The 72,089-nt window shown below is 40.7% G+C and overlaps 2 long non-coding RNA genes across 4 annotated transcripts; one reads left to right on the top strand and one right to left on the bottom strand.

Annotated features, from left to right (window-relative positions):
• The first annotated feature begins 16,925 nt into the window (after positions 1 to 16,925).
• Positions 16,926 to 69,441, top strand: LOC138740049 (uncharacterized). 2 transcript variants are annotated; one of them, XR_011342633.1, is made up of 6 exons: positions 16,926 to 17,096; positions 45,497 to 45,637; positions 47,993 to 48,144; positions 57,203 to 57,317; positions 58,677 to 58,756; positions 69,393 to 69,441. It is a non-coding gene; the product is annotated as an uncharacterized lncRNA (long non-coding RNA). The 2 variants fall into 2 exon arrangements; XR_011342632.1 differs by lacking the exon at positions 47,993 to 48,144.
• LOC138740051 (uncharacterized) lies at positions 36,625 to 53,263 on the bottom strand. Of its 2 annotated transcripts, none has more exons than XR_011342635.1 (4): positions 53,183 to 53,263; positions 37,810 to 37,902; positions 37,647 to 37,723; positions 36,625 to 36,710 (listed from the first exon to the last, which is right to left on the bottom strand). It is a non-coding gene; the product is annotated as an uncharacterized lncRNA (long non-coding RNA). The 2 variants fall into 2 exon arrangements; XR_011342634.1 differs by lacking the exon at positions 53,183 to 53,263 and adding an exon at positions 50,041 to 50,082.
• Positions 69,442 to 72,089: the final 2,648 nt, after the last annotated feature.

Raw genomic sequence — 72,089 nt, 5'->3', positions numbered from 1 at the left:
ACTCAGATGAGTGACCTGATATATAGATACCACGAGACCAGCTGTTTGTGTACTGCTCTATATTCCCAGCATCCACAGACTTTCCTATTTAATAAACTTGCACTTTAAATACACTTTTCATTGTCTACACCTTTAGAGAGTCTTAATGTGAAAAAAAACTTACATGATTTTAATTTGAATAGCTAATGAAGGTGAAAGTTTGTAAATCGTCTCTAAATGTTTGAAACAATGATTTGTGCTCTGTTTAACAGATTCTTGATTTTTTTTTTGTTTTTCCTTCAGTTCTTTCAACAAATGCCAAAAGAAAGATAAAATATGATTGCTACAACTAAACAGAAACAGCCAAATCAGATTCAACAAGCTGCCAATATCAGGTCAGCAATAAACAAAAAGATTGTATCACAGTGTCTGAATCATCTTTTTTCCTCAGGATGAAATAAACTATAGAACACATTAAAATCGATGTATGAATCTGCACATAATTGTAAAGGTGTTCCCTTTCCATGCCTAAAACTGCTTAATATGGATTCACACATAAATCTTTCTTCCTCCTATCTTGATGAATAACAGATGGTGTGAACATGGGCTTTGTATCATTTTATATTTATGTTGTCATACTAAATAGCAGAACCCTAGACAAAACTACTAAAATGGAATGATTGACATAACATTTTGTGTGTGCTCTCAAATGCTTTGTTGTTTGATCATATTTAATTTCACTATTTTTACGCTTTATCCATCAGTCGTTGGCAGCAGGTTATTATGATCTTGAATAAAAGGGTGTTGTCAGTTCATCCTTTGACTTTATCACTTAGAGGAAAAAATGGTTTCCCATCAACAGTCAAGAATTTATCAAGCTGCAGCCAAGGACTCAAAATCCACTGTTCCATTTTGACGGTCTGATTTGTTCATGCAACAACTTTCAATTAGATTTTAAAAACAAGATTGTGTTGATTGTTGTGAAGTACAAGGGCAATGGAGAATTTTCCCAGGACACTGGACACACACAATGCAGACACAGCTAGGTACTATGCATGGTTTATTGATCAGTTAAATTAATATCAGGAAGCTCTTTTCAATTAAATCTATAGAAATACTTTGCTTAATGAATGCATGCACTATGTTGATGTCAATGTACATTTTGCATGATAAAGTGGGGAAACAGTAAAACCATGAGGAAGAGTATCAGCCTGGGTAAGGCAGTCACAGTATCCACTTGCTAAGATTGAAGGGTCTGCGGTGGGAGGTGGGGTGCAAAATCAAGCAGTGTGACAGATTAGAGAAAAGAAGGACTAAATAATCCTCCTAAACCTGAGAAAGACAACAAATAAAACACAAATAAGTCCCTCACACTCATGAATAGATTACCAGAGACCCTGGGATAAAATGTGAGAGTGAATGTTGTTCTGAGTATGTAATTTAACTATGGTCAGCTGGGAAGTTCCATTCCCACAGATTAATTCATGCACTTGGGAGGTTAGGAGTAGAGGACGTCGGATAATCAAAGAATGTGAGCCCACCTTAACCTGATTGGCTGGTAAAAGAATATCTGTAAATTGAGTGAAGATGTTGTAAGATGCTGTACCATGTCTGTTTAAATACAAAGATACCATAATCTGTTCAATCGGGGGAATGTGTGGATTGGTCTGAAGAATGGATGAATGTGAATGATCTTTTCACCATAGCACATAATGCAACTAAAATGAAATATCAACTCAGTGGCTAAGCAGAATGTGGGTAGTAGTAATGGTTAGCAATCAACCACCATCCTTGTTGCCATAGAAATGTTTAATCAAACAGACTGCCTGATAGCTAGAGCAACTCATCAACTTATTAAATGGGAAACAGAATCAAAAACCCTAGGTTTTCAACGAAAAATCTGCTCTTTTCACAAAATGTTTATCACTGAGAAATATAATTATGGTCTGCCTGGAGGAGAGATTCACAAGAACTAAAATGATGGGTTTGAATTGTAAAAACTTCTTTACAGAACAATACTGATGAAGTTCAGCCTTCTATTGGTGGCCCCTTTCCCTTTGTCCATTTTAACACACGACACCAATGGTTAATCTTCAACAGTTTATAACAAAAAAAATTGTGCAAATGTCAGCTCCAGTGGATGAAAGCTTTGGATGGATAGTGGGCAAAATATATATCAACTCTGCACTCCACATTCCCAATAAATGGTGATTCTAACTTGGGAATGAATTGCATTCTGGCAGGCAACTGTCCACACACCATCACTTGTAAAAGATATGAAAATAATTAGCAGAATCTGCTAAATGGGAAAGTAAAGCCCAGTTTTCTTTGTGGTCTCTAAAAAAATAGCTATGTTGCTCTAAGCCTCAAAAAACTCAATCCTTGAAATGTTTCCCCTCAAAATGTTCGCTTGGGGCACAAGGCAATTTTAAAAATCCAGTCACCCTATTCCAGCCAGGTGGATGGTCAGGTGAGATGGGTTGAAGAACATCCACAAACACATATCTAATATTAATACAGCAAGATCACCCTGCAATATCAGTTAAATGCATTTAATGTTCTAAAATACGATTTTTGACTTTGCCAGTAATTATTTTCGTAGATCACTGCATCTGCTTGGTGCCTCTATGTGCTCTTTATTGTTTTCATCTTAATTTAAATTATTTTTGTTTGTACTTTAAAATAGCTCACTTCAGCATACCACAGCCTCTAATGTTGGGTGCATCTGACATTGCTCGTCATTTCTGATAGTTCCAATAATGCACTGCTCATTGATCTGATAAAAACAGATTAATGTGATCGGTGTTGATCCTACTGCCCAAAGACCTGGGACAGTACATTGTATTCCACAAAGGCAAGACCACTGCTCTTGGGACCAACAAAAATGTCCAGCTGGCTGTTTGCTTGAGCAAGAGTATTGACCCTTGACCTATCCTCCTCACAACACCCACTCTCATCAATCCAGTGCTGGTTGTCAGTTATCTCAGTTTCAGAGCCAATTAAGTTATTTCCCTTCCAACTCTGTGAAACTGCTGCAGGAACACACATAGTTCACTGCATCTGGGACCTCAAAATAACCAGTACCAAGCTGCAGTGATGCCTAAGCAGCAGGTACACTCTGCTATTTGCCCATTTGTTGTCATCAACCCTAAAAGAATGTATGCTTTATTTTCAAAACCATTTGGAAAAAGTAAAACAAAACAAATTAAATTATTTCAGTAATATTATTACTGATTTGTACCAGAAGAATGCTATCATGACTGATGGGTAACTAAGTTGCATCAATAGCAAAGCACCACTTGTAGTTCCATGGACACTTTCTATCCTCCACTGGATAGTTAAATAGGTCAAGGACAGGAGGGTACAAGTCAGGTTGATAGACAGAGTTATATTTTCAATTGTTCATCATTTAGTATGACATTTAAAATAGATAAATGGGACTGTTGCTTGAGTTATGGAAAATCAATTTATCATGTAGTGAATACATTGTACAAACTTTAATGAATCCTGTAATAGGTCAACATTGTCAGTAAAACAAACAGTCAGGGTTCTAACATTATGCAGAAACACTGTGAGTCACTGAAGCGTATGGTTTGTAAATGACAAGGTGGTTATCTTCCCTGTAGATAAAAACATTCCCAACATATAAATACAGACTGCATATGGAGCTTTGTGACAAATAACATGAAGCCTGTTCAATTTGACATAAAACATTCATTGCTATGGATATAGTGGGTACCTTTGAAATGTTCAAACAGAACCGTCCAGCAAGAAAGGGCTGACATGTCACTTCTAAAGACAGTTTATATTTGATTCAAATTCCTGGATGTACAATTTTACATACTTATCAACCTGATGGAAACCCCTATGGGGAGAGAACTTGAACTCATCCATCCAGCAGAAATTGAAATGAATGACAAAACTACAGGAAATACTCAGCAGATCTAAAAGCATCTACAAAGAATCAAACATCAGAAATTGTTTAGTTACTTTAATGTCATTTTTGAGAAAATAATAGAGACATCTACTTAATGTTAATCAAAAGAGACTTGCAGCTTTTTGGGGGGAATAATACCTCTACCTCTACCGGCATCACCTACGGCTCCTAGAACGCTTCCACCAGCGTTGTCTCCGCTCCATCCAAAACATCCATTGGAGCGCTTTCATCCCTAACGTCGAAGTACTCGAGATGGCAGAGGTCGACAGCATCGAGTCCACGCTGCTGAAGATCCAGCTGCGCTGGGTGGGTCACGTCTCCAGAATGGAGGACCATCGCCTTCCCAAGATCGTGTTATATGGCGAGCTCTCCACTGGCCACCGTGACAGAGTGCACCAAAAAAAAGGTACAAGGACTGCCTAAAGAAATCTCTTGGTGCCTGCCACATTGACCACCGCCAGTGGGCTGATATCGCCTCAAACCGTGCATCTTGGCGCCTCACAGTTTGGCGGGCAGCAACCTCCTTTGAAGAAGACCGCAGAGCCCACCTCACTGACAAAAGGCAAAGGAGGAAAAACCCAACACCCAACCCCAACCAACCATTTTTCCCCTGCAGCCACTGCAACCATGTCTGCCTGTCCCGCATCGGACTTGTCAGCCACAAACGAGCCTGCAGCTGACGTGGACTCTTACCCCCTCCATAAATCTTCGTCCGCGAAGCCAAGCCAAAGAAAGAAGAATACAAGTATAGATAATGCTATCCAAAATCTGTACAAAATGGGAAGTTAAATGAACATTCAACAATGGTTTGCAAAGTGTTCATCTTGCTTCAATTTGGAACTTATAACATTGTCACTTTATTAAAGCTGAAATGATAATGAAAAATCTTTCATTTCTGTCTTTTTCAGACAATCATTACTGTAGTCTTATGAAAAAGATACATCTGTTCCTCATTAAAATTGCCCCAGTGGTTTGAGTATATCAACCCTATAATGGAAATGCTTTAATAATATTCTCTTCTTTATTGCTAATGAAGTACATTGGAACTACAAATTTTTATTTTGAGATACACCTTTCACGGATTCAAGGACATTACCTGTAGGTTGAAAAAGACTAGTAAAATTATGATTGATGGCATTGTTAAAAGATGGAGAGACAATAAAGCCACAAACCTTAGGTGGATAATAGCTGCCTTTTTAATTAGTCATGTCTGATCTCCTTCAGAACAATGTCTTATATATATGATAGGTCTGTGCATATCCATTACCCTAGAGTACAGTACTAAGACTCTCAAAAACCTTAATTAAGGTTGCACATTTCATTCACTTAATTATTTAAACAAGCCTATAGTTTTATTTTCTTTATCTTTCTGTTTCCAGATTTGATTAAATATGGCACAAAGTTACGGCCTATCTTTTTCAACCTGTTGCAAAATAAATAGTTAATGCTAAATGAAGTAATTCAATTATTTATTTACATGCTAAAGTTTAATATTACAGCATTGAGCATCCATTAAAAAGCCTAGTATGTCAAAGAAATACTTCCTCCACTTGAAAATTAATCCCGAATTTGTCATGCCTACAGATTTTTTTTTTAAACTTGTGCTGGCAAAAAATGGCTCATTTCAGGATTCCAGTGTAATAGTAGCTTTTATTTTATATACCACAGACACCACTTATTCACTTTTTTCTGGTTACTTGAGGAAGAATCTTAGCAGTATGGAGCTATGATCAACTCAACTGGCTTGACTTTTATCAAGGTTAGACTTCAATGGTATTTTAATTGACAGTATCTATAAATGCCACCACACAAAATAGAATGAACTGATAAAATCACCATTTGCAATGATCTATTGCAATTCAAGACTTAATTGCAAGTAGTCACAGATAGAAGAGAATTCTCTTTAATAATTCATTCCTGTTCCACCACAACATCTGGGCTTTCATCTAGAAAATTCAATACTGGATTTCAGTTTATTTTTTTTATTGTTCACCAAGGTGAGAAATGTCATTGTTGCTCATTGACACTAAGCACTTTCTCAAATGAATATTTGGGAAGTCTTCTGCATCTGGACTTGATATCCCTTTTACCTCGAAGTGAAAAGGCACTTGTATTATCAACACAAAAATGTGGAGAATGAAAACTGGTGATTGGGATTTGGTGATCATCCTGACCACTATAGAAAGAAGGTCCCACTTCAGTTTAGATCACAAAATGGGTGTGTCCCACAAGGTTGTGAGTTGACAATAAAATATAGGTAATACAAAAGAACCCAAGTTTCTTTAGCACAATAGAATAAGCATCACATGGAATCACATGGAGTGGGGTATAAGTGGGTATCAGCAGGAGACATGGAAAGTGTGAAGTCGACTGACACTCTGAGTTGGACTAGGAATGTCGACTACAAGTGACGTTTGTTCAAACAATGATTCATGCTCTATCTACAAGCCATTGGACTCTATAGCAAACTGGATGCACAGAAGATTGCACTGCTACTTACCATGACTAAGGTTTTCACTATGTTTGTTTTTGCCAAGACAGATGATGAGGGAAATTTTGACAAGGTTATCAAGATGCACAAGGACACTGCTCACTTTTAAAAAAAAGAAACATTCAAGAGATACATTTCACTCATGGATACAGCTGCAGGGAGAGAGCTTTGATGCTTTTTAAAAAAAAACAGACTTGAAATTTAAAGCAAATAAGGATAAGGGGTAATCTCATAGAGGTGTATGAATTCATGCAAGGAATAGAGGCAAACACATGGAGTCCTTTAGGAGTTGCAATTTTGGATTGCTGCAGGATTCGATGATCCATGATAAAATTGCGTTTGGAATTATTGACAAGAAAGTGAGAGATTGCTACGATAGACACAATTTACCTTAGCTGGAGCTGTGAAGATATGCCACGCCAGTGAATTATCTCTGTAGCACATGAAAAAGTTTGGTGAGAGTGCAATGGGTGGTGAAAATGAAGGGACAGCCATAGAGTCTTTGGACACACAAATAAACAAATAAACATAGAAAACAACAAAAAGGAGAGATGTTCAATTGTAAACAATGTGGCACTCAATATGTACCAAAACAATGCCCATTCTATGGAAAAATTTCTAATAAGTGCAAAGGACAGAATCACTATGCAATGTTTTTCTAACAGGAAACAAACAGAAGTGAAAGTGTGCACACTATAGACAAAACTGCCCTCAGTGATACATTTTTCGTGGGCATGGTAGCACAGGAAGGTTTCAAGCCAACAAATATGACAAATGGACAGTGCCATTGCATACAAATGAATCAGATATTCCTTTCAAGTTGGACACAGGGGAAAAGTCCAATTTGATCTGTGAGTGCATCATTAGGGCAATGAAGATAAATCCACCTATCCATCAAATTTCTGTTCAGCTCGAGGCCTACAATGACCTGAAAGGCACATGTGGACTCTAGGTGAAATTTAAAGGTAAAAAGCACCACCTCATGTTTGTAGTAGTCCCAGATGGACAAGATTCATTGCTTGGTGACAAAGCATGTGAAAACTTAGGCCTAGTCAAGAGGGTGCACCACATTAACCAATGTGCAGAACAATGTAGAGGATATACTGGATCAATTTCCAGACATCTTCAAGGGGTTTAGTGTTCTACCATTCATCTATAATATACAGTTAAAGGAGGACACAGCCAGTAGTGCATGCCCCAAGACAGGTTCCAGTGTCACTAAAAGACAAGGTCAAGCAGGAACTCAACCGAATGACATCACGAGGAGTCATAAAGAAAGTGGAGGAGCCCACAAAGTGGGTGAATTCAATGGTATGTGTCAAAAAGAAGAACGGTGGCCTACACGTGTGCATGGACCCAAACGACTTGAATGCCAATATGAAGAGGAAACATTATCAGATTCCAACAAAGGATGAAATTGTAAGTGAGATGGCCAAATGAGATCTTCACCAAATTTGGATACACCTAGGGCTTCTAGCAATTAAAACTGCATGAAAATAGCACAGAATACTGTATATTAAATGCACGGTTTGGCCAATACTCCTGTTTAAGGAAGCCTTTTGGAATATCCTCAGCTCCTGAAGTGTTCCACAGGTCAAAGGAGCACATTATAAAAGGCATAATGGGGTATGCATGTACATGATGACATGATCCACACAGAAGCAACATAACGAAAGGCTCATTAAAGTGCTACAACACTTCCAGAAGTATGGATTAAAGCTAAACAGAGCAAAATGTCAGTTTGGTGTGAAGGAAATCAGCTTTCTGGGATATAAACTGTCAGAGGCAGGTATGGAGCCAGACAAGAGCAAGGTGAAAGCAATTCTAGAGATGCCCAGACCCACAAACAAAAAGGACATATTGAGAGTGTTGGCAATGACCAATTTCATTGATAAATTCATACCAAACCTGTCTTCCAAAACAATGTACCTGAGGGAGCTGTTGCATAACAAATGTAAATTCAGGTGGACAACCATGAGGAGTAATTGGGATAACTGAAGGCCATTCTAACTACAGAATCTGTGCTTTTGCCATTCTTTGGCCCATGCTTCAAAAGATGGAATAGGTGCCGTCCTACTTCAGGCTTTGGGAGAAGATTGGACGCCAGTTTCTACACATCGAGGACAATGATCACATCTGAATGTCAATATGCACAGATAGAAAAAAAGTGCCTAGGACTGGTCTATGGACTCGAGAAATTCCACAGCTATGTGTATGCTTTACCAACATTCATGGCAGAGACAGAGCCCAAGCCTTGAATAGCCATAATCAAGAAAAACCTCAGTAAGATGACACCGTGAATACAAAGGCTGATGATGAAGCTACAACATTATGACTTTGAATTGGTGTGCACACCAGGGAAACTTATTGTTCTGGCTGATGCACTGTCCAGGGCAATGACACTGAGTGATGCACAGAATAAGAGTTCCACAAAGACAGATGTGAAACTCCATGTGAACCTGATCACTGAATCTCTTCCTGTATCTGACATGAAATCCAAGCAGATTCCAGCTGAAACAGAAAAGGACCTAGTTCTACAGAAGGTCATCAAGAATTTGAATGAAGGTTGGCCTAGAGGTGAATGTCAGCAATACTACAACATCAGAGCTGACCTGAGTGTTGTCAATGGGCTTCTACTAAGACAGAGCAGAATTATTATTCCTCAATCACTGCAATAAGACATGCTGAAAATGAGAACCTTGGAATGGAAAATACAAGAAATGGTGTTTATTGGCCAGGGCTATATGGTCTCAAGCTGTGAGGGCTGTCTGAAACATAACACAAAGCAGCCAAAGAAATCCATGACTATATCTGACTTACCAGAGGAGGGAGCCATGCCAGAAAGTTGGGACTGATCTGTTCCACCTGGATGGAAGAATTTTTACCTGCTGACTTTTGACAACCTTATTGAACTATCCTGAGATGGTGCTGCTTCCCAACATGTCTGCTGCCTGCATGATCAGATACATGAAGTTGATCTTTGCAAGACATGGAATTCCTCTAAACATCTACAGTGACAATGGACCATGCTACAGTTGTAGAAAATTCCAGAACTTTGCAAAAGAGTACTATTTTTTGCATGCGACTTCAAGTCCTCTGCATCCCCAATCAAACAGTAAACCAGAGAAAGAAGTTCACATAGTTAAACACCTGCTCATGAAAGCACAAGTCAGTGACTCAGATCCTTATCTAGCTCTGTTGAGTTGCTGAGCTTCATCACTTGAACATGGCACGTCACCCACCGAGCTCCTGCTGGTACGTCGACTATGCACCACTCTTCCCTACTCTGCAGGCCCAAACAAGAAGAGAGATGTCAAAAGCATCTGCAAAGGAGACAAAAAGCCAACTATGACAAGTCAGCAAGAAGCTTAGGACCACTGGTACAATGCGACACAGTGAGACTCAGAGATTCCAACACCTGGGACAAAATGGCCACTATTCTGGAGGAAGTAAATCCAAGATCCTACATGGTCAGGGTGAAAAATGGGCAAATATGGAGGACAAATCAAAATAGTCTGCTGAAAGCACAAATGATGCTGCAAGAACAGACAAATGCATAAAATTCAGCCTGCACAGCAACAGAGGAAACACCACCAGTGCTAAACAGAAGTGGACCAGTGGAGCTGAAATCTGCACTTGTGTTGAGAAGATCCACAGGTGTTATCAAAGCACGTGATAGGTTGAATCTCTAAAAGAAAAAGAACTCCACACTTAAAAAAAAATTGTGCTGTTGATTTCTATTGAAATGAATACTGTATTACTGTATAATGTTGCTAGTTTGAACATCTTAAGGAAAGAGGATGTGGTGATTGGAAGTTGGTGATCCTCCTGAACCACTAGAGGGCATCAGAGATGGAAGGTCCCACCTTGGGTTAGATGCACAAAATGGGTGTGTCCCATGAGGTCATAAGTTGATAATAAAATATTAGTGATACAAAAAAAAAACAAGTTTCTTTTTTAGAAGAAACATTTAAATTAGAACCTTGCCCTTTAATTGTTCTATTTGGATCATTTCAAGATGATGATGTTTTACTGATTCCAGCTAAAACCTGAATTTTATATTTTGCTTCATTGCTAGCCAGACGTACAATTTTGATCAACTGGAAAGATGATACTCCACCTACACGTACACAATGGACAAGTGATATTATGTCTTGTTTAAGTTTAGAAAAATTTAGATATGATATCAAAGATTCCAATATTAACTTCCAAAAGACATGGGGCCCTTTTACGATCTGTTATCATAATCTTAAGAATTTGGGTTGTTCTGAAACTTTGGTGCTGTGTTGTCCATTTCAAAGTAGTTGTCACTTGATTCCTACATGTTTAACTTTTAACCTTGCTTAGAGGTTGGGAGTTTTGATTTTTTTTCCTCTTTTGGGTTTTTTGCATGGTTAATTCTATGCTTCAATACAATTGTGCTCTGGATTTTTTTTTAATGATGGAAAGCTTTTTTTGTAATAATTTATTTTTTTTCTTTTGAATCATATAGCACAATATATAACTGTACTGTTTAAGTATTTATAATGTATAATATAAACATCAATAAAAATATTTTAAGAAGAAAGATCAAATAAACTTTCAATAAAAATTAAAATAATGCATTTTTTAAAGTGTGTTGCAATGCACTTAACAAATATTAATACTGAAATCTCAGCTCTGGTGTGCATATCATCAGGAGAATGTCATTGTTGACTCTTAGACCACTGCTTGAAAGAAACATTCTTCCAATGCTAATAATCTCAGTAATGGTGCAATCGGAACATACTAAATATTCATGAGGAAGGCAACATCCTAACATGACCAAGCAAAAGCAAATACTATTGGATGAACTGTCTCGATAGAAAGGATCCATAATCCATAAGCAGCATCTAAAATGCAATATAAATTATTTTGTAATACTGGAACAGAGGCTAATTTGTGGAAATAAAATGTCACACTGTATATGTACAGAAAGCTTTATGAAAATACATAACCTGTTAGCAAGGATCAGAAAATACAATTAAAAAATGAATAAAATACAATAAAATTACATTATTCATAAAATGCTCAAGATGTTTTGTGGGGAGAAATTCATAAGGGTTCAATGGCCCACTAAGCTGAACTTCTCTGTATATCATATAGTCCGAATGTTAATGTAAGTGGATGAGCAATTTGTAAGCCTGAACTAATGACCCAGAAATCATCAAATCCAACCAATGATTCTGAATTATATAATTAGGTCTGAAGTTAGGATAAATAACTACCTAACAATGTAGGAAATTGCAAATGCATGTCCTGTACATAAAAAGCAAAACAAGTCCAATCTGACAAGTAACTACCACATTCACTTTCTTCAAACCTTCACCCCTTTGCTGTTATTCATCTTCCAATAGAATTGATCAGCTATAGACCAGACTTTTGCCCATTGCTATAGAACTAGATGGATGCTAGCATTGAGATGAAAGCAAATACACATGACATTTTGACACCATTTGATATAGTGCGAGGTTAAATTAATGGAAATCACAGAAAAATTCTCTGATGACATGAATGATACAGTCACATCATAGACCAGTAACAATAGAAATTCACCAAGACTATTTTTTAAATACACTTATTAATAACTATTAATAATATAACAACTTAATTTAAAGCTCTATGTGTGTGTGTCAGTCTATGTGAGCGTGCTTGTGTGTGTGCGCACATCTGTCTGTGTGTGTCTGTGTACACTCACGCATGTCTATATGTGTCTGTCTATGTGTCCATGTGTGTTTTATCCAAACCATTACAACTCAGGCACAATTATGGGAAGTCAATTCTCAAAACTAAGTTGTAAAAATCCTGTGTTGAAACTCAAAACCTTTAAACTAATGTTTAGAAGTACTTATGAAGTATATAAAACACAGAGTGATCAAACTGCTCAAACTCACAAATCCTTGTTGAGTTGTTTCCAGAGAAATGTTCTTTCATACGAATGATTTTCACAATTCCTCTCTTCCTTGCGTAGGGGGAAAACAAAATGTGTCACTTCCAGGATTCTTTCAAAAACCCAGGCAAGGATCAGATGAAATGGTCATGATCCAAATGCAAGAATGATCTTGCTTCCTTTACCCAGCTATGGGTCAATCAAAAATGACCATTACAATAGTCACAGCAGATCACTGTTTCCCCAATCAAGGAGAAACCAGAGAAGTATCCATCTCACACAAAGTTACTTCTCTTCCTGACTCTTGCAGATCTCTCTGGTTACTTATTATCAATCTTGCTTCTTCAAGTGTCTCAATCACATGAGTTGCTTGATCAAAACTGCCTTCAGTTTCTGCTTCAATATCACAAAAACATGACTCATACATCAAATGAATTCTTTCACCAGATTTCCGTTCTTAAGAAAATGATCCATTGTTCTGGTTTTTAAACTGAGACCATTAACTCTGTATATGGCTTGGACTTGGGTGCCTCTGCTTCTATAAAAATGTTGTTATGAAGTCTATGAGTGTTTTTGCACCCTGTTCCAACACCCAAAGTAACTCACTAACTAAAAAGAGGCTTGCAACAATACGTACCAAAAAAGAAAATGGTCATCTCAAGATGCATGCAAGGCTACATATTTATCAATGATTTTCCCCAAATCAACAGCTCAGATATTAGGATATTTGCTGAATGTTTCAAAGTTCAGATTTATTGTCAGAGGACATAAATGACATTACATATTACCCTGAGTTTTTTAAAAAATCCTCTATGAGCCAGGCAGAATTTCTATGTATCGGTAGTACAAAAAAACTGTACTCAGAAAAGATAAGCATACAAAAGAAAGAAATGTAAAGAAAGAAGTACAAACAAACTGACTTTGCTAAAAGTCTCTGAGTTTATTGTTTTGGAGTTGGTTGGTGGCAGGCTAGCGACTGTCCCTTGGAAGGAGGGCTAGTGACTGTTGTAACAATATATAGATATGTTTTTGGGAGATAAACTGGGAAAGGTTTGTTAGAGTAGGTCATATACAAACACTTTAAAACAGATCATATTTAAAATAGATCATATTTAAAATATTGGAGCTTTTCCCCATGCTAGACATGTCAGGGCCTATAGTCTTTGTAAGAGCTTTGGAGAGTGCTCAAGAGACTTCACTAATGGATTGTTGTTTACAAAAAGGCAAGAGATGAAAGATCTCATTGGAGCCACAGATTGTCTGGAGCTGTTCTAAGAGGGTCATGTGGTTTTGCAAGGGGGGGGAAAGAGAGAGAGAGAGAGAGAGAGAGAGAGAGAGAGAGAAAACAAGAACTTCTACAGTGTTACAGCCAACAACAGCACAAGCTGGCAAGCTTGTGGAAAACCCCATTTGGAAGACAGGTTCTTATTTCAGCCTGGTCAAAGCCCTTGTGGTCCATGCAAGAGGAGAGGACTGGCTGTCTAATGTTTCACTTGGAATAAGAGATACAAAATGGAACTCTGTGGTGACCTGAAAGAAAGAGGTTATCATCTGGAGAACCCTGAGGGGGCAAGTTTCGTCAGCAAGACACTGAAGCGGCTGATGGAAGTACATCAGTTGTGGGTGTCCATCGTACAACAATATCTCTCTGAAAACCGACAAGAACTTTCCTGAGCAGTAACCATTTACCTTTCAAGCACCAAAGCCTGGTGAACTTTATAAATGTTAAATTCTGTACACAGTATAAGAACTTCCTGCAACCAGTGAACTTGGAGGAATGAGAAGTAAGATTAGACTGTGAACCAAAGAACTTTTCTGAACTTACACACATACACATGTGCTTAGAATTAGAAGGGGTTTAAGTTAGGTTAAGTAAGTCAATAATGATAAGTTAAAATTTGATTCTATTTTCATGTTTAAAAGATCATTAAAACCAACTTTTGTTTAAGTAACCATTTGTCTTGGTGAATATCTATTGTTGCTGGGTTTATGGGTCCTCTGGGCTCATAACACTGTTCCTCGGAAGGGGGTAACAACAGTTCTAATTTAATTTCAATTTAATTGTTCCATCTGTCCAATTTAATTAAGTTGTTGAACTCCAAAGAGGCTTAGCTTTGGGTGAGTCACTCTAAATAAGATCATACAGCAGTGGACTAAATCTTAAGGTTATCATATTGGACTAAGTTTAAACCTGAGGCCCAATACTGAGCATAATGTGAAGCATTTGACCAAGACAATCAGACAACCAACACCCTGGGAATGGTTTCAACTCATTCAGGAGAAAGGATTATTGGAGGAAAAGTGGGACTGATCAGAAATCAAAAGGGCCATTTACTCATGCAGGTGGAGTGAGTGGCTAATATGATAAATTAGTTTTTTGCCTCTTTCTGGTGTCTCAGCAAGGGAAAACATTCTTGAATGCAGTACACAAGAAGTAATGGTATTAGAGAGACTAGCTATAATTAAAGTGAATAAATTTCAAGGCCCACATGGATTTATCCTAACTTATGGGGAAATTGCGAGTTGCAACATAATTTTCCAAACATCTATAGATTTAGAAGTGACACCTGAACACTGGAAAACTGTAAATGTTACACATTTATTCAAAGAAAAAAATATCAGGGATAAATCTAGCAACTGTAGATCAGTCAGTGTAACCTTGGTGTTTGGGAAAATCTTATAAAAATGACAAATATGGCTTAGTTATAGAAAGCCAGTGGGAATTGTTAAACGTGTCACATCTAACTAGATTGAAGCAATGACAAGAGTTAATGAGGTATGGACTTCTAAAATTCATTTGGTAACATACTACATAACAAACATGTAGTCAAGAATGAAGGTTATGAAATGAAAGGGCCTGTAGCATTATGGAAATCTTCTGTCAAATTAACAGGAAAGAGAAGCAATGGAAGATTGTTTTCCTGACTGCAGAGAAATGTGCACAGAAGTTCCACAGGGGTTAGTACTAGTACCCACTGTCCTTACTATATCTTAAATGATTTGTTTGGACTTGGGTCTATAGAATGTGATTTCCAAATTTACAGGCTATATAAAATGCTGAGGTGCAGTGAACTGTAGGAATATTAAATGACTTCAAAAAGTGTGGACAGTGACACATAAACAGTGCTAAGAATTGTAGGAAGAATGGAGAAAAGACAATACTAACCAGAGCACTTAATTCCAAGATGCACAAGAACTGAGAGACTTGGATATCATGGAAAAATCGAAGAGCAGGTAAGAGAGTGGTTTGAATGAAAACCGGTGGGATCCTGGATTATTTAGTGACAGAGTAATGGAGGAAGAAAATCTTGATGAACTTTTGTAAAACGCTGGTTCCGTCCTAATTTAAGTACGGTTTTCGGTTCTTGGCATTACACTTTTTAAAATGTCAAGATTTTGAGAAGAATGTAGATAACATTACAAAAGTGATTTAAATGGTGGGAGCTTGAGTTATGTGAGGTTTCTGGGGTCATTCTCCTTGGAACAGAGGAAGTTGTACATCTCTTGTGACCGCATGCATTTGCTTTGGATGCTGCACTTTAAGCACACAACCAAAAGGTGTGCACAGTGATAGTAATAAAATATTAGTGTAAATGGGTTTGTGATGGCACATGCTTGGTGGACCATGGATCCAGTTTCCATGATGTATTAGTGTAATGAAAGGTTGTGAGGATTACAGTCACCTTGAGGTCAAAGGACTTACACCAGGCTATGTGATGCTGGAGACTAGCTCATGAGAACCAAGTCAAGTCAAGCCAACTTTATTTATTGTTCATACCATGCTCACGTGATAGGATGAGATACCGCTTCTCCAGAACCAAGGAGAAACGAATTAGATGCAAGTTAGGAAAGCAGTTAACACATTATAATATTAAAGTATTAAGATGTAAATACAAAGTCCATGGCACACTATTCATATCTATACTGGGAGTTCAGGAGCCTGATGGCTTGGGGAAAATGTAGTTTCCCCACTCTGGACATAAGGGCCCTGAGTCCTTTGATATCTTACACCAAGGTAGCAGAAAGGAAAACAGTTTACATGCGAGATGTATGGAGTCTTTCACAATATTGATTGCTTTCCACCTGCATCGAGAGTAGTAGATGTCCTTCATGCTAAAAAGAGGTTCACTATCCTCTGCAGTGTCTTGCAGTCTGAGGTGGTACAACTTCCAAATCAGGTGGTGATGCAGTTGCTCTGTAGAATGTAGTGAGGATGGAGAGTGGGAGGTGGTCTTTCTCCAGCCTTCACAGGTAGTAGAAAAGCTGCTGGGCTTTCTTGGCTATGGAGTTGGCATTAAAGGACCAGGTGAGATTCTCTGCCAGGAGCACTCTGAGGAACTTGATAATCTTGACAACCTCAATGGTATAGCCGTCAATGGTCAGGGGACCATGATCTCCCCAGGACCTCCTGAAGTCAACAATCATCTATTTTTTTTTAAAAAAAACATTATACAGGTTGTTTGCTCTGCACCAGTTCATTAGTGTCTGTGCTTAGTCTCTATATGTTCCCTCTTCGTTCTTACTGACAAGGCCCACCATTGTCATGTCATTAATGAACTTGATGATGTGCTTCGAGCTGTGCTTGGCTGCACAATCATAGGTCAGCAGAGTAAACAGCTGTGGGCTGAGCACGCAGCCCTGAGGGGCCCCCCTGTGCTCAGTTTGATGGTCTTGGAGGTGCCATTTCCTATCCAGACTGACTGTGGTCTCCCCATCAGAAAGTCGAGAATCCAATTGCAGAAGGAGGTGTTTTGAACCAGCAGAGTCAACTTCCTTATCAGGTACAGAGGTATGATTATGTTGAATGCCAAAATGAAGTCAGTAAACAGCATTCGAACATACAAGTCTTTGTTTTCCTAAGGTGGGTGAGGACTAGATGAAGGGCGGTGGCGATAACATTGTCCATGGAGCTGTTGGCTCAATATGCAAACTGCAGGGGGTCCAGTGAGCAGATGCTTGATGTGGCCCATGATGAGCCTCTCGAAGCATTTCATGATGATGGATATGAATGTGGCAAGACGGTAAACACATATGACTTCTTTAGCACAGATACAATGATGGTGGCTTTGAAGCACATTGGGACCACTGTGTTTCTCAGAGAGATATTAAAAATGTCAGTGAGAACATCTGCTAGCTGAGCCGCACAATCCCTGAGCTCTCTGCCGGGAAGGTTATGCGGGACAGCAACTTTCTGTAGGTTGACCTTGTCTAGTTCTCTCTTAACATTGCCCACTGTAAGACACAGCACCTGATCACTTGGAGGAGGGGTAGTCTTCTTTGCCACCACATCGTTTTGTGCCTCAAACCACGTGTAGAAATCATTGAGTTCATCTGGGAGGAAGGCATTACCAGCACCTGCAAATGGTGTGGTCATATGATTAGTGAAGTCCTGGATCCCCCTCCACATGCATCCTTGCTGTCCAGGAATTAACAGTGAATGCATTGGGCCTGCACATGCTTTGCCCCTCTGATGGCCTTAGATAGCTTGGCTCTTGCCATCATTATGGCTGCCTTGTCCCCCACTCTGAAGGCCATATCTCATTTCCTGAGCAGCACCCAGACCTCCATCATCCATGGCTTCTGATGAGAGAGAGTAGAGATGGACTTGGGCACAGTGATGTTGTCACTACACTTACTAACCTAGCTGATCACTGTTGCCATATACTCCTCCAGGTTTATACATTCACCAGTGGTTGCTGCTTCCTTGAACACGTGCCAGTTGGTTAGCTCAAAACAGTCTTGAAGTGCGTGAATGGTCCCCACTGACCAGCTTTTAACCTGCTTCAGGACTGGTCTGTAGCATCTCATGAGCAGTCTGTATGCAGGGATTAACATTACAGAGATGTGGTCTGAGTATTCGAGGTAGGGACAGGGCTCCACCCAATATGCGTCAGAATATGTTCGTGTACTCAAGGTCCAATGTGTTCGCCACTCTCGTAACAACTGGGATTCAAGAGGATGCTGAGGCCAAGAAGGGCTCCCGAAGAATGTTGGGTGCTGAAGGCTTTCTTATCGTGTCAATGGTTTGGATATGGGCTAGGGTTTGAACTGGAATCTTGTGCGGTGGCACAGGCTGCAAGAGCCCTGGAGGTGAATCCACAGACACTCAGTGACTCTAAGGATACTCTCTTGCTTCTCTTTCTCTGACTGTAAGGGGCACTTGGCAATGCTAATGGAAAATCTTTGTCATAAGAAAGGCATTTTCGTGCAATGTTACTATTTCTGCTTTATTACATGACAATAAATAGTATAGGATCTGATCTGATCTAGTCTGCATCACATTTTCTGATGCCTTGCTTTCAACACTATCCCTCTCCTTGGGAAGCACGAAGCCAAAGTTCTTATTTTAAAATGTTCATCTTTGATTTCAAATCTTTCTATGGTCTGCCCTTCTCTCTCATCTCCTTCAGTCCTAAAACCAGCATCCCCTTCCCACCCCACCCCAACTCCCAATACACCGGACTCTCTCTAATTCTAAAATTTTAATCAACCGAACAGTATTCATTCCACATTCACAGATGTGCCTTCAGGTACAAAAAAAACCCTAACCTTGGGAATGCCTCCCTAATCTGATCTTTTCCCTTTTTCACTCTCCTTCAAGCTTAACTCTGCCAAAATATCACACTGTGATTATTTTGGTAACACACAATTAATGAAATAATGATCTGAATAACCTGGAGTGTCCAATGCACACATGTTCTGCTATTTTCCATGCCCAATGTCACAAGAAACAAAGAGTAATTTACAGTGCAGTTGTGCTCCTACCAAAATGCAATTTCAGTGGTATTTGCATTGGAGTGAGTCTTGCAATCCATATACACAGGAACACATGTCAGGGATTCTCCTAGATTTGTGATAGATGCTTTGACATATAAACTCTAAAAGTTTAATCGAGAACTCTTTCCAATTTCCAGAATCAGACATTTTGGTGCTGGACATTTTGGCAAAGAAAAAATGATTTTTTGTAGGCCATTGGACAGTTTGGCGTTGGCCCAGCAAACTCCGGCACTGCATCACTTCAGAAACATTTTGGGGTTTATTTTTATACTTATTAAATAATCACTCACTCTACATATAATCTAACCCTCCCCCAGCAAATATTTATTGATATACATGTTTGGTGCTGGCCTGGGTGCCAGCATTTCAGAAACCACTGCCTGAATCCCCTGCATTGCAGAAACTCCCTCCCCACAGAAAATCGCTTCCCCAGAAAACATTTTGGATTTATTGTTATACATTAAATAATCATACAAATAAGTGTGACGGGACAGAGTGGGTCAGCAGACAGTGAGTGGGGTGGCAGGCCAAAATGTCCAGCACCAAGCTGTGGACGCCAAAATGTCCTAGACCTTCCAATTTCCTCACAAAATAGCTTTGCCAACATAGCAGTATATTTTTGCAATCTCATAGTGAGCAATTGTTTAATTGTCAAAACAGATCAGTAAGCTTTACAAGGAGATCGTTAGGTATGTGACCAGTTGAATTCAAATCAAAAACTGAGGTATTTTTAGAATTACTTTTGAAAGGAATGAGTCCAGAGCAACTGTAGCAAATCAGATCACTGAGATTTGTCCATAGCTATGAACAGATAACGTCAGGATGTCTCCTATACATTAGCAGATGGAAATTGATTCCTAGAGGGTTCAACATTTCACAGTAAGCACATCCATTAAAAAAAAAATTCTGGGCAAGAATTGAGTAAAAACTGTCAAAAATGCACAAAATACATGCAGTACACACAAGTGCTGAGGAAACTTTTAACGTTTCATACCATCAGCTGTTTCATTATGGCGAAGTTGAAGGTTCACTGTGCAAAAGCTCTAGATAATTTTAACGTCTAATGGCAGTAAAGAGGATGATCTTCACTGCACAGTTGGAAAGCTTTAGGAATAGTATTGGTGAAGACCCTGGGGATGGGGGGAGAGGGAGGAAGAGGAGGATGATGTCATTGCAGGGATGGAGGACAAATATCCTCCCTGCTACTGTAACAGGTCTAAAACTCTGCAACTTTGAATTCCTATTGATCTGCAATAGGATTAATATAGCTCTATCCAACCGAAATTGAGCAAAGCCTATCTGTCCACGAAATGCACAATATTGAGCGTATGATCTATCCAAGAGCAAATGGGTAAAATAAATGAATAATTTATATTTGGTCTTTTACCTCATTCTGATCGTCATTGTAGAGGTGACTTCAATGAGACCAGCCTTATCATCAATTGAGGAAAATAATGTTAGAGTAATGCAAGCAAGCATGCCCAATGTCTCAGAAAAGGTCGTTTCAGTTAGAACTAATGGAACAAAAACAAGCTGCTAGTGGAATTGAGTGGATCAAGCAGCATCTGTGAAGGGAAAGGAATTGTTAATGTTTCAGGTCGAGACCCTGCATTAGGACTAAATCACTGATGGCGATTTGAGTGCACTTTAGAGCAACTGTCATTTTTGTATTTCATTCTCACAGAAATTCTCAATCACACTACAGCACAAATAACTAGCAAAGGTACAGGAAAAAAAAAGCAGTCTGCAAGCCAGAAAACAAACCAGAGAAAGAACAAATCACATTTTTGTGTTCAGTTGATATCTAGAACTCTACAAAGGATCGTTTTGCAGTGTTTCAATGGCAGGCATTATTTTTACCCAGATTTATTTTTAAAATCTGTTACAAAGGTTTAGTGAATGCTATTTAAAAGCCTGCAGCAATGACTGAAGTTACAAGATATTTTATCATATAGCTTGTATAGATTGTTCTCAAGCAGAGTCTCAGACATTACTCTGGCAATAAACAGGTAACTTCACCACAAAGACACTTGACTTTCAATTCACTTTCATAAAATTCCTTGTCCTTTTGACTTTATCTTTTGTCACATCACTCTGGAGACAGTCAAAAGTTTGTAGCCTTCTGTGGTGTGCTGTTAGACAGAATCAGACACACACAAGGTAAAGACTGTACAACAGGCTTTAATCCACAAAGACTTCCACAGAGACAAGCTGGCTGTGGCTGCAGTAACTCTGAGTGAGGCCTCGGGAGGCCGGCGCAGGCTTATATCCTGGAGGGTGATTGACACCCGACTGGGTGGGGCTTGATCCATTCAGGCCAACTGATTGACAGCCATTCAGGTGTTGTCCTTACACTCCTGCAGGTACAGAGGTTTCCCCCTGCAGTAGGCCAGTGTTGTACCTCTACATTCACCCCCTTCTTTAAAATTATCCCGGAGTGGGGGACAGTAACAAGGAATCGCACTATATTTACAGTTGAGATGATTCAGCGGCCACCGGGGTCTCTGTGACTGTCGTAGGAATGGCTCCTGGTCACTGGTCAGAGGGGAAGTGGGGTGGCTGGCAGCAGGGGCGTATGTGGCTGGTGTGGTGCCGCGCGGAGGGGTGGCCAGGGGGGCCGGGGTCGACGAATGCGGGTCGTATTGGATGGGTGGGAGGTGGGTTCATCTCCTAAGTCTGAAGCAGGTCCCTGGTAGTCAAGGAGGCCCTGTGTGCCCCATAGTTGTCTGGGGACGGAGATGTATCATCCTAGATCAGTGTCATCCTGGTTGGAGGGTGGCGTGGTGTGGTGGGTGCTCCTGCTGGTGCCAGGTCCCTGGTTGAAACAGTGTCCTCTCTGCCACTGCCAAACCCAACATAAGCGTAGTTATGGTTTGCATGAAGGAGGAAAGCCTGCTCTACCAGGGCTTCGGCCTTGTGTGACTGTACATGCTTACGCAGAAGCACCGGTCCCGGGGACGTGAGCCATGCTGGAAGTGGCATTCCAGTTGCCAACCTCCTGGGGAATGAGAAAAGACGTTCGTGAGGGGTCTCGTTAGTAGCTGTGCATAGCAGTGACCGAATGGCATGGAGCGCCTCGGGCAGGGCGTCCTGCCAGTACTCGATGGCCCATCCTTTTGACCTGAGAGCCAGGAGGACGGCATTCCAGACCACCCCATCCTCACGTTCCACTTGCCCGTTGCCTCTCGGGTTATAGCTTGTCGTGCAACTGGTCGCGATGCCCCTCGCCATCAGGTACTGGCGCAGCTCGTCACTCATGAAACTAGACCCCCGGTGAAAATCTGCCAAGGCCCTGATGACGGTGGCCATGGAGGTGTCCAGACAAGGGATGGCGAAAGGGAAGCACGAGTACTCGTCCACTACCATGAGAAAGTAGACGTTTCGGTTCGTGGAAGGCATGGACTGTTTGAAGTCCATGCTGAGACGTTCAAAAGGCTGAGTAGCCTTTACAACGTGGGCCTGGGGTGCGGAAAAAACGGGGTTTACACTCTGCACAGACCTAACAGGCCTCGGTCATGTCCCTGACGATGTAAGGCAGATTTTGGGACTTAACGAAATGGTACAACCGGGTGACGCCCAGATGGCAGAGGGACTCATGCAATCCCTGCAACCTGTCGTCATGCATAGATGCGCAGGTACGAGAGAGGGCATCAGAGGAGTCATTAAACTTCCCAGGGCGGTACTTAATGTCATAGCTGTAGGTTGCCAGCTCGACTCTCCAGTGCAGGATCTTGTCGTTCTTGATCTTGCTCTTGTGGGTAGTGTTAAACATGAACGCCACGGCCTGCTGGTCTGTGAGGAGTATGAATCTCCTGCTGGCCAGGTAGTGGCACCAGTGGCGGACCGCTTCCACAATCACCTGGGCCTCCTTTCCAATGGCAGAGTGCCCTAGCTCGGAGCCGTGGAGGGTCCTGGAGAAGAAGGCAATGGGGCAGCCCTCTTGGTTGAGGGTAGAAGTGAGGGCCACCTCAGAGGCATCACTCTCTACCTGGAAGGGGGAAGTCCTCATCCACAGCCTGCATTGTGGCATCCGCGATGTCTTGCCTGATGCAGGTGAAGGCTGCCTGCACCTCAGGTGGGAGGGGAAAAGTTGTGGCTTGGGCCAGTGGGGGAACTTGTCCGAGAAGTGATGGACCCACTGCGAGTAATAAGGGAACAGACCCAGGCACCTGCGGAGGGCCTTTAGTGTGGGGGGGAGGGGTAACTCCATTAATGGGCGCATCCTTTCCAGATCTGGGCCGACAACTCCATGAGCCACGATGTACCCCAGAATAGCAAAGCGGGTGGTGCTGAATACGCTGATAGTGACGTTATCCAGATTTGGGAACGTCACCTTCAACTTGTGCCGGTCTACCATGTGATCCATCTTCCACTGGAAGATGGAGACCCTATTCGTGACCCTAAAAGGAACCCGGCGGAACTGGTACAGGCACCCGTCCGCCTCAAAGGCGGTGTAGGCTTGTCCTTCTGGTGGATAGGGATTTGGTGATACGCCTATTTCAGGTCAATTGTGGAGAAAACCTAGTAGTGCGCTATCTCATTGACCATGTCGGCGATCCTCGACAGGGGGTAGGCATCCAGCTGGGTGTATCAATTAATGGTCTGGCTGTGATCCACGACCATCCTCAGCTTACTTCCCCCTTTGACCACCAGGACTTGGGCTCTCCAAGGGCCATTACTGGGCTCTATAACACCTTCCGCCAGGAGTCGCCGAACCTCTGCCTTGATGAAGTGCCTGTCTGCAGTGCAATAGTGCCTACTTCTGGGGGCGATCGGCTTGCAGCCTAGCGCAAGATGTGGAAAAAGCACTGATGGGGTGATGCACAGTGTGGAGAGGCTGCAGGTTGGCCGGGGCTGGTAGGTTGGCGTGCTGTGCAATGTGAGTGGAGGTTGGGGCCCCCCAAAGGCAAGGGTGACATTCTACAGGTGGCACTGGAAATCCTGGCCCAGGAGGAGTGGTGTGCAGAGTTTGGGCATGACCAGGAGCCTGAATCCTGTGTAAGTCTCCCCTCTCACCGTTAAATCAACCGAGCAGTGCCTGAGGGTACCAACAGTCTTATCCTTGGCGGCGAGGGTGATCGAGCAGGTGGTGGGGTGGACCTTTAACCTTAGGGAGTGGGCCACACTCGAGTGAATGAAGCTCTCGGTGCTGCCACTGTCCAACAGGCACTTTGTTACCTGCCCGTTGACTCACACATCCATCATCGAGCGCTCGAGATCATGGGGGATGTCCCTGGTCAGCGTGGTGGCGGCCAGGACCATCTCGGAGTCATCGCTATCCGGAGGGATGGAGAGTGTCGATAGGGTGGCCTGGTCATTGCCCATGTTGACTACATCAACATCGGTCGTGAGGTGCAGCATGCAGTATCCAGAGGTGAGGGGAGCGTTGGTTGGGTGGTCTGGTCAATGCCCATATTGACCACGTTGTTCTCAACATTCCAGGGGCCCTCCATGTTGGGTGCTGCCTGGCCCAAGATGGCAGTGACACGTGGGGGGCCATTGCATGGCTGGCCTCCTTCCTCAGCCGTGTCCGCTGCACCAGGGGAAGTGACTTCATCACGGCCGGCAGCAGTGACGTCATTATGTCAGCTGGAAGTGACATCGCTGTAGTTCTCAGTGAGCGGCGGGGGCTGGTGCAGATACTTGGGGCACATGCTGTGATGGTCGCTGGCGGGGCCGGATGTTGCGCGGTCGAAGTCGAGGAAGGGGGAAGTCATCGCAGGGACAATGGCGCCACCCAGCACATGCACATGGGGGGGTCCGCGGGGGAGGTGGGGAGGTCAGAGGGCCGCTGAGCTGCCGGCAGGTTTAGAGAGGCACACTTTTGGCCTTTCTTGCCGCATCAGGAACAATACTGGTTCCTAGCTGGGCAGTTTTGGTGCGATCGTCAATCTGACCCACACCAGGACTCACAGTACTAACAGGGGCACCGGGCGCCTACCACAGTGATGTTCTCCTCCCCAGCTCAGCCTGGGGCTGCAGCTACAGTGTGAGAGGGCCATGAGGGAGCCTGGGGGAACCTGTAATCAAAGGCTTTGATGTGAAGGGCTGCTGTTTCCAGGGTTTGGACCACTTCCACAGTCCTGATTAGGGCATAGATATTGTCTTCCAGCAGCTTCTGCCGGATGGCCCTCGAGTGTGGCCCTCGGACAAAAGCGTCGCGGATCAGCCTCTCGACCTCCTCTACACCTACCCTGGGTTCAGCCAGACATGGTCGGGCCAACTCTTGCAAGTATCCTAGGTAAGACTCAGCCATCTCCCTGGGTTGCCGGGCTAGGGTATTGAGGAGATACCTTGCACAGACCACATTCATGGGGGGCTTGTACAAGTTCTCGAGAGTATCCATTGCACTCTTGTACGTGGAGCATCCTTTGGTTACCTGGAAGGTGCAGGGACCCAGCTTTGACCAGAGTAGGACCAACCTCTTCCAATCGGAGTCCAGGACGTCGCCCTCGTGTGACTCGATGATTGCTTCGACCGCGTGCTGCCAGATCTCGAAGCGTGTCTGGGCTTCTGGGTGGTGTGAGTCGACTTCAAGGCTCCCTACGCACAGGAGTTTTTCCATGGCAGCTGTGGGAAAATTTTGTGGATTAAATTGTGGTGTGCTGATAGACAAAATCAGACACAGACAAGGTAAAGACTATACAACAGGCTTTAATCCACAAAGACTTCCACAGAGCCAGGCTGGCTGTGGGCTGCAGCAATTCTGAGTGAGGCCTCAGGATGCCGGCACAGGCTTATATCCCAGAGGGTGATTGACACCTGACCGGGTGGGGCTTGATCCATTCAGGCCGACTGATTGACAGCCAGTCAGGTTTTGTCCTGTCCCCTTACACTCCTACAGGTACAGAGGTTTCCCCCTGCAGTAGGCCTGTGGTGTACCACCACACCTTTCAAGATTCATTTAGAAAATAAAACATTACACCACAGTACAGGCCCTTCAACATTTACTTTGCACATACTACTAAACTGTCAGGAGTTTTTAAAAAATCGCCTGCAAAAGGAAATTGAGCTCATTTTGGTTGGTACAACTTAACAGAGAATATGAAGACTGGTTTCAAACCGCTTGATCACAACTTCACCAATCCAATATTCATAAAACACAAATGCCATCTCCAATAATTGTGTCAACTCCCTCCATTCAACAGGATTACAATTATTAACAACCTGGAAAGCACATTGCCCAGATATTTACCATACACAATCACTCCATGAGAAATGCAGGGAGAAGCATTAAGTTTACTTTCCTCTGACTATACATTGACAACCCGCTGAAATAGTGTTTCTCTGGACCATGGTGGACACAAATGCACACATAATACATAGCACATAATCAAAAATAGACACAAAAATATAAAATATATAGAAACATGTTGGAATAATTTATTCCATTTTGTTTAAAAGACACCCAACGTTACAGAATACTATTCATCAATCTCACAGCCTGCAGGAAGAAGTCTTTTGCCAGCCTGCCAACCCTGATTTTGGTCTCTTCTCACTTCAGGCAGAAGGAACAGCAGCCTGAAGTCTGAAACCTCTAGATCAGTGGTTTTCAAACTCACATTCCACCTCAAGCAACCCCATGCCATAAGTGCTCTGTGATTGGTAAGGAATTGCTTAAGGTGGTATATGAGTGGGAAGGGAAGGTTGAGAACCACTGCTCTAGACCAATTGTCTCTGAAATATGGTTTCCCACTCCTTTCAGAGAGCAGTCAAGGCTCAACTACTAAACCAGAAGGTCATTAGAGAATAATAATCATTCCCCAGAGGCTACTAGAGAAGCTGTCATTACAGAAAGACCACAGCCTGTCTGTGTTGGTAGCAGATTGTCACGCTGTGTGCTCAGGGGCTGTGTGCTCAGCACACTTCTGTTCGTGCTACTGACCCACAACTACAACACCTGATCCAGCTCCAACAGAGTCATCAAGTTTGCAATTTACATGACAGTAATTGGCATCGTCAGCAACAATGATGAGTCGCATTACAGAGAACAGGTGGAAAGACTCGTGAAATGATGCAAGAATAACAACTAGTCTCAAGATGGACAAGACAGGGAGATGATTGTGGACTTCAGGAGGACCAAGACGACCACCCTCCACTTCACATTAATAGCTCAGTAGTGGGGAGAGTAGAGACCATAAAGTTCATTGGAGTCCACTTAAGAAGAGACCCATCCTGGACAAACATGTCCTCACTTGTCAGGAAGCACAACAGTGACTGCACTTCCTCAGAAGGCTGAGGCAGGCAAGGTCACTGACCACAATCCTGTCAACTTTCTACAGGTGCTCTATCCAGAGTGTCCTGGCTGACTGCATCACAGTGAGATACATTTGCTGGAGAGCATTCAATTGGAGGTTAATCCACAGGACCATAAGAGCAGCAGAGAGGATCACTCAGGGCTCCCTCCCCACCAACACCCCACCCCACCCCCCCCCCCCATCAACTTGATCTTCTGGGACCATTATCTGAAGCGCGCACATAAAATTGTTCAGGACCTCCACCACCACACGCACAGCATCTTTTGGCTCCTCCCATCGGGAAAGAGATACAGGAGTATCAGAGCCAGGACCATCAGGCTGATAAACAGCTTCTTCCCACAGGCAGTGAGAAAGCCGTTTGTTTCATTAGGCTATAATCTTCTTCTTTGGCTTGGCTTCGCGGACGAAGATTTATGGAGGGGGTAAAAGTCCACGTCAGCTGCAGGCTCGTTTGTGGCTGACAAGTCCGATGCGGGACAGGCAGACACGGTTGCAGCGGCTGCAGGGGAAAATTGGTTGGTTGGGGTTGGGTGTTGGGTTTTTCCTCCTTTGACTTTTTTCAGTGAGGTGGGCTCTGTGGTCTTCTTCAAAGGAGGTTGCTGCCCGCCAAACCGTGAGGCGCCAAGATGCACGGTTTGAGGCGATATCAGCCCACTGGCGGTGGTCAATGTGGCAGGCACCAAGAGATTTCTTTAGGCAGTCCTTGTACCTCTTCTTTGGTGCACCTCTGTCACGGTGGCCAGTGGAGAGCTCCCCATATAACACGATCTTGGGAAGGCAATGGTCCTCCATTCTGGAGACGTGACCCCCCAGCGCAGCTGAATCTTCAGCAACGTGGACTCGATGCTGTCGACCTCTGCCATCTTGAGTACTTCGACGTTAGGGATGAAAGCGCTCCAATGGATGTTGAGGATGGAGCGGAGACAATGCTGGTGGAAGCGTTCTAGGAGCAGTAGGTGATGCCGGTAGAGGACCCATGATTCGGAGCCGAACAGGAGTGTGGGTATGACAACGGCTCTGTATACGCTTATCTTTGTGAGGTTTTTCAGTTGGTTGTTTTTCCAGACTCTTTTGTGTAGTCTTCCAAAGGCTCTATTTGCCTTGGCGAGTCTGTTGTCTATCTCATTGTCGATCCTTGCATCTGATGAAATGGTGCAGCCGAGATAGGTAAACTGGTTGACCGTTTTGAGTTTTGTGTGCCCGATGGAGATGTGGGGGGGGCTGGTAGTCATGGTGGGGAGCTGGCTGATGGAGGACCTCAGTTTTCTTCAGGCTGACTTCCAGGCCAAACACTTTGGCAGTTTCCGCAAAGCAGGACGTCAAGCGCTGAAGAGCTGGCTCTGAATGGGCAACTAAAGCGGCATCGTCTGCAAAGAGTAGTTCACGGACAAGTTTCTCTTGTGTCTTGGTGTGAGCTTGCAGGCGCCTCAGATTGAAGAGACTGCCATCCGTGCGGTACCGGATGTAAACAGCGTCTTCATTGTTGGGGTCTTTCATGGCTTGGTTCAGCATCATGCTGAAGAAGATTGAAAAGAGGGTTGGTGCGAGAACACAGCCTTGCTTCACGCCATTGTTAATGGAGAAGGGTTCAGAGAGCTCATTGCTGTATCTGACCCGACCTTGTTGGTTTTCGTGCAGTTGGATAATCATGTTGAGGAACTTTGGGGGACATCCGATGCGCTCTAGTATTTGCCAAAGCCCTTTCCTGCTCACGGTGTCGAAGGCTTTAGGCTATAATAGTTTGATGATAATAACCTTGAACTAGATGTGCTTTTATAATCATCCATTTTTTTCATAATCACCATTATCGATTACCATGTTTTTAAATATAGATTTTAATTAACACAGCATATATTTCTACAGGATAGCAGTGGAGTTTTTAAACTCTTACAGATGACAACTCCGGTAAATTATTAATTCCACTCCTGGTTGCCACCCTCATTACCCAGATGGCATGTTTCCCCAGGTACTGTCACCTCCCCATTAGACCCTTGGAACATTTTTTCTGCCTCTTTTCTATGCATTTTCCCAGGTAAATCATTTAATTGAACTTGAGTCTTCAGGTATAAGTCCTGGCAAACCCTTCTCCCTTTATATTCTTTCTTCTTCCATGCTAAAAATTTAGTAACCAGCAGAAACGGCCATGGTCCTCATTTTTGGTAAAGCTTCTTGTTCACTTGTGTCTCTTGTTAATCAGGTGACTGCCAACTAATTTTCTGCTGCCATTCCTTTAAGGTATGAACACACCAACCAATGTGCGCACAAAATGCCCTCACAAGCAATATTGATAAGTTTGATTTATTTTCTTGCTGATGTGCTCACAAATTTCAAATAAGAAACTCTTATTTTCCTTTATTGTTGGCTGATTTATATCTTCCATTGGTCTGAGCATTAAATGGTTTGAAAAATATCCATTTGAATAACAACTAATGGTCATGCAGCAATAAGATGTTATCTGCAGTAGTGGAAGACCATTTTAGCGTGACAATTGAGATTTTAGGAAAAGTGTTTATAAAAAAATCTGAGTCACTATCCACTCTTCAACTATTACATGCATTTTACTTCAATCAATTAACTGTTTGATCAATGCAGTCGAACTGGCATCTTAATTGAAGATAATTAGCACAAGATTCTGCAATCTCCAGAGGTGTAAATTAGAACAAAAGGAATCAAACAGCTATTTGGAGTAGAGCTGCGCTATATGATCCCAGGAGAAACCCATGTGAAATCGGATAAAGGGACATTACAGTTTAACTGACAGAAGGATTGACGACCTTCGATGTGCATCCTTTAGAATGAGACATCACCAGGATTCAACGCCTCTGGTGAGGCTTTTAACAACAGCGCAATCATTATTCCAACCAGCCCTTGTGGGAAGGGTGAGATAGTCGCTATCTACGGCTGGCACCTGTCTCGGATCGGATGGGCTTTTTACCATCCGCTTCCACAGGCTTCTTCTTCATTACATTTCATTAATGGAAAACAAATTTGCAGAACTGAAATGAGTTCCTATGTTTAAAAATATCTGAAATGGGAGTGGGAAACATTGGAGGTAACATTTTCAGTATCCGTTGAATTATATTCTGCTTTGTGAACAGCCTTGTTTTCTTAGAGTATAATCATGCAGAATAGTCGTCATGAAAGATTGTGAATATATTCTTTCCAAGTTTTTCTTTCTTATGTGCTTATCATGGAAAGGCAAATGAAGCATTATCACATAAATACAATCTTATAGCTAATTTTTGCATTTGTTTCTATTGCATATGGAACAGGTTTTTGTTTTAATTACAAACTAAGACATCCTGGGAATATCCAGTGAGGCACGCACTCTCAATGGAGAGAAAAAAATTGAGTTCATCTTTCAGGCTGATGACCCTTTGTCCATAATTCTGGTGACATCGGTGCCATTAGCAAGAGGGGTGAACGTTTACAGAGGATAGTTGGACTCTCTGGAGGGAGTGCAAATGGATGGAGATAGATGAGGGGAGGAAACAGGAAAGCAAGTCAAAAACAATGCTAGGTGTGCGAGATGTGTAAAACAGAAAGTACTGGAAATCCAGAATAAATAAACACTGACTGTGAGGCACTAGAGGGAATTCATTTACAGGGAATGACTTCTTAATCAGACAGATCTGGATATTTCTGTCAAAAATAGGAAATGGTATATGCATGCTATTTAAATAAGTTGACTAGTCATTCAGAGGACTGAATGAACAGTCCAGAGACTTGGGTTCAAAATCTACTAAGGTGAATATGAAATTTAAAAATCAAGAACAATTGCTGGTCTTAGTAATGATGACAGCAAAATATCAAGATTAAAAATGCACTTGCTTTATTCAAAAAATTTGCCCTCTTGACCCAATGTGACTCAGCATCCAGCTCATGTTGTTAACACATAAAATGTTCTCTGAAGTAGTCCATTAAGCATGGCATAGTTAGCATAGCAGTTAGTACCAGCAACCTGGGTTCGAATCCTGCACTATCTTTAAGGAGTCACTATGTCCTCCCAGCATGGGTTTCCTCTAGGTGCTTCTTACCTTCAAAAACAATGTATGTCGATTGTAGGTTCATTGGGCTATTTGGGCAGCATGGACTCGTGAGCCAGAGGGCCTGTTACTGTGATGCATGTCTAAAAAAAATAAGTCACTTGCATCTCCTCAAGTGGCAACTGGGGATGGCATACATGATACTGTCTTTGCTTGTGTTACCCAAATACAAAAAAAATAAATTACAAAAAAGGAAATAGCCAAATTCAACATCAAAAAAAAAAGTATCAAGAGCTGAAACATAACCTGTATTGAAAAAGAGGTAGCATTGTTCAAACTGCACTCAGCTTTATTGGAGCAGTAGCAGCTGAAAACAGATCAGAGTGGGCGTGGGATGGAAAATTAATGTGACAAGCAACTGAAAGCTTCGGGTCACATCTACAAACTAAATGGAGGTGTTGTGCAAAGCAGAAATTATTTCAGGCAATGTATGCTCTGCATTCTACAGGAACATTATCAGTATAAATGATTGGTCTTTCAAAGTCCAAAAAAATCGTAGAACAGGATGACTTCATTTGGTTCATGAAGCCGACTTATTTAATAGACGTTACACAATTTGTCTCATCCTGGACTTTTTCATTTGCGAATTACCTGACAAAAAAATTCAACTCACTTTCACACTACTCTCGAAAGTCATCTGGAAGATCTACTTGAAAGTTCTCATGACCTGCAAATTGCTTTGTTTACCAATATATGATACCCTTTAGCTTCTTGAGGCAAACCACTGCATGTATAGTTTTATCTGTCTGGGCACACCCATTGGCTGACCGTAGCTGTGGCCCCTCCCACTAGATCCAGAATAAAGGTGACAGTCCCTCAGCCCCCTCCTCAGTTCGGGACAGTCGATCAGCAGGGACGTGCCTTCATTCTATTGTAAATGAAAGCTCATCAGTTTTGCTCAACTTCAGTCTTTTGAGTCATTGATGATGCATCAATTTTATTTGCAATCGTCTTGACAGTGGAGTAGATCCTGAAGCCAGAGAAATTGGAAATTGATCCTCAATCACCTAAGGCATCCAGGAAAACTGAGCTCTGGACTCTGGCTGCGCTGTTTCAAAGGGTCCTACAGGCATCAAAGCCATCATTTGGTTAGAGAAAGACAAATTACAGGTACTACATTCCCATATCGGGCCCCTAGTGTACTCGATAATCAGGAATGCCACATCATATCCAGAGGCAATGGACATATTGAAAGACCAGTACCTGAAGGTGGTCACCGAGGTCTATGCCAGACACCTCCTACTGACCCGAAAGCAGCGACCTAGGGAGTCGAACATCAAGTACCTCTGGGCCCTGCGAACTCTCAGACGGGCCTTAAATGCGAGGTCATGATGGTCATGGAGTACACAGAGGACCTGATTAGGGATGCCTATGTTGCAGGCATCAGGTCCAATTATATCTGCTGGGGACTACTAGAGCAAGAGGAGCACAGTCTGTGGAAGGCAGTCAAATTGGCAGGCACACTTTCAGAACATGGAGGCCTAATCAACTGACAATGCAGCTGCCTCATGGTTGCCCCAGGCACTGCCAACTTGGGACACGCTGCCACCGTCAGGTTCTTCCAGCGATCCGCCCATGGCAAACGAGCGCCGCAAGTGCCTAACACCGCTACTGCCAAGCCCAGCCAACAATCCAACCATGGCCTCTGTACTCTGTGAGCACCCAAAGTGTTATTTCTGCGGCATGGGCAAGCACCCAAGGAAATGCTACCCAGTGAAAGATGCAATCTACTCCATTGGCAGGAAGAAGGGGCCCTATGCTAAGGTGTGCAGATCAAAACCACCCCTCCCTAACAGCACTGTGGGAGCCGTCACCTTGGAAATTGGGAACTAGCAGTGCTATATGTGAGTTGTGGGGGCCACCATCTTGGGTGCCAACTTCAAGATCGAGCAGCGCTGTGTGTGGGCTGTTGGGGCCACCATCTTGGATGCCCCATCTCCCAACTCAACACTTGAAATCTCTGATGGAGCGTCAAGCAGTAATCTGACACTGGCTTTCATCACACTCGACCAAAGCAGTCACCATCAACTCGCCAGATCGATGATGGATATTCAAGTAAGTGGCCACGTGTCGAGTTGCCTGTTTGATGGTGGGAGCACAGAGTTTAATCCACCCCAAAGTGATGTAGCACTATTCCCTCATTGTAAGGCCAGGAAGCCAAAAAGTCTCCTTAGCCTCAAAGTCATATACGGTGGATGTCTGGGGCTACTGTGTAATTATTCTAACTGTTTGGGGCACAGACTATAAAATCTTTAAACTTCTAGTGATGCCACAACTCTGCGCTGCCTTGCTACTGGGACTGGACTTTCAATTACACCTTAAAAAGCATGACAATGGATATGATAGGCCCCATCCACCCCTCATTGTCTGTAACCAGCAATTTTTTAAAAATTGCTCAATGCGCTCCACGTACCCTTCAGCTCCTTCCCTCACCGCACACAGCCAACAACCTGATTGCCCATCGCGCATGATCTGCAGACCCTCCACCCTCAAAATTATCACTCCATTGGTGTTCACCAACCTCACCCCTGATTGTAAACCCATTGCCACCAAAAGTAGGTGGTACAGTGCTAGAAACATGGCCTTCATTAGAGCAGAAGTGCAGCAACTCCTCAACGAGGGAATCATTGAGGTTATCACCAGTCCAAAGTGCAGGTACAAAGCACAAGTTCATTGCAGGAATGGAAATGGGACAACAGGGTCGATATGTTAGGCAAAGCTCTATACACACACAGAATGAACTGGTACATACAATGATCAGGGGAAAATCACTACAATGCCCCACCACCCCTTAGCTCAGTGCAGGCACAGCTCTATGTGACAAGGGACACTAATTAAATGCTCCCCAATTTTTAACAGTGCACATCTTACCAACAGTTTCTTCAGCACCCTTCCACATTTCTAGGCCTGGAGTGAAGCAGGGTGGTCCCAAGCTGGCAAAGAGGGAGAACAAAGAGCACATGGCACCTTTATAGTGCTGGAGGAACAAGCCCACATCATTTACTGGGGGACAATAGCTCAGTGGCAGGAGGGTTAATCGAATTACAACAGCCAATGGCCCAAGGCCAAGTACAGGCAAGCTGAAGAGTCCAATCCAAGTAATTTACATGTGGCCAACAGCAAGATGTGTACTAATAGGTGGGGCGGAACCAAACCTTGATTGGCAGCTGGTGTGTCCTCTGACTAGGTAGGGGGCAGTGCTGTCATATGACAGCCACAACCTTTCCCAATACAATCATCAATGGCAGTCAGACCATTATCAGGCACACACAACTGGACGTGTGCCCCCTTCCCCATATATCTGATATGATGAACCAAATCGTATAATATCAGGTCTTCTCCACCAGCGACCTCAAATCAGCTCCCCATCTGCCCAGAGTATCGCCAACATACTGAGATCGAGACGCACAGTCCACTTCAGCTTCACCAATGGGGGTCTCCATCTTCCAACAGGAAATGGACCACATGGTAGATCAGTACCAGCTGCAGGCCACATTTCTGTACCTCGACAATGTCACCATCTGTGGTCATGGCCTACAGGACCATGATGCTAATTTTCAAAAATTCCTCCACACCGTCAAGCTCCTTAACCTCACGTACAATAAGACTCAGTGTGTATTTTGCATAACCCACCTTGTTATACTTGGCTGTGTCATTGAGAATGGAGTCATTGATCCTGACCCTGACTGCATGTGCCCATTCCTGGATCTCCCCCTCCCCCACAGCCTCAAGGCCTGAAAAGGTGCTGGGCTTCTTCTCTTACTCTGTCCAGTATGTCCCCAACTACACGGACAAGGCCCGACCCTCCTTAAATCCACTTCTTTTCCCCTAACACCAGAGCCCCATGCAGCCTTCAGTTGTATCAAGGCAGACATTGACAAAGTCATGATGTACGCTGTGAATGAATCCATCCCATTCCAGGTGGAGAGCGATGCATCAGACTTCAGTCTGGCTGCCGCACTTAACCAGGCAGGCAGACCCATCGATTTCTATTTCCACACCCTCCAAGGCCCCAAAATTCAACACTCCTTTGTCAAGGAGGAGGCCAAAGCCATTGCCAAGGCAGTACAGCACTGAAGGCACTACTTAACTGGGAAATTACTTACCTCACTAACTGACCAATGCACAGTTGTATTCATGTTCAATAACTTGCAGCGAGGTAAAATCAAGAACAACAAGATATTGAGGTGGAGAATTGAACTTTCCACCTACTATTACAATACCTTGTACAGGCCCAGGAAACTCATTGAGCCCCCAGATGTCCAATCCTGCAGAACCTGTGCCAGTGCACAAATTGACCGCTACAAGCCCTTCATAATGATCGCTGCCACCCCAGAGTCACCAGGTTCTTCCACTTCATCAAAGCCCTCAACCTGCCTTCCTCCATCAAATAGATCAGGTCAATGACTAAAATCTGCCAGGTCTGCACAAGTGCAAACCACACTTCTACCAGCCAGACAGAGCACAGTTGATAAAGGACACCCGCTCCTTTGAATGTCTAAGTGTTGACTTCAAAGGACCTCTCCCCTCCTTGGATCGCAATGTGTACTTCCTCTATGTCATTGATGAGTACTTGTGTTTTCCATTTGCCATTTCTTGCCCCGACAATGATAGCTGCCATAGTCATTAAGGCCCTGCTAAGTCTCTTCACACAGTTTGGCTTCCTCAGCTATATTCATAGTGAAGGGGGGGCCCTCATTTTTGAGTGATGAGCTGAGTCAGTACCTGCTGGCCAGAGGCATCACCATGAGCAGGACTACCAGCTCCAACCGCTGGGGGAATGGGCAGGTGGAAAGGGACAGTCTTGAAGATCTAGGGGTCTCCCATTCTCCTGCTGGCAATGAATCCTTCTTGAGACACTCCACTCCATCAGGTCCCTTCTATGTATGGCCACCAATGCCACATCACATGAGCATATGGTTTGCTTTCCCAGCAAATCTGAGACAGGGACCATGCTGCTGGCATGACTGACATTCCCAGGGCATGTCCTACTCCAGAAACATGTGGGGAGTCACGTCCTACCCACTGGTCAAAAGGGTCGACCACCTCCACGCCAACCCGCAATATGCCTATGTGGCGTACTCTGACTCTGTTAGGGACCTGCCCCACACATCCCACCCCTCGTCACTCACAATGCATCAGGGCCACGGTACATTACCTCAGCTCTAACAAATGACACAACAGACTCATCACCGTACACTCACCAGCTCAACACTGATGATAGCATACAGACGCCACCAGACTGTCCAGGCCCCCATTGTTGTGTTGCAGTCACAGCCACTGCTAGCACTGTCACAGCGGAAAGCCAAACTGCCTGAAAGACAATTTGTAATTGTATCATCAACACTTCACCCTGCCAAACTCTTTTTAAACACAAGGTGAATGTGGTAAACCACTGTATGTATATATTTATCTGTCTGTGCACACCCATTGGCTGACTGTATCTGTGGCTCCTGAATAAAGGTGACTGTCCCTCAGCCCCTCCTCAGTTCAGGACAGTCGACCAGCAGGGATGTGCCTTCATCCGAATGCAAATAAAAACTTATCAGTTTTGCTCAACTTCAGTCTTTTGAGTCATTGATGGTGCATCAGAGGCATCCATCTTGAATCCAACAGAAGCTGTCACAAACCTGACACCCTCTAGTGGTCAGGAGAATCACTAGCACTCTATCCTTACAATAAGATGATGTTGAAAGACCGTACATAAATGTATATACTGTTTGTCGCCAAATAGAGGGAAAAATACAACAGACTACAGGACCTTCAGCCCATGATATTGTGCTACTCCACAACAATCTAATCTTTCCCTACCTCAAACCCATAACTTTTTTTTTAAACTGTTTGAATTTCTGGGCTTCTGAAATCTTTTCCTGTGTTAATTTTAGCAACCTAAAACCTTTCTGCATTGGTAAAACAATTACTTCAATTTTATTTATAACATGAAAATTCAGACATAAATTGGCAAAGGAAAATTTGACTGGATTGCCTGATTTCATTAAATTAATGGAACATATGGTCAGAATAGCTATACTTTGATCTCCTTACATATATATTAATAGTAATAGCAAAAGCTGAGATTTTGTCAGCTCAAGGTATTTTTAAGAATTGAGTGAACCACCTGGTCCAACTTTAATCCATCATCATGGCTCCCACTACTGCTTAGTTGGGTGTTTAACACCTTCTGCTGGCAGATCAACCTCTCATTTTCCTTTGCAAACTTTGCAAAAAGCTTATGGACATAAGTACTTACAGAGATGACATAGATGACACATGTATTTCATGAAGAGTGTTGATAGAGTAAAAAGTGGACTTCTAGAAGATGCATTACTGAATATAGTGAAAGAATGCAATCAGTAAAGTTAAAAGGATATTAAACCATGTGACCAAAATGGTCAATTAAGTAAATTAGTTACCTTGATTAATATCTTAATTGCCTTAATATATGTTCCTTATTTTGATCTTCCCAACTTTTAAATAAAGGATAATTTCTTGAGTTTTAAATCATTCTGCAGAAAAGAATCACAGATGCACATCTTGTTCCTGCAATTCAAAGCTAATTAATTCATTGATTAGTCAAATATGTGATCACAAAATAAAAGTAAATCCATTCTGTTTAAATAATATTTCCAAAAAGTCCCCAGGCACATCATGAAGGAAATGGAAGAAGATTTCTTGAAGTAGATTTGAACAAAGGTCTTTAAAGAAGAGAAATGAGAGATGGAGAGCTTTCCTTTGAGACTAAAGGCAGCACCACAACAATGGGGAAAAGGAAATCAGAATCAAAGAAATCAGGATGCCAGGGATGTAGAAGAGATTTCAGAGGTTTGGAGAAGCGAGAGAATGAAAAGGAAGAAGATCAGCAGTGAGTGCCATAGCTGTTCATATTCACACAACGCTTGACTTTATAAATAGGATCCTGGCTAAAGGGATCTGACAATTGTATTTCCTCCTCTGCCAACCTATCATGTTTTGTCTCTTGTTTGCTGGATCATCACCAATTTTCCCAGCTTGAGTATTCTTGTGAAGAAAAGTGACGAGATACAAGCCAAGCTAGCTAACTGATTCAAAACATCATTCTTTGTTTCCTGTTTTCTTTGCTTGCTGTTTAAAGATTGCACACTTATTTCCAATCGCCAAGCATGTTATCTCCATTGTATGCACATTTTGCATCTATTGGTTTTACCAATTGATAAAGGACTGCAATCCCAGCAAAACTCAGCTTTTGGCAGTTATTACAGCTGCAACCCATTACTGATGATGTCAAGGCAGTGCATCTAACTACATAAAATTCCTTATATAAAGTTAGAAATGTATACACATTTCACTCATGTTTTTCTTCATTGCACAGGGGTTATTTACATCACTCCTTGATGTTTAAGTTTAATTGTTTCAGAATATATAGTACAGTGAGAAACATTCTTTTGCAAAAAGACTTACAGATTATCTCTAACATTACATACATCCAAGTAAAGAGCATGATTTAGAGTATGGGGTTATGGTACAACGAAAAGGAAGGTCAAACAAGGGCAGCATTATAGCATTATTATGGAGTTCATGCAGGAACCTGATGGCACAGAGAAGAAACTGTCTTAAGTCTGACTTGACACACTTAAGCCTTGTCCTCAATGGGAGGAAGTAGAAGAGAGTGTGTCTGAGTGTGATGAGTCTTTCAATACGTTGACTGCCTTTCTCAAGGCAGTAGAAAGAGTCCATGAAGGGGAAGAAAATTTTTGTTATGTTCTGAACTGTATTCACTACCTTCTGCTGTTTCTTCTGATCTTGAGGAGATCCCAAGATCGTGTTATATGGCGAGCTCTCCACTGGCCACCGTGACAGAGGTGCACCAAAGAAAAGGTACAAGGACTGCCTAAAGAAATCTCTTGGTGCCTGCCACATTGACCACCGCCAGTGGGCTGATAATGCCTCAAACCGTGCATCTTGGCGCCTCACAGTTTGGCGGGCAGCAACCTCCTTTGAAGAAGACCGCAGAGCCCACCTCACTGACAAAAGGCAAAGGAGGAAAAACCCAACACCCAACCCCAACCAACCAATTTTCCCCTGCAACCGCTGCAACCGTGTCTGCCTGTCCCGCATCGGACTTGTCAGCCACAAACAAGCCTGCAGCTGACGTGGACTTTTTACCCCCTCCATAAATCTTCGTCCGCGAAGCCAAGCCAAAGAAAGAAGATGAGGAGAGTAGCTCCCATACCACACTGAGATGCATTCATGGTTTTGATAGTGCATCTGTAGATGTTTTTGAGGAACAGAAGGTACATGCTAAACTTCCTTAGTCTTCATAGAGATGTTTGTACCCTTTCTTGGTCATCACATCATCGTGCTTGTTCCAGGTCAGGTCACTGGAAAAATTTATTCCTTCGAACCTAAATCTGTCTACTATTTAGACTTTGGCGCCCTCTCCTGAAGTCAATGATCACTCCATCTTATTGACATTGAAGAGCGGCTGTTATCTTGGCACCATGCCACTAGACTTTCAATCTCTTTCCCATATTGTGACTCATCATCATTTGTTATCCAGTACTGTGTTACCTGATTGTATATTTGATGATTTTCTGATAATGTTTTCTTGTGGATCTATCACCAAAGAATTCTCCAAGTTCTTAACAAATCGTGGGAATCGTTATGAGTGTCTCCAGTATTTTAGTGGGTTTTTAGATCGTTTGCTGAGGGGGAAAAAAAAGGACATCACATTCAACACTTGTGTCCAAGGAGCTGGCTGATTTTAACAGCAATGTCTTCCAGAAACATAAAAAAGTGGTTCAATACCAAATTCTGTTTCAATATAGCTTCAACAGAAAATGAAAATAAATCAGTTCAGTTCCTTGTTAAAGTGTAGAAGCGATGTTCAATTGAGAGCAATCTCAGCAAGTAATAGCTTCCTGGCTCAATCTGAATTCTACTGAATAAGCCTTCAATTTAGGGTGAACTGGAAGAGCAGTTGCTTGGTGCTCAATGGGTACATGTCTTCAATAACTTCACTATGAAGCATCTTATTTAAAATCAAGACTTTGAAATATAACAACACTCATAAATGAGAATCTTCGCCAAATCAAATCTAATGCTGCTTCTTTGCCCAGTTTTGTGAATTAACTCCCTCTCCCAAGAATTGTGGTTAATGCTCATCCCAACCTAAAGTCATCAGGCAGCTGGAATCTCTGACTTCCTGCATCAATTCGAAGAAGTACCAGCAAATTCAACCAATGTTCCATTTTCCAAGGGTTGAAAAGCGGAGTTGATATCAGTGGTGCTGAAAGAATAATCAACTAAATTCAGTGCCATAGGGGATATACGAAGGCATGGCTCCTGTGTTTTGTGAGGTGTTGTGTGCTTAGCTTGCAACATCACATTTCTGCTTCAAGGGTTTTCTCTGCTCTTTATTAAAGTTGGCAGCAGCATTATTTTATGTCCACATCCGTGCACAGGAGCATTGGTTTGATTTCTCATTTGAAAGGTCACAAATTCAATCTGAGGCACTGCCTATTACTATACCCGGCTGTCTAACCAGCATAAGGGTCGAGAATGAAGTCCACAGTTTACTGGTTCAGAATCAAATGGAACAGGCTTGAAAACAAGAAAAAAACTGTCAGCTTTTCATATTACTGAGAGGTAATGTGGTTAATTTTAAAGCAGAGATGGTTTTCATTACCAAGATAAGACTTGGTGCTGGATCTGAAAGTGTTTCAATGGATGGATATAATAAAGCAATCCTCCTGGAGGAGTTGGAGGGTGCTGATTTCTGGTTCACATCTCGGTTATTTTGAGCAAGAACTCATAATTGAAAACATGTTTCAATTTTAATTGAAAACAAAAGTTAACATTTTAAGTCATGTTGCAAATAGAATCTACAACATCGCACTGATGAATAGGCCAGAATATACTCCAGGAAAGATATTAGCTAAATACTAATATAACAAGGAATTATTGAGAACATGAGATTTGTTATACACTAGTTTATAACACCTAGTGATAGTGTGAGTTAAACTGCATTTACTACATTAATAAAGTGTTTCATACAAAGTCCAGGTGCAAGTTGAAAGTATATGTTGTAGTTTTGCTTTGCTATTGAATTTGAAGGAACTCTATAATCAGTGCCTTTATTAGCAAGCTCTGGAAAATTTCTGGATCAGATTTACTACCCAACTCATCAGAGACACTGGATTAATCTCAGCACAGGAGTGATTTCAGGAAGGTGTCGTCAGATCCATCAAGAGGCCTTGGTATTATTCCATTTCATGTAGCTCCTTTTAAAACAAGAACCCCTCCCTCTTTTCAAGCTGTTTCACCTTAGCATTGTCCAGTTTGGAGAGAGAATAATTGAATTTTCTTAGCCAACATTCAGCTCTTTTTCAAATCACAACAGAAATTCTTTGGCTGTTGCTAAGTCTGACATATATTATTGCTGTTGGCATTGCCTGCAAAAGGGCATTACCACAACAGTACATCGAACCCTTGCTTAATTCCATTTTGATATTGTCAGCTTTTGACTTTATTTTGACATGGTGTGGGACTAACAAACATTTTCTCTGATACTGGGACGCCTTTATCACTGCTCTCTCATTTTTCATTTCAAAAAACTCTTTTTTTCCTCAATAGCTTCATCTCTAAAAATCCCTACCATAAAGTCTTTATACAAAACGTGAATACGTCTGGAGAGATTGCTCTCTCATGCACCTTGAAAGGATATAGAACAACAGGGATTTCCTTTCATTTTCTAACCTTTAAACTGTCTCTATCAGAAGTATCCTCAACCTCAATTATAATCTGAGAGAAACACAATAGGCTGCAGACGCTGTGATTATAGTTAAAAACACCGAAATGCTGGAGGAACTCAGCTGGTTTATTCAGCATTTAGGATCTTTTCGACAAAAATATATTGCCAATGTTTCAGGCCTGAGCCCTTCTTCAAGGGAAAAAAAAAATCAAAAAAAATAAGAAGATATAACAGGTGGTCTCCAAATTCAAACAATGGGACAGGAATGCAAAGCAACAAAAGGTGTTAATTGGATGTGATAAGAGTCTAAGTGGAATTTATCATGTCTGTGCAAAATGAGACATCTCCAGGATGTCAATTAGATGCAACAACTGGTATAAAAATTCCACTATAGTTCTGTGTTTCAATCACAATTCACAACCTGCAGTAAAAGTACTTGTATGCAGATGTTTTCTCTGCAATTCAGTTGCCTGTCATTGTTAATAAATAGCAATCTTTGGTGAAAAATTATTCGCCCATTAAACTATTCTTTGTGAAAGGTGAAGAGCATTAATATGGTGGAAGATTACAAATTTCCTTTGTCCAATCATCAGTTGAATATCGTTTTTCCTTGCTTTTCTCCAAAGTTCAACTTATATTATCGGGTTATCATCTGTATCTTGACCATTTCTGTGATTTTTTTTGTGTGCTTTATGATTTAACTTCAAAACGTAGCTGGTTAATTGGGTGTAATTGGGCAGTACGGGATCATGGGCTGAAAGGGCCTATTACCCTGCTGTATGTCTAAAATAAAATTAAAATGATCATGGTCCATAGAAAAAAAGCACAAGCATAAATTCAACCTTGCTTAAGTGAAAATAGAGGCTCGTCATGAATATCCACATTCTGTCCAGTCAGTCCCATCAAAAGGAACATCAAAAAAAAGTTAAAATTACATCTGGACATTTTCAAATGTTCCACATTATTAATTTTCACCAAGAAACCAATGTGCAGGAACATAATATTGAAGCTCTATAGATTGTTCTATCTTGTCCAATCTCTTCCACTTGCCCTTTGATCAGGTCTTTCATCATTGCATTATGCTTGCCAACTCACCTGCAGCAGCCTTAATTACTACAGCAGCAATTTGTCTTAAAATGTCACAGTACAACAAAATCTACACATCAATAAGTCTACCTCTAAAGCTGTTTTCTGCACTGCTGGATAGTTAATTGGTTCTGCTTTTAGACAGAATGTTGCATTTTTTCTCTCTCATGCCTTTTAAAATTCCTGCTGAAGCTCTAAGCCATAAAGGGAAATAATTGCAAGGTTACATCAAATTTAACTGCGCCTTCGAGCCAAAAATTTCTGAAAAGATTGCTGTGAATTTTCCTTGTGCATAACTGAAAATATGCTTTGATGTAAAAGTGCATAGAAACATTTAGCTTGAGCTTAAATATGTAAATAAATGTTAATATAGTTGCTGCCACTTTAATGGTTTAATGTATTTCGGATTTCCCAGATTTATTTAATTACTAATGTTATAAACAGTGATTTTACAAAATAGCTGCATATGAACAATTAATTATTTTCAAAATATATCTTAATCGCCTATCTACTGCCACTTTCAAAATTAAATTTGAACATTTTTCTATTAAAAAGTGATATATATTTCTTGCTTTGATGATAAAGTCAATTTAAATCTGCGTTTTTGACTTAATTTGACCTAAGCCTTAATTATTCTCATATTTCCTGCATCCCTCAAGTAAAGTATACATGCATTTATCATGATTTTCATTCAGCCTGATAATAAGATGTTTTTATCATTTCCATATATACCTTGAGAACTGAAGAACATAAACATTCTTTAATTTATTTGATTATGTTCAGGCAGTCCTATATAATAATTAAGCACCTTTCTCATGAGATAGCAATGCCAAAGATAAGTCGATATTTGAATATTCATGTCACCAAATTGTATTATCCTTCATTTTTTTTTATTGCACCATCATTAAATTTAATTGAAGATATCAACTTCAAGAAATGTAGAGTAGAAATTGAAAAAGAGTAAAATCTATCATGACTTAAGGAGTAACAAAGCTGTTTAATGATTTCAATTTTAATTTTCAGGGTTCATATGACATTTTAAAACAGGCAGTCATTTTACCAAATACATTTCTAATAAAATTAATTGTTTTTTGTATGACAGTCTAAATGTCAGCCTAAATCAGTTCAAAATATTGGAATTTGTTGCATTATCACGAGAAGTGAGGAACCATCAAGGGCCTTGAGCACCACCTACTGGTCAAAGAAAGTAGGGCTAGCAGCAAGTGAATTCAAACAGCTTGCTGATGAGGGATTATTTCCTGGTCCTTAATGGGTTTTTTTTAACTTGGGCGCACTCCTCTTTTGCAAGGTGAGTGGCAGTGAGATTAGTCTTCTTCCTCAGAGATCATTTCATTTGAGGGGACACCATCCATCCACCAGCACTGGCACAAACTATGGTGAGCCAGGTTAAGATGAATAAAAAGCAAATGAGAGATGTTGATGAAAATATCGACTTAACTGATCATGTATGTAATCAGGGGATTGGCCATTTCAACCAGTTATATATGAATAATTTTAAAATAATGAAATTGACCTGCAATAATTCGTTAATTTTGCCACATTGGTTAAACTAAAATGGTTCAAGATAACCTATACAAGAGCTTTGCAGTAAAATCTGATGGAGAAGATTTGTTCAAGCTTTCAGTTAAATTGGACTTTAAGTTAATTCTACAAAATGACTTCTCAATGATTGCTGAAAATGATCTTGCAAATGTAATGGCTGAATGTTAACCTCACACTGCACTCAGAGTCAGAGTCCCATCAAAGGGAAGGAGACCAAAAGTCTTTGGCAGGACCGTTGTGGAAGTAGTTCCAACTCAGCTGTGGCATTTGTATTGCCATCTGTTGAAGCATCGAGGACATTTGCAGACATTCAACAATATGTTGATTTAATATCATGCCTCTCCTTTAACATTGCCATCAAGATACGGTCCTAATCCATTCATACGATTAACATTATCAACCTAGACCTCCATTCTTCCTCAAGAAGAGAGCACAGACACTAGCCAAAGAACTAGATATAGCTGTCCCCAGATATTAGCCAAAGAATATCAGTGCAAGAGGCAGCCCTGATATTATAATGAAATGCATGGGATGGGTGAATCTCTCAGCTAAACTGTTGACAATAATTCTCTTTCCTAGCTATGTTCTATATAGCACTCACTCTTGTAGATTGGATGTCAGCAGTGTACGAGAAAGAAACAAGCATCAAAGAATATATAATCTTTTGAAGTTCAATACGTCAACCACCAATCCCCTCTCACCCCTCACTGCCTGCTGGACAGGCTCGCTCTTCTTTTGCAAGGTGGTGCCAGCAAGACGACTCTTCTTCCTCAGAGGAGATCATCTCCTTTGAAAATACACCATCTCATTACCTACTGACAAACATTCTGGCTGTTGGCATCTGGGGAGGAATATCTCCAAAGGTATTTATTTCTCCTTGGCTTTCAAAATTATAAGTTAGAGATAACTTGGTGATAAGTTAGTGCGGTAGATTTTAAAGTAATAGCTGAAAAGAAGCCTTGATGAAAAAGGCTGTTGTAATTGCTTCATACATTTTTCATTTTGTTTTCACTTTAGATTTAAAATGTAAAACAATTAAATAACACGTGTGTTTTTATTATGTTTTGATTTTAAATACAAATAACAATTTTATACTTCCTTTATAACTATATCTTACTTAAGTTCCTTGTGTTTTGATGTTAAATCTAATATATATTTGCTTGTCTGTTCTCCATGCAAATCAATATGGAGCATTCTAGAAATGCCCAAGGAGGTTCAATAGAGGTAACACTTGATGCTGAATGCCATGACCCCACTGAGTTGAACCTTTAAGGTCATATGAAGTTCAAAAGTTTAAAAAAAACATTGAACTTCCACCAGGGATACCTCAAATAGTTATAATGCTGTACATTAATGTACATTCCGAATTAAAACAAGTGGCCAAACCCAGTTCAATATGGGCCCCAAAAAAAGCAGAGCTGCATTGGCAGAAGCTCTTCACAAGCCCGTAAAATTAGACAAAGGAGAAAACAAGAGATAGCAAAGGAACATTAGTCTCGCTTCACTGTTGCAGCAGGAGTTGGATGTTCATGTGTTGGAAGCCCTTCTTTTCTTTTTTTCTTTCTTCTTTGGCTTGGCTTCGCGGACGAAGATTTATGGAGGGGGTAAAAAGTCCACGTCAGCTGCAGACTCGTTTGTGGCTGACAAGTCCGATGCGGGACAGGCAGACACGATTGCAGCGGTTGCAGGGGAAAATTGGTTGGTTGGGGTTGGGTGTTGGGTTTTTCCTCCTTTGCCTTTTGTCAGTGAGGTAGGCTCTGTGGTCTTCTTCAAAGGAGGTTGCTGCCCGCCAAACTGTGAGGCGCCAAGATGCACGGTTTGAGGCGATATCAGCCCACTGGCGGTGGTCAATGTGGCAGGCACCAAGAGATTTCTTTAGGCAGTCCTTGTACCTTTTCTTTGGTGCACCTCTGTCACGCCCTAACAGTATGTAAATGCTCCAGGTTGAAAAACTAAGATCATTGTTTATTATGAAGCCCTTAGCTGAGAATTGTTTGACTATGTTTTGCCAGAAGTCAACTTTGTTTGAACTGTGCATCTATCTCTGTTACAAAGAGTATAAATATTGTGTTTGAAAAAATATATTTATGCAGTATTACAATGAAGCTTTTTGGGTATTTTGTTTCAACCATGTAGTCAACAACTGAGTGTTTTATTCCCCAGGCAATGCTGGGTATCCTGGTAGTACAAAATAAAAATGTATAATAAATTTAAAATGATTTGGTATCCACCAACCTTCTCCCCCACTCCCCACTTAGCCCCCCTCAATCCGACACCGCTGCCTCCCCCCACCCCGGTCCAACACTGCCGCCACCTCACAACCCCCCCACCCTCTCTCTCCACAGGTCTGACGCCCTGCCATTCAACCACTGACTCGCCATCTGGTATGTGTTGTGGGGCTTTTTTTATGTGCTCGCTCCCCCTGATGTTAGAACCTGGTTACATGCCTGAGAGTGCCCCTCCTTGAATCCTGCCAGAAGCTACAGCATCTCGGTCTGCCTAAAAGAGTCTGGAGTGGATTATAGTGACCATGCAGTTCTCTCTGGTTCACATGCAGGTTATTTATCAAAAGCATAAAGACCAGGGGTCCCAGAACATATCCCTGCGCAGCTCCACCAGTCATTGACCTCCAGGCAGAATATGCTCCATCTACTACTAGCCTCTGCTTTCTGCAAGAAAGATAAATCTGAATCCACACCAACAAGTTTCCATGGTGTCTATCTGAATGACTTTCTGAATGCATCAAGTCAAGTCTATTGTCACCTGAATGCACAAGTGCAACCCAATGAAAAGTGTTCTCTTGTAGATTTGATGCAAAACATGCAGGTATACAACCAGAGATATAACTGACATACAAACAATACATAGCTAAGGCAACTAATTCATCTGTACAAATAAATAAATATTGTTTCATGAATATGAGAGTCTCGGGGGTTAGCGTAAGCATTTCCTTTTGTTGTTCAGCATTCTCACTGCCCATGGGAAGAACTGTTCCTCAGCCTAATGGTACTGGCTCTGATACTCGTGTATCTCTTCCCCAAAGGGGAGCAGCTGAAAGATGCTGTTTGAAGGGTGGAAGGGGTCCTCAATGATTTTGTGTGCCCACTACAGAAATGATCCCCGTAGATCATGTCAATGTGGGGGGTGGGGGAGAGAGAGAGATTCCAGAGATTCTCTATTAATCATCGTGTAATTGACCTCCGATCTATTCTGTTCAGCAACCATACAAAGTGATACAGCCGGCCAGGACAATCTCAATAGAGCTCCTATAGAAGATTGACATAATGGCCCTGCCCAATTCAGTCTTCTCAGGAAGTGCAGTCGCTGTTGTGCCTTCCTGGCAAGCAAGATGTTGAGCGTCAAGGAAAAGGTAAAGGTTCCAAAAAAGTCATGATAGGTCATTAGTTAAGTGAACTCAAATGAACTTAGTGCTCTCCACTACAAAATTGTTGATGTGTAGAGGAGGGTAGTCAGTTCAGGTCTTCCTAAAATCTACGTTCATCTCCTTCATCTTATTCACATTGAGACTCAAGTTATTACTCTTGGACCCTTTCACGAGATGTTCCACCTCGTCTCTGTAGTGTGACTCATAGTTGTTGCTGATGAGGCCAACTACTGTTGTATCATCTGCAAACCTGATGACTCTGTTGGAGCTGGATCTGACAGTGCAGTCCTGGGTCAATAGTGTGAATAGGAGCAGGATGAATACACAGCCCTGAGGTGCCCCAGTGCTCAGAGAGACGGTGCTTGACGTTCTGCTACCAACCGGGACAGACTGCGTCTTTCCATTGAGAACTGCAGGATCCAGTTACAAAGAGGGGTGCTGAGTCCCAGCAAAGACATCTTCTCCACCAACCTCTGGAGAATGATCATGTTAAATGCCGAGCTAAAGTCAATGAACAGCAGCCTGGCAAATGGCACTGTTCTCCAAGTAGATCAGGACAGGGCAAAGTGACAAGGCCACAGCATCATCTGTGGAATGATTTCTTCTATAGATGAATTGAAATGAGTCCAGTGTCTCTTTGATTGTGCTTTGATGCATTCCCTCACCAGACTCTTGAAGCATTTCATAATGATGGGGGTCAGTGCCATAGGGAGATAGTTCATTGAGGCCTGTGTTGTCACCCTCTTGGGTACTGGAATGATGGACTGCTGCAGTGAGGTGTTGAAGATGTAAGTGAAAACCTTCATCAATTGGTCTGCATAGTCCTTCAGTACCCAAACAGTTATGCTATCTGGTCCTGCCGCCTTGCATCTACCATGTAGGACCATGTCAAACGTTTTACTAAAATCTATATTTACTATATCTACCACTCTATCCTTTTGTTACTTCCTAAAAAAAAAACTCAAGTAGGCTTGTGAGACACAACCTACCCCTCAAAAAACCATGCTGACTATCTCTGAGAAGAATATACTTCTCTAAATGCTCATATATCCTACTCTTAAGAATCCTCTGCAATAGTTTGCTCAATACTGATGTAAAACTCACTGGGCTGTAATTCCCAGGATTCTCCCTATTACCTATTTTAAAACAAGGAATCCACATTTGCTATTCTCCAATCCTCTGGAACCTCCCTTTGTGGCCAGGGAGGACACAAAGATCATTGCCAAGGGCCAGCAATCTCTTCACTCACTTCCTGCAGTAAACTGGTGTATATCTCGTCCAGTCCCAGGGACATCAATCCTAATGTTTTTAAGAAGATCCAGCTCTTCCTCTTTCTTGACTTCAACATGCTCCAGCATGGTGCTGACCTCACATTGTCCAAGATCCTTTTCTCTGGTGAACACAGAAGCAGCACATTCATTTAGGACCTCCTCTACCTCCAGGAACCTGTTGCTTCCCTTACCTTAAAGCAGCCCTACCTACACTCATCATCCTTCTTCACGTATGCACAGAATACCTTAGGGTTTTCCTTAATACGACTTGCCAAGGCCACCTTGTGCTCCCTTCTAGCTCTCCTGAGTCCTTAAGTTCCTTCCTGGCTACTGTATAACTCTCACGAACCCCTCCTGTCTTTTTCTTCCTAAACCTTCTGTATGCTTCCTTCTTCCTCAACTCACTGTCCCATCTCCTTCATTAACCACCGTTCCCTTATCAAACCATCTTTTCCCTGTCTCATTGGGACAAACCTATCCAGAACCCAGTAGGCACTCTTTCCACAATGTTCTCTTTCTGAAATTGATACTATCCCTGATTAGAAATGTTACTCTGCATCCCCTCTTTTACCTCCCATCCTATTCCCTTTAAACATCTAAACCCCAATACCTGCATCAGCCAATCCTGTTCTTGCATCAGTCAAGTCTCTGTAATGACAAAAACATAATAATTGCACATACTGACCCAGCTCTAAGTTCATCTCCCTTTTTCCAAATACATTTTGCATTGAAATAAACTCATTTTCAATCCTCCAAATGAGTACATTTATGCTCATTCTACTGCCTGTCCTTCCTCACAAACTCACTACACATTGCATCAAGCTTTCCTCCATCTACTCTATTCTTTGCCCTCTTATTTTGCTTCCCATACCCCTAACCATGGGAGCAGCACTAGGACACCTTCCCATGAAGATACAAGTCCCCACCCAGTTCAGATCAAATCTTCCCTGGAAGAGAGTCCAATGATCTAGAAATTTGAAGCTCTCTCTCCTGCACCATCTCATTAGCCACATGTTAAGATGCACTATCTTCTATTTCTAACCTCGCTAGCACATTGCATGGATACCCATACTGAGATCAGTCCTTCAACTTAGTGCCTAATTCACTGAATTCTCTTTGTGGGGCCTCATCACCCTTCATACCCATGTCATTGATCCCTACATGGACCACATCATCTGGCTACTCACCCTCCCTCTTGAGAATGCCATGGACCCTGGCACCTCGGAGGCAACATACCATTTGGATTCTCGATCTTTTCCACAGGACCTCTTATCTGTTCTCCTAACTATGGAATCCCCTGTCACTACACCTCATCTCTTCTCCTCCTTTCCCATATTAGCCACAAGGCCAGACTCCATGCCAGAGACCTGACCACTGTGGTTTGTCCCTAGTAGGTCATCCCCCTCAACAGTATCCAAAATGCTATCATTGTTATGAGGAGAATGGGCACAGGGGTGCCCTGCACCGACTGCCTGATCCTTTTCCCTCTCCTGTCACCCAACTACCTTCCTCCTGTCTCCTAGGTGTGATTTCATCTCTGAAACTCCTGTCCATAATCTCCTCAGCCTCCTGAATCTTTTGGAGTTCATCCAACTCCAGCTCCAATTCCCTAACATGGTTTATTAGGAACTGCAGCTTGATGCATTTCTCACAGATGAAGTCATCAGGGATACTGTTGATCCCCCTGACTGTGCCCACTCTGCAAAGAGGAGCATGACACTGCCCTGGCTGCCATTCCCACTGGCTATGAAATAAAGAGAAAGAAATAAGAAAAACCTGCCCTTACCTGTTTTTTTTTTTTGCTCCTCAGTGGGGTTGTCCTTACCTCAGCCTCTTCTCGCCTTTGAGTTAAAGTTTCAACTCCCCATTCTAACTCTGTGTGGAAGTAATTTTATGAAGAATGACACTGTCACTCTGTGAAAGAAAGTTTGTGCTGCAACTTTGAAATTGATGCTAACATAGTTGGCAAATAGCCTGTTTTAATACAGCATCTATTCAACAAGATACTATTTAGAAGTCAAGGGTGCGAGCAGTGGTTGTTGACTGTGATTATGGACACTCTCTCCTTCATAATTAGACAAAACTAAAATTTTAATACAAAAATTGTAATAAAGGTCTTGATGTATTTTTGATGGGTTTATTCCATGATGTAATCTTATTTCTGTAACAGCTTGAATGTCTCTCTGTATAAATATACACGATTGTAGAAGTAGATTTCGGAGTTAGTAAGCAGTGGAAACTGCTGCCTCATCTCCATGATATATAATGTGAAATAAAGTCTCTGAAATGATACTTCAGGTCTCTGAATCAGTTAATTTTGTTGACACCCTAGCCCACTCACATCATGGCCTCTCCTGTGATGGCCATTTTGATTCTACCTCTTACCTATTTAAACAAGCCTGTTCCCGTACTCTCTCATTCCAAATCCCATTTGCTAGCAAAGAACTTATCAACACTTCACTCACCTATTTAATAAGGCTGCTCTCATTCTCTCTCACTCCAACTCCCATTAAATAATTTCCCAAAAAAAGAAATCTAGTACATTTAGGCCTCTAAAGGAAAGCCTCTTTGAATGTCACCAAGAACTCTCGTAAACTTCTGCAGGTGTACCATGGAGAACATTCTGGCTGGTTGCATCACTGACTGGTATGGAGATGCCAACTATCAGGATAAGAATAAACTCCAGAGGGTTGTTAACTTGGCCTGCGACATCACAGGCACCAGACTCTCTCCATCGAGGACATCTACATGAGATGGTGTCTTAAAAAAAGCAGCCACTAAAAGACCCCCACCACCCAGGCCACGCCTTCTTCACTCTGCTACCATTGGGAAAAAGGTACAGGAACCTAAAGATGAGCACTCAGTGCCACAAGGACACAAGGAATATGCTGCCATCAGATTCCTTGTCATGCACTATTATTGTTTTTTTAATATTTTATTTAATATTCCATACATACAGTAACTACAAGTATTATAATACTACAATATCAAAAAAGAACAAATTGATTGCATACATGATGGTTTTCACCCTGCCCCAAAAACCCTCCTTCCCACCCAACTAACTCCCTCAAAAATAATACAAACTGAAAAAAATAAAACTTTACATGTATAAAAGAAAAGGAGAAAGATAAAAGCTTTGGATTGCAGTGAGAGATGTCATCCAGTACAATCATCAGTTCTAACATAAGTGCACAGAGGAGAATCCCGCAAGGCTAGAGTGATAAGAAGAATGTCAGGACAAATTTAATCTCATTATTTGAGTGCTCAGGTGCCAGATTTGAAAAATATAGAGTATTTACTTCCTAAATTATAAGTAATTTTTTCTAAAGGAATACAATTTTGAATTTCGGCATGTCACCTTGGCAGATTTAAAGATGTATTCAATTTCCAAGTAATTGCAATACATTTCCTTGCTACCACTAATGCTAATTTAACAAATTTCAATTGATAAATTGATAGTTTCAGTTTAGGAGTTATACCTTCAATATTTCCTAATAAAAAATATCAGGACTGAGCAGAAAAGCAGTTTCTGTAACTTGTTTAAAAAGTTACAGAAAGCCACCCAAAAGGTTTCACATTGGGACAAGACCACATGGAATGTATAAAAGATCCTACATCTTCACCACATCTAAAACATTGGTGTGATAAATCTGATTTCAATCTATTCAAATCCTGTGGTGTAAAATATAACTGATGTAAAAAAATTGTATTGAATGATTCTATATCTTTCATATCAGTCATATAATACCTACATAAATTTTCCCAAGTGCATTTGTTGATCTATTGTAATATTCAAATCCATTTCCAATCTCAGCCTAGATCTAGAAGTTCCTGCTTGTAATGATGAATATATATTAAAGAAATCATTTTTTTAACAATCCATCGCCTAATAAAAAGTTCTACCTCAGTACAGCTAGACTGAATCATTGTTGGTGCTAATTTATCTCTCAAATATACCCTTAACTGAAAATAATAAAAATGACATTATGTTCTATAGCATATTTATTTCTCAATTGTTCAAATGACATTAATTGACCTCTTTAATAACAGTCTTCAACATTAACAATCCCTTAACAGCACCATATATTTAAGAATGGATTGTCCCTTAAAAAAAAACTAAAAGATGGTTAATCAATGGCATTTTAGATTATATAAACCCTTCTCCAATATCATGATTTATTTTATTCCAAACATTAAGCAATTTTTTTTAATAATGGCGTCTCTTTACCTGCAACCAACAGTTTTGATTTCCATTTATATATAAATTTTCCTGCTTTCTTCTCTCCTATTTTAGTCAGTTTTATATTAACCCATCACAGTTTTTTATTTTCAAAAAAAAGGTAAGGAATCTCATCTGTGCCACTGAATAATAATTTCTGAAATTAGAAGCTGTAAACCTCCCAATTCATATTTCCACATAAACTTCTCTATAGAAATTCTTGCCATTTTACCTTTTCAAAGAAAGCTCCCTATTTATTTATTTATTTGTTTGTTGGTTGGTTTGTTTGTTTATTTATTTAATTCTTGAAAATAATTTTGAGGAATTAATATTGGTAATATCTGAAAAATATATTGTATCCTTGGAAATATTTATCTTGATACAATTTACCCTTCCATCTAAAGTTATAGGTAAATTTATTCATTTTTAAAATTCTTCCTCAATCTTTTTAAGTAAAGGCCAATCATACAATTTATAGAAATTCTTCAAATTACTATCCATATGTATTCCTGAATATTTAACACTTTTTTTGGCCATTTAAACTGTGTATCCCTCTGACATTGAATATAATTACTTACTATCGAAAGCATAATTTCACTTTTATCCTAATTTATTTTATAACCCAAAATTTTTCCATATTCTTCCAGTTGGATATACAATCTTTATAAAGATGACTCAGGGTCAGTCAAATATATTAAAACATCATCTGCAAATAAACTAATTTTATATTCATCCTGACCCACCCTAAAGCCCTTAATATGTATGTCAGAGCAAATTACCTGGGCAAGTGGTTTTATGGCTAAAATAAATAAAGCCAGTGACAAAGGACAACCTTGTCTACTTGATCTTGTTAACTTAAATAGCACAGACACTTGTCCATTTGTCACTACTTTAGCTTTAGGGCTATTATATAATGCTCTAATCCATTTTTTTTAATTAATACAAATCCAAACCTTTCTAAAACCTTAAACAAAAATCCACCTCTAATCTATCAAATACCTTTTTTGCATCTAAAGCCACTGCAACACCCAAATCACCCCTTTTTTTGCACCAGATGAATTATACTAAGTCAAGCTACAATTTCCAAAGATTGTCTTTTTCTTTTACAAACCCTGTCTGATCTATATTAATTAATTTATGTAACAAGTTATTCATTCTATTTACAAAACTTTTGCTACTATTTTATAATCCACATTTAATAGTGAGATGAGTGAAGGTTTTAGAGGGTATTCATCTTTTTTAGGAATCACAGTAATTATTGTTGTTATTTTATTTTATGGTAATATCATAATATGGTTATAATATGTATGCTTGCACTATAATGCAACCACAAAACGCCGACTTATTCATGACAATAAATCCTGATTCTGATCTGTTCTGGCATTTCATGACTCTGGACTCCTTGTAAAGTAATTACCCAACACAATAACTCAGACCTGGGGCTTATAGGAACAGGAAATAAATTATCCCATGAACAAATGAAATAAGTAACTAACATCTATTTAAATCTCAGAACATTTTAAAGCATAGATAAGGAAAAAAAATTATTGAAAAGAAATGTAATGGACAGTGAAATCTCAAAAGCAGCAATAAGCTAAATAACCAGATAACTTGTATTCATTCAGACCATTCATGTAGAACCATCACGAGCACTCTTCCTTTATCATTCATTACCGTATGAATTTTATGTTTACCTGAAAAACAGATTGGGCGAAGGTCACCTACAAGGTCATGACATTGGGCTCCATAATGCCAGTTTTGCAAATGTTACAAGAGCTAATCACCTGATTTCCTTGATATTTAAAATTTATCAATCATTATCCCAAGTACACTCAGTAACCAAGCCTCTGTAATCTCCTAATGAGAGAATTGAAAAGATTCACATTCATTTGGGTGAAGGAATTTTACATGTTGACAATTTTATCAAGATTCAATCTACCTGTACAAAAACATCTGTACAAAGTAAATGGAGGAAGGTTTAGAGGAGACATCAAGAGTAAATCTTTTGTTATTTTTTTCCAATGGAATACATTTATTCATTTCTATGTACCATTGCTGTACCCTCAGGCTCTCTTCTGATTTCCAGGTTGACATTATACATTTTTTTGCTACAGCTGAGGCTATCATAATAAATCTTTTTTGTGCTTCATCCAGTTTGAGGTCTAATTCTTTACTTCTTATATTACTTAGAAGAAAGATCTCTGGATTTTTTGGTATGTTGCTTTTTGTGATTTTATTTAATACCTGATTTAGATCTTCCCAAAACTTTTTCACTTTCTCACTTGCCCAAATTGCATGTACTGTTGTTCCCATTTCCTTCTTATAGCAAAAACTTCTATCTAATAATGTTGGATCCCATTATTTTTAAACTTTTGGGGTGTGATATATAGCCTGTGTAACCAATTATACTGTATCATAGTAACCTTGTGTTTATTATATTCTTCATAGTTCCAGAGCATAACTTTTCCCATGTTTCATTTTTTATCTTTATGTTTAAATTTTTTTCCCCCTTTTGTTTGGGTTTATAGCTTATTTCATCATTTTCCTTCTCTTGCAGCTTGATGTACATGTTCGTTATAAATCTTTTTATTATCGTTGTTTCTGTAATCACATATTCAAAGCTGCTTCCTTCTGGTAATCTCAGTCTGCTTCCCAATTTATCCTTTAAGTAGGCTTTCACTTGATGGTATGCAAACATTGTACCATGAGTTATTCCATATTTGTACTTCATTTGTTCAAATGATAATAAATTATTTCCCAAAAAACAATTTTCTATTCTTTTAATTCCTTTTCTCTCCCATTCTCTAAAGGAAAGGTTATCTATTATAAAAGGGATTAGCTGATTTTGCATCAATAATAATTTTGGTAGTTGATCATTTGTTTTTTTTTTCCTTTCTTAATGAATCTTCTTCCATATATTGAGTAAATGATGCAGTACTGGTGAGCTTTTATATTGGACCAGCTTTTCATCCTACTTATAAAGTATATGTTCCAGTACCTTCTCCCCTATTTTATCTAGCTCTATCTTAGTCCAATCTGGTTTTTCCCTTGACTGATAAAAATCTGATAAATACCTTAATTGTGCTGCTCTATAATAATTTTTAAAGTTTGGTAACTGCAAACCACCTTGGTTGTACCTTTCTGTTAATTTATCTAATGCTATCCTCATATAATTTGAAAAATAAAGTCGCATTGTTTGAACAAATTTGGGAACCGTACATGGAACATAACAGAGAGGGCTTGCCTTGGACCTCCACCCCCTAAAATGATAAAAAGACAAAACGACTTGATCCAGGGTGTAAAAGTAGATGACACAATTTTCTCGTTTATTTTCATTGTGTGATGACATTATTTAATGGTTTTATTGTATTGTATATGTTGAACATTTAATGGGTTTGGAGGGGGGTGGGAAGGGGGGAGGGAAGGTAGGGGGGAAAAAAGGGGAGAAAATGCCACTGTGTATATTTAAGAGGGAAGTGTTTGTGTGTATTTTGATTGATATGGTTAATGTGAAAAAATTTTTAAAAATTTAAAAAGAATATATCTTTTGCAGAGAGTTGTGGTGCCTGGTATACATTGCCAGAGGTGGTGGTGGAGGCTGGAACATTAGAGGCATTTAAGAGATTCTTAGGCAGGCTCGTGAATGAAAGAAAAATGAGCGTTATGAGGTAGGGAGGGTTTCGGTTTTTTTTAGGTATATATAGGTTGGCACAACATCATGGGCCTAAGGTTCTGTACTGTACTGTAATATTCTATTACTGATAAAAAGCACTTACAAGCACTGTCAATAGCAGTACAAGTGGGTCATGGCATCACATTGTCTGTAACACCAATTAGATGCCAAACCAGTCAAATTTGACGATAGCTATCACATGTTAATCACAAAACAAAACAAAAAAAATCTGTATTTGTTGGCAGGAGGAGGAACTCCCTGAAAGTGTAAAATAATTGGTGATTGCTCAAGAGAAGAGTTGATTGAAGAGGAGTCTGGTGATTACTTTTGTCAGAGGTGGTAAAAAGTGTGTAAAGTTTTCAGCAAGTGCTGCAGCTGAGATTCAGGATTCAAATTTCTTTGTTGTCATATCAGAGTACGGAACATGAAAAAAAGAGAATCCCTTCAGTGTCCTTGGATTCACCTCCAGCGCTCCCACAGTCTCTGCAGCTACACAGACTCCTGTTCAAACCATTAGCAACCTGAGCTTCAGATCCAAACCTCTGACGTGATCCAGTGTGATCAGGATGCCTTCAGCACCTGAGGCCCTTCTTGCCCTCAGCACCTTGTGCAATCCCAGCTCCAATGCCTGGTTCCCATGAGCACCTCTCCAGCTTGTGCAAGGTCCCCCAACTGCAAGTCACCAGCAGCCTATATGGGTCCCTCAGTCACTGATCCCCCTCATTGGTCTGCTGCTATGGTCACCGTCCTGTAGGGTCGATTCCTCTTCTCTTTCTCATTGGGGTTGTCCTCCCCACTTCTGGTGCCATTAGCTCCTTTAACAGGCCACTTAAAGCTTGTACAAAGCCATCAGCATTAGCACTGGGCTGTTGAACCCTTCCAGCAGTACAGTGTTGCCACTCTCTGCTCTCCTGGGTCTGCATCAGTAACATTATTGTTACAGCAGCTCCAACATTGTTATCAAGAGAAGTTAGATCCTTAACTATTACCTTCACCCATACATGTTAGGTGCCAGAATGAAAGCTGTGCTTTAAACTTGACAGTGACAAGATAGAGCAGAGCATGATTTCCTGGGTTGCATTCCCCTTGCTGGAGTGCTTAGAACTCATAATAACAGGTTGAGGAAAGAAAAATAATACCCAACTGACGGTCAATTTTTGCAACTTTCTCACCCAGAGAGCTACGGAAGCTCAATCATTGAGTATATTCAGGACAAAGATTAATGGACTTTAAGTATAAAGGGTATCAAGGGATATGGAACAGGAAAGGTGACTTTCAGCCAAGATGGAGAAGGCACGAGGGACAAATTGTCAATTCTTTGTTGCTATTTCTATATTCTTATGCACTTACAAAGGCCAGGAGAAGGAAGAAAGGGAACAGTGGACAAACGTGCAAAGGTAACTCAGCAGAAACTCAACAATGGCAGCATCCAGAGTAAGTAAAATCACTTAATATTTCAGGTCTGAGCTGGTCATCAGGAATTGGGGAAAGGAGGTTGTACTGACAATAACCACACAAGCAGTGCGAGTATCTTTGGCTTGGCTTCGCGGACGAAGATTTATGGAGGGGGTAAAAGTCCACGTCAGCTGCAGGCTCGTTTGTGGCTGACAAGTCCGATGCGGGACAGGCAGACACGGTTGCAGCGGCTGCAGGGGAAAATTGGTTGGTTGGGGTTGGGTGTTGGGTTTTTCCTCCTTTGCCTTTTGTCAGTGAGGTGGGCTCTGCGGTCTTCTTCAAAGGAGGTTGCTGCCCGCCAAACTGTGAGGCGCCAAGATGCACGGTTTGAGGCGTTATCAGCCCACTGGCGGTGGTCAATGTGGCAGGCACCAAGAGATTTCTTTAGGCAGTCCTTGTACCTTTTCTTTGGTGCACCTCTGTCACGGTGGCCAGTGGAGAGCTCGCCATAAAACACGATCTTGGGAAGGCGATGGTCCTCCATTCTGGAGACGTGACCCATCCAGCGCAGCTGGATCTTCAGCAGCGTGGACTCGATGCTGTCGACCTCTGCCATCTCGAGTACTTCGACGTTAGGGATGAAAGCGCTCCAATGAATGTTGAGGATGGAGCGGAGACAACGCTGGTGGAAGCGTTCTAGGAGCCGTAGGTGATGCCGGTGCGAGTATAGGACAGCTTTAATAAACTAATATGTGCACTGAGAAGTCTTGTCTCTCTGCAAGACGAACCTGGAAGGTGAGACTGTAGCTCTGGACTGCTTTATATACAAGGACACTGGGGTGACCCCTAGTTGCCTAGTGGTGTAATTACATATCACCACAGAGGTAGACAACCAAATTAAAGGGAGGGGGCAGAGGAGAGGAGGGGGGAAAGGAGGAGCACAGATAAGAGGTAATATGTGGATATAGGTGGAGGGAGAAGAGTGTGATGCACTATAAGCAGACACAAGATTCAGAAGACTGAACAACAGGCTTTATTCTACTTAAAGTCTCTGCTGTAGTTAGCTGCAACTCCGCGTGACTAACCTTGAAGGGCCAGAAGTGGTTTATAGCCCGGCGGATGATTGGCATCTGACCAGGTGGGGCTTGGTCCATTCAGGTCAGCTGATTAACAGCCAGCCAGGTGTGGTCTGACCTCCGGTGATCTTCCTGCAGGTACACAGTGTATTGGAGGATTTAAACCATGCTTTCGCTCCTGCAAGGCTGGGAATCAGTAACCTGCTTGAGACTCAGCAGACATAAGCTAAATTCCACCATGGGGCCCAGAGATGCAGTTATTTGACAAAAAGACATCTGTGTACCAAGAACATTTAATCTTCCTGCTTGTTTTGGTCACAGTCTTTCAGGCAGAGACCTAACCTTGACGCAAAATAAACCATTGTATTCAAAGTGATAAGCTGAAAATTGTGTTATTCGATAGAACCCTAGGCATGCAAGCTTGCTCGCTTATCTTTCTTACTGTGCTGGGAATAGGTGCTTGGGTAAACAGTTCTTGGGTAATATAAGCCGTGGTCCCGCTGCTGAAGTTTGAGACTCTCCGAGAGGTGGCAACATTTCTCAGCAAGAAGAAGAACTTCTAGAGTCCAGCCAACGTCCCAGTCTGGGGAGGTGGAGAAGCTGCTACCGGCGCCCCGACAATCTACTACAAGTGTGCAGTCGTTGCCTCGCCTCGGCAGTTGGGACCAGTCCAGGCATTGATAAGTATAATTAGGAAGGGCTTGCATATTGTAGTTTGGTATCAGCTTTAGAATTTGTATTAAAGATTTGTATAAACTGAAGTGCTCTCAGCATGCGTGACTATTTTCTTTCGGTAGCTCAAACACTGTGACCAATCTAAAACGAACAAAGTGAGAGGTCCAAGTTTACCCAGGACACACAGGTCACCCCCTGCAGTAGGCTAGTAGTGTATCACCACAAAGAGAAAGTAACTGAGAAGTGATGGGAAGAGGCCTAAGAAGGAGAAGTCTCTGATAGGAGAAGGAAGGGAAGAGGTGGAAGCTGGAGGAAAGAAGATAGAGAATGGGGGAAAGAGAGAGACTGGGGAGTAGAGGGGGTGGGGCCAATGGAATAGGAGGTCAATGTTAATGCTCTCTGGTTGGAGACTGCCAAGACGGAATATAAGGTATCAATGGAGTTGAAGATGGGTGTGATCCTCAGCTACTTCACCTCTAGGTATCTCCTGGCTGGTACTGCAGATATCAGCAAAGCACCACTATATGTGAAACACCAAGGAGAAGGGATTTCATCTCCAACACTTTAGTTAGTAAGATACAGACATAGTCTGTGCAGGGATGCACAGGCTTCTTGATGGGGCAGGGATATATTGGCCTGATGTCGTAATTATGCAGAAATAATACACTGCAACAACAAAGGGTTTCCCTCCCTTATTGAGGAGCTGCGCAGATCTGAACAGGCAATGCCATACACAGCACCTTCATCTTGTGTCATTCACCGTCGCTTTAGACCAACAGCCTTTGGAAGCTGAGGTGGCTGTATGAGGCTTAGTAAGTGTGTGAGTGTCTTGTAGGGCATATGAATGTTAAACAGGAATGATGGAAAGGAAAAGCTTTCATGCTGCTAAACACACCGACTCTTGTTAGAATTCACACATGGTGTCAGCTTGGGCATGGTGCTGGCATTTAATCAGAAATACATGAGGATTAGTGTCATCGACTGCCATCGCTGCATCATTCCAGCATATTTTAATGATATATAAGCTAATGGATTGTGTGGTTTGCTACACACCAGGTATGCCAACCCTGACAAAGCTTTCCTCCCCTCTTCGACTGGAGTTCTATGAGAGCCTGTCTCATTGCTGCTCCTTTCTGATCCCTGCTGATCTCTGGCTCTACAACTATTGTTATCTCCCAGAGTTGCTTCCACATCCAAGTGTCTGGTAACCTCCTTCTTGTTGTCTTACCCACATCCTCCCCCACTCCCCTGCTTTTGTTGATCTTTCTGGCTCGTTTCCCTGTTTATTTTCCATTTCTTTCCCCTTACCTGCCCTCTCGAGCAGTCCGTTGCCCACATCTTCCTTTTTATAGCTCCCCACCTCCTCCCCTTCATTCCATGATCTACTGCATAATTTATCTCAATATAGTTACAGTATGGACAGATAGTTCAGTAGAATTATATATTTATAAGCGGGAGCATATCTTAAGTGGCAAGACCAGTTTTCAATATCTTTGTTGACACAAAATCCAGAAATTCAAAACATTGTACAGGAAAGCCCAAGTATTAACTGAAAAGACAAATATAAAGATATTTGAAGTGCTAAGGAGCAAAATAACCAGCTTTGAACCCTCCTGGTCTCATTTTAGGGATTGGAGATGTATCCTTCACCCCTTTTATCCAATAGCCTCATATCAAATAATCATATAATTTCTTCCAATTTAACTTTTAAGCAATGATTGCATGTAATTATTACACTGAAGCCCACTCTGACTCCATACAATGGTGAAAAATAGGCCAAATGGAAAAGATAACAGGATGCCTCAATTTTGATGGTAGCTTCTTTCATGCATAAATGAAATTGGTATAATTGTGTATCCTGTAACAATGGCTTGTCACTTCCGAATAGGATTCATTATGTCATACAGCTTTGCGTTCTTTCATTCTTGAACTCACACATACACGTGCATGTGCCCTAGGATATACTCGCACAAAGCATGGTACCAAGAGACTACACCACAATGTCAATTGTCCACCGCTCATCGCCCTTCCTCTGCCTTTTGATCCTGTTCAAGGTTCCTCCAATGCTGTGGACTCTGGAGTAATGTAGCTCCAGAACAGAAATCACCACCAGCAATAGTATGGATGGTGAGTCAGAGGAGCTTCCACAGGGTGATTCATTCTGTCAAAATGGGGACTGGACAGAAAAGAAGGCAAGATGATAGGTCAACAGAGGGGAACATCAAGTTACAGATTTACCAGAAATAGGCAGACTGTAGCAACCCAGCCTTCTCGGGGAAAGCTAGTCTGCTCACTAAATCTTTGAGCAACCTTGTGAGAAGCTATTATCATCCAGCAGGAATGAACTAAGGACATAAAAGACATTGAAATCTGTTGCCAATTTGAATGAAGTTCAGGCTCATCGTTATTCTATTATCATTATCAAGTTGATAAATACATCCTTCTCTGTTGCATCATCCTTCCATGTCTCAGTGACATCAAGCACCATTATTTCACTGGGTTGTTCAAAGTGGGCCCTGCTTAAGCAGCTTTTCACTTCAAACAAGTTGGGTGGCCAAACATATAAAGTTTCTATCAAATCACATATCATATAGAGTTTGTTCTCTGATAGGTTAGAACTATTGAACCACAGCACACACACACACACACACACACACACACACACACACACACACACACACACACACACACACACACACACACACACACACACACACACACAGGCTCTTTGGCCATCTAATCCCTGCTTAGCCCTAATAACCTGCACCTGGACTGTAGCCCTCCATACCTCTTCCATCCATATACATGTCCAATCTTCCATTAAATGTCAAAATGTAACCTGTATCTACTACTGTAATCAGCAGCTCGTTCCATACACCCACCACCCTCTGAATGAAAAAGTTTCCCCTAATGTTCTCCTTAAGCATTTCAACCTTTCACTCTCAGCCTATGTCCTCTTATTCTTTCCTCATTCAACCCCAGAGGAAAAAAAACTTGTTTGCATTTACCCTACCTGTACCACTCATAATTTTGAATGCCTCGATCAAATCTCCCCTCATTCTCCAACGCTCTCAGGGTAGCTCCTGATTAGTGGGAATTCCTGCATGATTGCTAAAAAGCCACCACTTGGCCATCCCAGAACATCTGTAGGTGAGAACAGTAGAATAGTAAGAGATAATTTAAAGCTAGTTGGATAAGTTTACACCCGTACCATTTTTCTGCTTGCGTTTATATGCAACAACAAAACGATGGCAGATTTTAAAATCCTAATGCAAATATTTCTGTTATTATTTGTGACCCAGAAGTGTTGTATTGATCCATCAATCTTGGTTTCTAGATAGAAATAACTTTTAAATTTAAACTTAAAGTAGTTGAAACAATTCTAAATCAAAGTTGGGTACATCTATTGTTGCAAAAGACTTGATGGATTGTTTAGCTGAAGCAGAGTTCAATGAACAATTGTCAGATTGTTCTGGATGGAGGTTAGATTTATTCTGCTTCATCACCATCTGTGTCAACTATATCATCTTGATTACTGGTTGAAACTCCAAAGCATATATTGTCCATCTGTTAATCCAATTACAAAGTATAGTTACAACTTCTGGTTGGTGACTGCCATGAGATAGGTGGTAGAGTTAGGTACTCCTGATAATTTTTTTAAATATCCCTTGCTCATTCGTTTGTAATTTTTAACCAAAGTGCTTTAACTTTGCCTCCTCAACACTTAATATCATTGCTTTTCAAACGATGGCACCAGAGCTGAACAAAAAGCGAAAAATGGAAAAGAAGAAACAGCTTCTTTATCTGTTGAAAACGTGGCAGAAATGTTGAAAAAGGTCATGGGAATTAACCTGCGAAATCAATGCTGCAGTGAAGGAACGTCCACGAGAACTTAACATTAAGTTGGAAAAAGTTCGACAATTGATCACAGCTATTGAAATCTGTTTGGATGTTGTTGAAGGAAGTTTGCTGACTGTTAATGATCATATTGATAAGTTAGAAAGTTATTTCGATACAATGGCTGCGAGCAACTCCAAGTTAGCTTCTAAGGTGCTTGACTTGGAGAGCAGGAGCATATCTTAGAACTTACGGATCCTGGGTTTAAGAGAAAATACAGAACATGCAAGTAAACGGAGATCTTCTCAGGCTTGCTTATGGAAGTGTTTGGAAGAGACTTCTTGACTACTAAACCTGAACTCGACCGAGCACATCGGTCTTCAGCTGTTAAACCAACTTCGGAACATCACTCTTGATCAGAAATTATTCATTTTCATTATTACCAAGAAAAGGATCAGGTTATTCTTAAAGCTTGTCTGAAAAGAAATGTTATCTATCAGGGTCAAAAAGTAAGATTTATTGAAGATTTTTGCCCTGAAGTCAGGGCCATGAGGAGTGATGACTGAACTGTACAAGAAGGGTCTGAAACCTGCTTTGTTGTATGCTACTCATCTCCGGATCATTTTGAAAAGTGGTCAAAGGCATTATTAAATTCGGTGGATGATGCCTGCAAAGTTTTGAAGGATTCCTCTTGAACTTCAAGTTCGAAATGAACTAATGTCACTGAGTTCGAAAGGATTTTTTTAAATTCTGAAGGTTGCTTTTTTTCCTTCCGAGAGGGGGAAGTTTGGTTGCTCTCTTTTACTTTTGGAGGGGTTAATTGATTTAATCACGTGATTTTATTTTAATTTAGTTTTTTTAATATTATAGAATTAAATAGATTGTATTCATTTTATTTTATTAATGTAGACAGAATTTGCCTATTTTGTTTTTTTAATTAGTGATATAATGTATGTATTTGCTTTGGCAAATACTAGAGCGCATCGGATGTCCCCCAAAGTTCCTCAACATGATTATCCAACTGCACGAAAACCAACAAGGTCGGGACAGATACAGCAATGAGCTCTCTGAACCCTTCTCCATTAACAATGGCGTGAAGCAAGGCTGTGTTCTCGCACCAACCCTCTTTTCAATCTTCTTCAGCATGATGCTGAACCAAGCCATGAAAGACCCCAACAATGAAGACGCTGTTTACATCCGGTACCGCACGGATGGCAGTCTCTTCAATCTGAGGCGCCTGCAAGCTCACACCAAGACACAAGAGAAACTTGTCCGTGAACTACTCTTTGCAGACGATGCCGCTTTAGTTGCCCATTCAGAGCCAGCGCTTGATGTCCTGCTTTGCGGAAACTGCCAAAATGTTTGGCCTGGAAGTCAGCCTGAAGAAAACTGAGGTCCTCCATCAGCCAGCTCCCCACCATGACTACCAGTCCCCCCACATCTCCATCGGGCACACAAAACTCAAAACGGTCAACCAGTTTACCTATCTCGGCTGCACCATTTCATCAGATGCAAGGATCGACAATGAGATAGACAACAGACTCGCCAAGGCAAATAGCGCCTTTGGAAGACTACACAAAAGAGTCTGGAAAAACAACCAACTGAAAAACCTCACAAAGATAAGCGTATACAGAGCCGTTGTCATACCCACACTCCTGTTCGGCTCCGAATCATGGGTCCTCTACCGGCACCACCTACGGCTCCTAGAACGCTTCCACCAGCGATGTCTCCGCTCCATCCTCAACATCCATTGGAGCGCTTTCATCCCTAACGTCGAAGTACTCGAGATGGCAGAGGTCGACAGCATCGAGTCCACGCTGCTGAAGATCCAGCTGCGCTGGATGGGTCACATCTCCAGAATGGAGGACCATTGCCTTCTCAAGATCGTGTTATATGGCGAGCTCTCCACTGGCCACCGTGACAGAGGTGCACCAAAGAAAAGGTACAAGGACTGCCTAAAGAAATCTCTTGGTGCCTGCCACATTGACCACCGCCAGTGGGCTGATAACGCCTCAAACCGTGCATCTTGGCGCCTCACAGTTTGGCGGGCAGCAACCTCCTTTGAAGAAGACCGCAGAGCCCACCTCACTGACAAAAGGCAAAGGAGGAAAAACCCAACACCCAACCCCAACCAACCAATTTTCCCCTGCAACCGCTGCAATCGTGTCTGCCTGTCCCGCATCGGACTTGTCAGCCACAAACGAGCCTGCAGCTGATGTGGACTTTTTACCCCCTCCATAAATCTTCGTCCGCGAAGTCAAGCCAAAGAAAAGATAATGTATGTATTTTATTAATTGACTGTGGGAAAGTGGGTTTGTGTGTTAGTTTATCATATGATCATGGGAAAATGTGGTCAGCATTGAAGTAATGCATATGAGTTTAATATATTTTAGGTTTGGGAATAATTATATTTTATTCATTATAAATCATAGTGTTTATGTCATTGAACTTGGATGGTGAAAAGTAGACTTTTTATAGTTCAAAGAGCCCCATTTTTAAATTTACTCAGGATTTATTTACTGTTTTGAATCTTTGGGACTCAATGGTTTTGAAGATGTTAACACAGCTGCACATATTTTCTGAAATCTGTTAGATAGTGGGGATAAATCATGAAGTTACTGCGGATGTGTTCATATTGTTTATCTCTACTGTTACATTGTATTCTTGACATTTGAGGGGCTAATTGACTTATCAAGAGGTTTTATTTTAATTTAGTTCATTCAGTTTATTTTGGTTATTTTTTTATGTTAAAGATTTATATCACCTCTATTAATTGTATTTCCCTACTTTGATTAATCATTTATTAAGACCGCGAGTGATATAATGCTGACTGTGGGAAAATTAGTTTGTGTGGTTGGGTTTTTTTTTAATATATATACAACTATGGGAAAATGTGCACCATTCCTATTCTCTGATTGATTACTTTTTAATAATCAATTGATTTCATTGACCAAATCATGTGAATATCAAGGAATAGTGGTATCTGACTATGTCCCTGTTAGCCGACCTTTGAATTTCCCTGATACTCCTTTCATAAGGAGGCACTGGTGATTTAATTCTACCTTACTTTCAGGCAAGGATTTTTTTTAATTTTATGGAGGAGCAAATTCAGTTCTTTACTACAAATTCTTCTCCAACAATTTCTAACTTGATTGTCTGGGATACTATGAAAGCATATCTTATAGGGCAAATTATTTCTTTTACAGCTAATATAAAGAGGAAGACTAATAAGGAAAGATTAAATTTAGTCAATCAGATCAAACAAATTGATTAACTGTATGTACAAGATAAATAACATGACTTGTATAAGGAGAGTTGAACTTAAAACTTAATTTGATCTTTTTTATATTCATCTCATTGAACAGCAACTTTTGTGGAGTAGGAGTCAGTTCTACATCCATGGGGAAAGGTCTGATAAACTTTTGGCTAGCTAATTGAAAGGAATGGCTGCTAAGAGACAAATTAATAAAATTCAGATGGAAGATGGTACAGACACTACTGATCTTTCTTAAACAAATGATATTTTAGAACATTCTATTCTAGATTATATACTTCTGAATCCAATAATGATACTAGTTCAATGTTCGATTTTCTGAACCGCCTTAATTTGCCTACACTTTCTCAGGATAAACATATGAGTTTGGAAGCACCTATCTCTCAAGAGGAAATACTTTTTGCTATTTCTTCTCTACAATCTGATAAATCTCCAGAACCTGATGAATACCCTGTGGAATTTTATGAATTCTTTTCCAAATTGTTAGTACCCCAATTAAGTTCTCTACTTAATTATTCATTTAACATGAGAATATTGCTTCATATTTTAATGAAGCTTGTACTTCTCTTATTCCGAAAAAGGGGAGGATCCAATTGAATGTGCTTCTCATAGGCCTATTTAATGTAGATATGAGAACTTGTCTAAAATATTGGCCCATAGACTAGAGAATATTTTACCATTAATCATTTCAGAAGATCAAACTGGTTTCATTAGAAAATGTTATTCTTATTTTAATATATATTGTTTATTTAATATTTTATATTTATCTCCTACTCCTGCCCCTAAATGTGTTTTCTCTTTAGATGTAGACAAGACGTTTGATTAGAATTTTGGGCTATGTTTTATTAAATTATTATATCTATGTCCCACTGCCTCAATTCTTACTAATCTACAAAAGTCAAAACCTTTTAATCTTCAGCAGGGTTGTCCTTTACTCCATTACCTTTTGACTTGGTATTGGAACCTTTAGCAATTGCTCTTCATGAATGTAGAGGTTTTACTGGGATCCTTAGGATCCTTTTATGCAGATGATCTTTTGGTTTTTTTGTTTCTAATCCAGAGATTTCTTTACCAAGCAGATTGTCTTTGCTTTCTCAAATTAGTCAGTTTTCTGGGTACAAGTTGAATCTGCATAAAAGTGAACTTTTACCTTTAAATAGTTTTATATCAAGATATTCTAATTTTCATTTTAAGATTGTGCAGAATCAATCTACTTACAAATACTAAGACTATAAACATCTTATTAAGGAAAAATTTTCCACCCTATTTAATCAGGATAAATTATTATTATCAAGGTGGTCACCTTTATCACTTTCAATAATTGGTTGCATTCTATTAAAATGAACATTTTACCTAAATTTTTGTATCTCTTTCAATCTGTATCAATTTTCATCCCTAAATCTTAGTTTGATTCACTCAACTCACTTATATCTTCCTACATATGGCAGGAGAAACAACCTCACTTAAATAAAGCTCATCTTCAAAAGAGCTAAAAGGAATGGCGGACTAGTATTTCCCAATTTTAGATTATATTATTGGATGGTTATTATTAAGTCAATTCTTTTGATACATTTTGATAATTTGGTTGATTGCCCTTCATGGGTAGAAATTGAATTAAATTTTGCAAAGAATACTTCATTGTTGGCAATTTTAGTGTCCTTTTTAATCTTCCTCTTTATATACATTAACTGATAATTTGATATTTAAACATCGTTGTAGAATATGGGCACAATTTGGAAGGTTTTTTGGATTTCAGAATTTTTCCCTTGCTGATCCAATTATATCTAATCGCCTTTTTCTGCCTTCTTTGCAGGATGAAGCTTTTCATAATTGTCACAGATTGAGCATTAAAAGTTTCAAAGACCTTTTTATTCAAAGTAATTTTGCTTCTTTTGAACAACTGGTGGTAAAATTTAATTTGCCAAACAGGTATTTTTTAGATATTTACAAGTTAGCCGTTTTGTTCAATCTCAGATCCCTGACTTTCCACAATACCTAAGGCAAATATTCTTGATATACTTTTTGATTTATAACTTTCTCATATAAGTTCAATATCTCTTATTTACAGCAACTTATTTGATTTAAGAATGGCCTCGTTAGTTAAAATACAGAGAGACTAGGAGCAGGATTTGAATCTTTCATTCTCTGATGAGGTCTGAGACTCTATTTGTAATGTGATTACTACTACCTCCCTTTGTACATGACATTTCTTATTGCAATTAAAGTGGTTCATAGAGTACATGTGTCTAAAGTTAAATTAACTTGTTTTTACTCTAATATAAATCCTCTCTGTGATAAATCTAAAATTGCTGAGGCTTCTTAGAAAATTTTTGGAAAGATATTTTTCAAGCATTATCAGTGATTCTTAAAGTTAAATTGAAACCTTGCCCTTTAATTGCTCTATTCAGATCATTCCAAGATGAAGTTGTTTTATTGACTTCAACTTAAAGCCTAATTTCATCTTTTACCTCATTGATAGCCAGATGTGCAATTTTGATTAAATGGAAGGATAACTCTCCGCCTACATACACAATGGTTAAATTATATTATATCTTGTTTAAGTTTAGAAAAAAATAGATATTCCATTAAAGATTCAAATACTAATTTCCTAAAGATATGGGGCCCTTTTATGAACCATTACCACGATCTAAAATTTTAGGATTGTAACAAGCTTTGATGTTGTGCCGTCTTTCCAGGTTGTCATCACTTGATACCCACATATTAGTTTTTTTCCAACCTTGTATCGTGGTAGGGGTCTTAAATTAATGGGGGTGTTTTTTTTTTCCTTTTTCTTGTAACTTGTATTTCAATATATAATTGTATTGTTTAATTTTTGTATTATTTCAAATTTCAATAAAAATATCTTAAAAAGAAAGCTAAGTATAGTTACTCAGTTTGCAATAATCATCATCATCTCGGATTGGGCTGTTGGGCTAGTTTTTAGTGGCAGTTGCACAGTGAACTGTTTGGGATTTTGATACACTTGTATCTGAACATGGATATCCTGAACTTGCTGACCAATTCTTGCCAGCAATCAATCACTTCACTTTACTTTTTGAACTCATTACAAACACCAGTAGCAGTGAATAAATCTTCTCACTTTGCTCAGCATTTAAATTGAGATCTAAGTGTTCCTGAAAATTACTGATATGTAAATTACAATGTTTACTTGCAATGCCTTTATATTTAATGTTTTTTTAAATGTTTGAAATGTTTTAGATTATTCTAGTTTTTATTTAAAGTGTACTGCAATTTAATTTTGTTTAAATTGCCTATTACATTTTTAATATATGGGGAAAATATTCAGAAACATTGAGGAAATCTTTACAGCTTTACCTGGCAAATCCAGAGAATACAGTTTTGCTGTCTGCCAAAGTTCTTCTCAACAATTTTGTGTGTGGAGTTTATTCTAGTTCACCCAAATGACCCAATTACCTTGCACAAGCTGCAAGAGCTTATCAATTAGTTTGAGAAAGCCTCATCTTTTGTTAAGAAACTGTGGGATGATCAGAGATCGAAGCAACGAGTGTGGGACGGGCAAATTATGAACCAGTAGTCTCATTGTCTACTGTGAGCTTTGCTTTTGAGAGCAGCATATTTTGTCCTTCCCTACTTTCTCAGACAAGGTGGTTGTGGGTCTTCTTATTGAAGACTTTACACCTCTATTTGAGGCAGTTTGTCAAATGTCAGATGGCTAAATATGTTACTTAATAAAGGGAAGATAATTATCAACTATATTTGCATGGAAATGGAGTCACTGGCAACCCTATTGAGAAACAGCAGCTGGTTTTATTCCCTGAAGGATGAGTGAACTAATTATGGATCTTTGACAATCTCACAGTAAAATTATCACATTATTTCCATATATTTTTTAATTAATTTTGCATTTTAAAACTCCTGTGTGGGATTCAACTCCCACTCCCTTGCTTATTCATTCAATCTTGAAATTCTAGAAGTTAGGAGAGATAAAAACTAGAGGATATGGTTTGAGGGTGAAAGATGAAAAGTTTAAAGGAAACATTGGGAGAACCTTCATGCAGAGTGGTGGGAGTGTGGAATGAACTGCCAGTTGAATCGGTAAATGCAGGCTCATTTTTAACATTTAAGAAAAATTTAGACAGGTACATGGGTGGGAGGGATATATGGGGATATGGTCTGGTACAGGTTAGGGGGATGAGGCAGAATAATAGTTCAACACAGGCTGGAAGAGCCAAAGGGATTTTTCTGTGCTATAATATTCTATGGTTCGATCCAAGGTAGAATTTTGCTCTGATTTTCCATTCTCTACCTTGCATTAAGCTTAACATTCAAAATTCCTCTTCTTAACTTCTCACACACAGTCCTGCTATCAATAGCTGGAAAATCCTCCCTAAATCTACCCACTTCTCTCTCATTCTTTGTTCCTCTTGAAAACTTATCTTATGCCTTAAATTCCTGTTAATGTTTTTCTTTGGTTCAGTGTCAATATTTATCGGATTATGCCACTTTGAAACACATTAAGATAATCTTG

The sequence above is a fragment of the Narcine bancroftii genome, chromosome 7, assembly GCF_036971445.1.
Source record: "Narcine bancroftii isolate sNarBan1 chromosome 7, sNarBan1.hap1, whole genome shotgun sequence".
NCBI classification, from domain to species: domain Eukaryota; kingdom Metazoa; phylum Chordata; class Chondrichthyes; order Torpediniformes; family Narcinidae; genus Narcine; species Narcine bancroftii.
Note: the sequence above shows the minus strand (reverse complement) of the source record. Positions and strands in the feature narration are given on the sequence as shown.